General features: G+C 38.5%; 3 protein-coding genes across 3 annotated transcripts in view; 2 read left to right on the forward strand and 1 right to left on the reverse strand.

Moving 5' to 3' along the window:
• The window catches only part of LOC139149570 (apolipoprotein(a)-like), a 17,569-nt gene extending 12,813 nt beyond the window's left edge, over nucleotides 1-4,756 (forward strand). Inside the window, exons 11-12 of the mRNA XM_070721391.1 lie at nucleotides 307-558; nucleotides 4,314-4,756. Of these exons, the coding sequence (XP_070577492.1) occupies nucleotides 307-313 (7 nt within the window). The 3' untranslated portion in view covers nucleotides 314-558; nucleotides 4,314-4,756. The remainder of the gene's footprint in view (nucleotides 1-306; nucleotides 559-4,313) is intronic.
• A 9,993-nt stretch (nucleotides 4,757-14,749) lies between these two features.
• Nucleotides 14,750-43,153, reverse strand: LOC139149572 (gamma-aminobutyric acid type B receptor subunit 2-like). Its single transcript, XM_070721392.1, has 19 exons — nucleotides 42,587-43,153; nucleotides 38,763-38,900; nucleotides 38,018-38,188; nucleotides 36,825-36,926; nucleotides 36,198-36,263; nucleotides 35,858-36,055; nucleotides 34,661-34,924; nucleotides 33,192-33,252; nucleotides 32,411-32,600; nucleotides 30,621-30,814; nucleotides 29,980-30,057; nucleotides 22,480-22,645; nucleotides 21,409-21,541; nucleotides 20,804-20,911; nucleotides 19,486-19,608; nucleotides 18,586-18,732; nucleotides 17,884-18,072; nucleotides 16,761-16,892; nucleotides 14,750-16,083 (listed from the first exon to the last, which is right to left on the reverse strand). The coding sequence occupies exons 1-19, from the start codon at nucleotides 42,878-42,880 to the stop codon at nucleotides 15,865-15,867; spliced, it is 2,973 nt and encodes a 990-aa protein (XP_070577493.1). The 5' UTR covers nucleotides 42,881-43,153; the 3' UTR covers nucleotides 14,750-15,864.
• A 28,883-nt stretch (nucleotides 43,154-72,036) lies between these two features.
• Nucleotides 72,037-72,089, forward strand: part of LOC139149573 (sodium-coupled monocarboxylate transporter 1-like) — an 18,727-nt gene continuing 18,674 nt past the window's right edge. The window contains exon 1 of the mRNA XM_070721393.1: nucleotides 72,037-72,089. This exon is cut by the window's right edge and continues 69 nt beyond it. The gene's annotated coding sequence lies outside the window, so the exon portion shown is untranslated.

The following is a 72,089-nucleotide window of genomic DNA, read 5'->3' on the forward strand; positions in this document are numbered from 1 at the left end:
TACCATTACGTTGTGACGCTGGTACCCTCACTGGTGTTGTTCCTTGATAGTGTCAGTTTAATAATAGCCGGGAGTTAACAGGCCTGCATTAAAGGTATACAGTCACCGGTAATCTAAATATGCCCATATATGGTCAAAGGGGCGTTCCTTGGTAACTGTGGCAAAATTGGAGCAGGTGACAGTACAACTTTAATGTGTCACAAGAATTTTTGCTTTCAATGAAGTAAAATCTGGTGAAATCGCACTCGAAATGACTTTGTGATATCATTTTGTATGTCATTTTTCATTCTTTTTTCAACATTACAGCATGTGAATTTCCGGACAATATGCGCAATGTAGCTCAAGGAAAGTCATCAACGCAGAGCTCAGTTAAGTCAGGGAAACTGGGCCCGGATGTAGGACCGGAAAAAGCAGTAGACGGGGACTACAATACGCAAGCAAAGTCTGGATTGTCATGTTCTTGGACAAATAAAGAAATACAACCATGGTGGAAAGTTGATTTAGGTCAGATTTTCTCCATTTACGAAATTATCATAACCAACAGAGAAGACTGCTGCTGTGAGTAGAAACTATCCAATTGTGAAAATTCAGTCATAAAATACGAAATTTTGTTCTGTCTTTTGCTATCAGTCCACAAATGGCCTTGCTCATCGATTAATTTTCTTTGTCATATCTGAATAATATAAACAATAAAGATGTATATTTCAGATTTGATTGCATATTTCGTTCTAATGCATATCAAGCAAAATAAACTTAAGGCTTTGTTGACCAATGAGAAAGAAACAGAAATTTCTTTTCTTGGACTTTGCTCATGTGTGAAAAAATAATTAGGGTAGGCAGATCTCAAAAAGAGTTGACGGAGGTGCCGGAAGTCTATAATTGTTGTTCCCTTTTCCGGCCACCAAGATTCGACAAATGATGCTCGTCGTCAGATGATTAATGAATCAATAACAGTCCCTAAAGTATTACTGTCTTTCGAAATAGTACTGTAACAACACTGGTCAATGAGTATATCTTTGCTAAAGCTGAAAAATACGTAATTGTGCGACACGTTCGATTTGAATGCAAGAATAGCCACAAACTTATCCTCGATGTATAAACTTATAGCCCCTAAAATGTAAATTTATACAAAAAATGCGAATGAACATAGGAATTTTAAAGTAACACCCTTTTTAAGGGATGTCTTTTGCTGTCACGTGATGAATAGCAAATGAATAGCAAATTCAGAAAGAGTAGTACCGTCATGGTCTCATATTTCTTCACGACATGATAATTGCGGCAAAGGGACGGCTTATGATATATAGGGTGAAACACATTGTTATATCAATGTATTTTTAAAATACATTATATGTGAATAAATGCCAATAAATAAGGCAATATACATACATGCATACATACATACATACATACATACATACATACATACATACATACATACATACATACATATTTTGAGAGAGAGAGAGAGAGAGAGAGAGAGAGAGAGAGAGTGAGAGTCCCACAAACAAGGGTCCTATGCACTAACATATGCATCCCTACCTTCGCACTTACCTAACCACGTTGAGTACAATGTTTTGTTTCCTTTACGTTCAATGTTTTTTTAAATCTTGTTTAATTCTTGTTGAAGAAGATGTCGTTGGTGACTCCTTTGTGTCGCATGTCCTTCATCACTGTTATTGCATCCCCTAGTTGTTCTTATCATTAACTTTGTACACGAACACATGTAAATAGCTAATCCAGAGATTACTATAAATCACCTAAACCTTCAAGGTTATGCCATACATGCACGTTCTTAAAGAGGAAAGTCCCCTACAAAAGGGGGATTATGTTAAGACTATGCAGATGTGAAAAAGCCACGCTATGGGTAAGACGCACTCGATTTGCTCCGAGATTTCCAGAAATTCGACGGGTGAACGGCGTTAATTTCCGTCCAATCTCATACATGACACCTGTGAATGTATAGCGACTGCCTTTATGTCGAAAAAACGTTGAAAAACACTGTTATTTAATACAGAGAACGCATATTTTCACAAAGTGTGGGTCCAGAATGTCCATTTGACCTCTGTTCTAAATGTTAATGTATGCTGCCAATCATGATTACTCAAATTCAAATTGCGGCCTAGGCGATCTTGATCCCTGCAGAGCACAACAAACAAAGCGTACTGACTTATCACTAAAATCACCGTTATGTACGTACCTAAACACACGCATACACAACCACATACAACGTAAACGATACGACACATGTAATGAACACGCAAGAAACGGCATTTTCTTTTTGGAGTGATTGGTGGTCTTGAAAAAAAAAACGTTTTGTATGTGTTCCTGTAAAAAGTTATGAACATTGAGAGTCTTCACACGTCGTTTTGAAGGCAATCACAATTTCATTTTTTCCTTCAGGCATCGAAACTGAATCTTTTGGCTCACATTTTGAGGAAGTACCTTTAGCATTGTGACAAGTTTGGTCATGTTTATATCAGTTGATTCAATTCAGTTGAGCTGAGTGGAATTGAAATTTCAGTGTCGATTACATCGTTGCCACTATTGCGTTGTAGATCGATCATCCATGATCATCCATATCCATACTCGAGTACTCATCGACGACGACCACGGCCCTGCACAGCTGTCCTGGGGGACTCATCAGCGTCATTTACTTTCTTTACCAATGTATTTCAAATATTTGGCTGACCATTGTCACAGATTACTAGTAGTTTCCTTTGTTGAAGATTCTGGCTTACATATCGGAACAGCAAGCAGCGTATGTATAGAATGCAAATATGCAGGCTCATCTATGGAACTACGGCAACTTTTCCACAACGTCTCAGTCACATGTCATTTGCATATTACGAACGGTCGTCGATGTTTTCCGAGGTTACCTATCCGAGGTAACCGGATATGCGATTGGGATATGCAATCTGCGCTCACTATACTTCGGGTCATACATACCAAACTCTAAACTGGGGGTCGTAACGTTTTAAATCAGTTTTACTCAAAATTTCTTCACCCTTTCCTCTGATTTGTTCGAAATGCCAAAATTACACGGAAAATAAGCTTACGAATGGGTGAAGATTTGTTTTTCAAATTCACAAGTTTTTTTTCCCGTTGCAAGCTGCGTGTAACCCGGCCGTGCGAAGTACTAGTGACCGGCTATTATCTACATCACTGCCTACAAAAAAGCCATAAAGCTACAAACAGTAGGAGGTTCTAACTTACGATTGCTTACGATCACAATCTGCTGCCGTCCTTAGAGACTATAATTTATTTGCTAGACTTTCCCCTTATTGTTTATGTCTAGTGTGCGCGCTTGTACCGAACACGAGACGCTCAGGGCTAGATTTGAACTCAATACAGTGCCCGAGGAAATTCTCTCCTGAACTAAATCAAGACCTTCATTTTCTATCTTCCTTCCGAAACTCGTAATACTCTGTCCATTTCAACTACTGGCTTCAATCACAGCGCCTTCACATTCAAATCACCCGCTGCTGTTGTGAGAAAGTATCCGTTCCGTGTTGATGAAAGCCGGGGTTGAAACCAGGGGGTTGAAAACCGGGTCCCATTTGAAATCGCAACGGAATATGCACACATCTACATAGACGCAAAAAGGTTAGCAGAAATTCAGAGATGTATTGAAAGCCATACACCGTTGCTGTTATTGAGTAAATAGTATGATGGAAATTCGTCTCCGAACTCGGCGATACATGAGCGGCCATTCTGTTTCATAACTTCCTATACATGTATTTCTATTGCATACCACAGCGGTCATCGCATCGCTGTCTATCGAACCGCAAAACGACTGTGATTTGAATTCAGTAAATTTTGATTGGATTCGAACTCACAACGTACGGCATACAGTCACCTTAGTAGCGAAGAAATCACAGTCAAGGAAGGTCTCAGGCTGTCGACCAGACCACAGCCCCTCGACCAGTAGGCCTACTCCACCCTAGTTATAATGTAGTCTCGAATTGTGTGAACCCTACACACTTCCGTAATATTCAGGCAGAGGTGATAATCGGTAGTTCCTGGTGTAAAAGATAGTTTATGTTTCTCTGATAAGCCAACGACTAAGCAAGTGTTTAACCATCCCGCCCAGTGTTTGCCATCAACCGACGTCACTACGACGTTGCCTATTGTGCGCCCACGGCGCTGGACTTTCCTCTTTAAGTGATGCATGTGCCCGTGTATGAGCATACATCCTAGCGTGAAATAGCAGTTCTTTCATGCATGTCTTAACATACACAGTCACTCCAAAACCGACCTGCAAACAAAGCAAACAAACAAAGACATGTACTCACTCAATTGTCTTGACCTTGCAGCTTTCCGCATTAAGAACGCCGAGGTCCGTGTTGGTATCAGCGAAAACTTCGAAGACAATCCTGTTTGTGGAATGATGATACTTGGCAGGATGGCCAAAGAGAATCCTATTCACGTCAGATGTGGTTGTGAGTCTCCAATGGAGGGACGCTTTGTTAGTATTCAGCTGATTGACAAAGAAAATATGTTAACACTTTGCGAAGTTGAAGTGATGGCAACCTAAAAAAAAACAAAGGAGCAATGGAAATATTTCTGCATGCTTCTTTTCTCGGTCTTGATTAGATTATGATCTTCAACACTAAAATTCACATAAAATGTATCTCATCAAAGGGTAAACATGGATTGAGAACACTAAATAAATATTATGATAACAATAGTCTATTATGTTTGCTGGGAGTAAGGTTTAGGTTTAATTATGGGAAATAAAGGAGCAATTGCAAAATTATTTTAGCATTGTTTGTTTCTTAATATTATGACAGAAGCCGCAGAACATGTTGTACATGATGGTTGTTCACATTGTTTATGGCGGGAATAACAAATCTAGCGTCACCTTTAAATATCATACTACAAATCGTAATATGCTTTTTAATTGATGGGAATGTTGTGCAAGGAGGTAATTTATATCACAGAAACAGCAGGATGTACAGTGTATATGCCATGCTTATTCTGCAACTGGATTTCAAATTTTTGCCAGGAAGAACATATTAGCATGGAGTTTCCCTTTCATTTCAAATAATACTTTAAAAATCTACCTTACAAACAATGTTGAAAAAGCCATATGTCGCTACTTTAAATTTGAAATTTCATAACAGTATGACCAACTTTCTGTAGTATTCAAAAACAGTATTTAATCAGCTTTTCAATCGAAAAGCTGCTTCCGTTTCCTCTCTGTCGCATTTCGACACCTCGTACTTTTTAGATAGGAGAATTTTTCTTACGGTCAAGCCTTTGACGGGGAGCTGTTGGGTCTCGCTCAAGGGTCAATGTCGTAACATACAATTTCTTGCCAATACGACAATCTTAGACGGTCTTTAAGTCTTGGTGCTAGGATCGTGAGCATGACTTCAGTGACTAAACACTCGAACATACAGGACAGAGATAGCAATGGGGATTTTGAATGCATGCGAGTTTGATTGACAAATTTCATAGCAATGTATGCTCATTGTATGGCACTCAAAGAGCAAACCAAACGCCATGGGAGGATCTTACCATTTGACTGTAACTTTGGCGTGAAAACTTGACAAGAAAATCGTGAACAGCCAATGCATTAACGGAACACGGATGTCTAGAAAATATATTTCGATTTAAATGCTGAACATGTAGTTCAAATACTGCAGATATCATTTTTCTTGCGGGTCGTTACTTAGAGAAGTTAGCCCAGGAATAATGAAGTTATAAAGGTATCTTTTACTCTGTTTTCAATTTGCATGTTTGAGGAAAAACCGCAAAACCTCGTTATGATTGTGTTTTCATTTACATGAATGCTCGAGTATCATAAACATGTCAAACACACTTAAATGAAACAGATATCTAAATTACTCAGTACACGCCTCATATCGCGGCAATAGATGAATCCACCCACAGCCTTGGAGTAAATTTGAACCTTGCCTGACACTAATCAAAGAAGACTTTGATGTGCGAAACCCCTTTTCTTCTTTGTCTTTTACCTGTCGGACACGAAGAGAATTGGGCAAAAAAAACAAACTGTTTCTAATCATGGTTCTTTGAAAAATTGGACGAAGATGCATATTGTTTCAATTTCTACTTTTTTCATTCCTGTCAGTCAGTCTTGTTTGAAATACAGCGATAACCGTTAATTTTCTTACATTGTTCTGATTTTTTTTTAATGCGAGAAGAGATAGTTTGTACATATTAAACTATCTCGTGACTTCAATATTTGATTCTTTCCACCGTCTACCTCTACTTCATAGAAAGGTTGGCGCCAAGGCTTGTTACAACCGATAACGTAGTAACTAACCGATAACGTATCAAACCCGATAACGTAGTAAAAATTTACCGATAACGTAGTAAATCAACCGATAACGTAGTAACGAACCGATAACGTAGTAATTTTTTCTAACCGATAACGTAGTAAAAATTTACCGATAACGTAGTAATTTTTTCTAGCCGATAACGTAGTAAAAATTTACCGGTAACGTAGTAATTTTTCCTAACCGATACGTATCAACAAATTTACCTATAACGTATCAAATCAACTGACAATGTATTGGATCAAATGAATCATGGGAATATATTCTTAGGGATAGATGTATCCTCGATCGATCGATCAATCCATTGATCAATCGATAGATCGACCGATTGATCTATCGATGTACTGATATATCAATCGATCGATCTTTCTATCGACTGAATGATTGAATGAATTGATCGATTGCTTGACTAATAGAACGATTGGTGTGTGTGTATATATATATATATATATATATATATATATATATATATATATATATATATATATATCGATGGATAGATAGATCGATCGATTGATAGTGTATCAAATCAACCAATAATGTGCCCAAGAGAACAATAACGTATCAAAGTAACCGATGACGTATTAAATCAACCAATTATGTATCAAGCCAACCAATAACCTAGCCAAGTCAAAGAGTAAAGATTCCAATCAACTGAAAATGCACCAAGTCAACAAATAAATTATCAAGCGACCGATAATGTATTAATAAATGGAAACTAATTGAATATTAATGAGTGTTGTATCTTTCGTTTTTATATATAGTCAATCAGTTACACCTTCAGAGTTACAATCGTGATATTACTCAGACATCACGAATCGAATTTCATCAATTGGGGAAATGCGAACTAATTAATAAATATTCCTGCAGGATGAATTCAAGATACAACACACATGTGAGTGTCTTTATCGACACACTTTCTAAGTTGGTAGGACTTGGAAAAAAGTTTTCAACATGACCGATTATGAAATTTCGTTATTTACAACGTCAGTATATCAAAATGACAATAAGCTTACAATGTCACTCTCATTCTGGGACTGAATTACAGGTAAATCTGGACTCATTGTTCAATGGAATTCCTTATAATCAGTATTCATTAATTTTGCAAGTTACTCATGTAAGCAAGCCAAGTCAACAGATTTTGTAGACAACATATTGCTTTTTCATTCCTTTTTATCCTTTCTGTCGTGATTCACGTCAAGTCATATCTTATTTGAATTAGGATTACGAAGACATCGCAAAATTATTGAGTATTATATTATAGAGCTGATAAAAAAAACCGCATAGGCCAATTAAAATAAAAAGTTTGTTTCCCCCATGTCATCCCCCACGTCAACCTTTTTTCTGCTCATGAGGAAATAAAATTTTAAAAACCCGCAAAAATACGCGATGCATAACACAGTGCTGTATAAAACAGAACTGTAAACAAAATAACTGAAACTATAACATTCCATTCAGAACTGTACACATACGTCACTGTTATATTAAATTGACAAAACTGTGCACTGCTGCACTAAAAGTCAACAGAACTGTTGCTATACAAAAATACTAAAGCAACACAGCTGTGCATATATTTCTGCGTGCATTCCTGTGTCGTTTTCATGTTTTTTGCGCGTTCTTGTTGGTTGAAGAATAAAAAAATTGAGGAGAAAAGAAACCTGCGTCACCGCATCATTTTTGCAATATGTGTAAGATGAGAAACGAGCTTTTTATTTTTCTTGGCCTTACCAGAGTTCACTCATACATTTATATTGCAGGTTCCTGCATATTAATCATTGATATGGTTACCTTTTCCAAATACACTCGATGGAGATTTTCAATAACACGAAAAATCGTCAATTGTACGAATAACTCATTAATGTTCTTTGGTTAATCACTAATACGCAGTTACTTCTATCGGTGACGTATACAATATGTGTGCGAAATTTGCGAAGTTGGCTGTCGGTGATTGCGGTACTTATACTATCTCTTTGAATTTTACCCAACAAGAACTAAACTGTATAGCTACTATAGCAAGACTAGAAACAACTTCCCAAACCTATTCCAGTAGTTTAGCAACATTTAGATCAACTTAGTCGTTCGTACTATCATGAAAACAGTCGAAACACAATTTGCTGCAGAAATTTGTGACAATTAATGCTAAACGGAAAGAATAAATAGAAGTAAAGAAAATTGCGAACGAGACATTGTGATAACAAATTGATCTATCTATCTATTGACCAATTTATCGAACCGATCGATCGATCTATCGATTAATTCATCTATCTTGCTATCGAATTGATGAATCCTTTGTTCTATCGATCGATCTGCCAATTATTTATCTATCGCGATTGATCGATCGATCGACCATCTATCAAACATCGATAGATAGATCCATTGATCTATCGATTGAGTGATCGATTTATTTATCGATATATTGCTCGACCTATTCCTCTATCTATCTATCTATCTATCTATCTATCTATCTATCTATCTATCTATCTAATACTTATTTATCTATAAATCGATCGATCTATCGCTCCTAATGAATAGCTTAATCAGATATTATCAGTAAATTGATATGTTATTGGTTGTTTTGATGCGGTATTGGTTGACGTTTCTACGTTATCAGTTGATTTAATCCGTTATTGGTTCACTGATACGTTATCGGTAAATTTGTTGGTACGTTATCGGTTAGGCAAAATTACTACGTTATCGGTTAGAAAAATTTACTACGTTATCGGTTAGAAAAATTTACTACGTTATCGGTTCGTTACTACGTTATCGGTTGATTTACTACGTTATCGGTAAAAATTTACTACGTTATCGGTTCGTTACTACGTTATCGGTTGATTTACTACGTTATCGGTAATTTTTTTACTACGTTATCGGGTTTGATACGTTATCGGTTGTAACAAGGCTTTCAATGTGCGGATGCTGACAAGAAACAAATCCTTCTTTAAACTCAACTCTTAGGTGAGCTATTAAGGCTGTAACGCAGAACAATTCTCAGTAAAGAACACATGGTCAACCAGATCTGGGGCTTTACCGAATAGTATGAACATCAAGCAATCGTAATTCCTATGATATCTGTTCCTCAAAACGCTCTGAATCTAAACGAGAGATAAAACCTTAAAAATTATGCAAATACGATAAGCCTGAGATTAACGTTAGCGAGTAAACAATGCCATACACGTTGAGAATGGTCCATGCCATATTACATGATGAAAGCGCCAATATTGCCCCTCTTTTCCCAGATGTATTTTTCTACGTATACTTTGCCACTTTGTAAGGAACGCGAGAGTTATAAAAGGTGAAAAAGACATTTCTATATAACCAGACTTTAAGCTAGCAGATACTTAAAATAACTCAGGGTGAACTTTCCCTTTAACCATAAGACTATTATAACCATGCTGCACAAGTGACTTTGGTGAATTCTAGAACGGAAGAAGCAAAACAATTTTTCCGATCGTTTTGGACAACTCATAAGCATATAAGTATATTCAAAGATAGTTCATTAAAATCATCAGCCTAAAGATCAAAGTACCCAGATAACTCACCGCAACATTAAAAAATAGGAAGTGCAAAACCTTTTCTATGTTTTCCTAATCAAAAAGTGATCTGTCTTCATAAATAAGAATAATTTACGCTAGATGGTAACGTTTTGATGTGACTCGCATATCATTATCAAGCCAAGGGCTAAAATGGTCAGGCATGCGCAAAGTGACACATATTGATCCCATTTAAACGGCGAGGAGGGATCTTCCAAAAAGAATTGGCAACTGAACATGTACTAACGTTGATTCACATTCATTTAAACTTTTTAGATTATGTTGTATCGGTTCTATGTATCAAAATACTTAAAAACTGTTCATACAAATTGGTATTCGGAACACAAAAAATGGTCAACAGTGGCTACATCTTGCTATAGGCATATCTGTGTTTATTGGTTTATAGGTTTGCAAATTAGTGTCAACATCTTGTCATATTTCTTTTACTACAAAATGTCACTCTATCAATGGATTGTGAAATATTGGTGCATGTTGCTTTCTCACTCCGAGTTCTCAAAGAGAAAACTCCAAAAGATCAAGTTTTTGTCATGTCATCTTCGACATTAAAGGTATGCGCCCGAAGGATGCGTCAAAAAACTTGAATAGAGTGATAAAACTTTCTTGATGCAATTCATGGCCGGTATGATGCTTTGTAAAACAGACTCTCAATTTGCAAAATATCCAGAAGTTCGATCTCTCATACGTCCGTTTTCTGCATTTGTTGCCTAAAGTGATGAAAATGCCCAAGCTAGACATCAAAGACACACATATAATATAATAGCAATAACCCCCGTCGCAGGAGGGTATCTACTCGATTTTGGTACAATGCGCTCCATAGAGAACTCGCCTATCGACTCGTGCTATATGTTGCGCATTGCACCTAATACTGTTGTTTCAATCGGGTTCGAACTCACAACGTACGGCACCCAAATCTTGAACCACCAAAATCTCGCGTATACCCTCCTGCCTGCGGCATGCGCTAAGGGTTATTGCTTAAATACATATTTTATGCAAATATCACTGTTGACGCACGATGAGGTGAAAACATCGAAAGGTCAGTGTGAAACCATTATTTCATATCGCAAACAAAATTCAATACAAAATAGGCGGTTTTGTCAAAAATTCATTTAATGTGCTCCGATGACAGGCGTTGTCAGTTTTAATGACCGCAGACGACAATTTGTGATATTCACTCGCGTCGCACCCTACGCGCGCATAAAAACAGTGTCACTCAATTGGGCACGAGGTTCCGAACCGCGCGAGACATTCCGAGATATCGCGAGAATATGTGGTCCGCAGTGGACGCGTTCTCGCAACACAGGACAAACTGCGTAAAACAGGACAAGTCGCTAATTACGTTAAACACTGCATAAAATATATGAAGTTGCAACTTTTGCTCAGTTCTGCATTTTTCTAGTTCCATACAAAGTTTGACTTGTATTACTGAGCTGGAAACCTGTTTCTACGGGCATGTATTAAAGTCTCGCGAGATCTCGCAATCAGCGGAAAAATCGTCTATCGGGCGCGAGGTTACGTGAATTCGAAAATGGTTGATCTTTTGGGCAAGTGTGTATTATTGATGGAAATGTTGTCAATTATTCAAAATTTGTTGCAGGGAGTGTACTGTCAAAACTTGACCTGCAATGATTAATCAAAACCAGGACGTTACTTAAACATTTTTATCCGACGAGTTGTGTGTTAAAGACTGAAATAACAAATTCAAACGGGTATGAGATTCCCATTTTCAAAATCAGACAGAACAAAAATATTTAGACAAATTTCACGCTTTTGTTTTGCCGAGTCAAAATGAAATATTAAAAAATGCAAACCGAGCTTCCGACCCAATGTACGATGAAGTAATACAAGAAAAACACTTTCACTTTTATATGGCCTTGGCAGCATGGGAAACTTAGACTTTGAGATGCAACTCAAATTTAAGATGACACACTTGAACATTCATCAGTTATTTATCTTATGCATAATTTCATTGCCCTTTTGCTAGGGCTCCTTTTTTGGTGCAGTTTTTAAAATCTGAATCTTCTTGTCATTGACAAAAAAAATTCGGAGGATGCAACCCGGTATTAGATGAATTGACTTTTTCAGCGACACGTTAGCGGCGATGAATAGATTTTTTATGATAACGACCCATAGAGGGCGGTCGTTAGTAGATCGACTTCTTAACTCGGCCAAGATCGGACGGCAAATCATGTTGACGTGCTTTGTCCTGGCAAGGAGAATGAGGGGACACTCCAAAACAATAAGCTAACTTATCGGATTGATATTGACGAAGCTACTTTAATAGCTATAATTTCATCCTGATCAGCCCACTACTAGTAAATCGATGGCAAAGTGGGCTGATCGAGATGAAATTATAGCTATTAAAGATACCAACTTTGGGAATAGTCAAGTTTTGTCCAAAAAGAACCGTCTTCCAAGTTTAAAGCTTGGGCAATTAGAAAACAAGTATTCGAAATGGTGAAGAAGGAGTGAAAAAAGAGAATATAGATTGTCCCTATCAAGGAGTAATTGGTCGACCGATACATCGGAAACTGTCGAATTGAAGGAATCATTGTTTGGATAATATGGCTGATAACGGTGGATAGGTTTATCCGGAGAATCTTATGCTGATACCAAAAAGTCACCCTGGAAAACCTTTATCCCGAAATGAAAGTACGCCCAATCAACGAATTTATATATATCTTCGGTGAAGTGGAAGGAAATGAAACCAATCCATATGAAGTAGGTGTTAATGGGAAAATGCTGGTACGAATGAAGATAAATAGAGACTATGTGAATTTTGAACAGCTTGGAGGGTCAACTATAAAAATCAGTTATCATGATCAACCAACAAAGGTTGACGTCGCTAAGATTAATACAAGAGTGAATTCACCAACATCACAACACAACCTTCTTTGTGAAGTTCTGTGGTGCAATGACAACACAAATAATGAAGAAAGTGTCCTCTTTTCTAAAATATGGCTACAGAGTAAGATATTGAGGCTTATGGGCTCATAACATAAATGACCGGCTTGAACAATGGAAAATAATTGCAAAAGTTAGAGGAGGAATAGACACGTGCAAGAGGGAATTAAGACAGATTATGAAACACTCCTCAATTCAATTGCAGATCTCTGGAAACAAATTATCGGTTCAAACATTCAAAATTGGCAGATATTTCATAGAGGCCTAATCAAAGGAAGCATGGGCAAAACTAATAATCATATAAGTGATGGGAAATGCATCATTTGTTGCCAAGAAGAAACACTGGAACATATCTCATTATCTTACAAGTTGCTTTGTAATTTTGATTGTTCACTCGACACAGTCACAGTTATGTAGATTTGTTTTATTTGCCATTTTGTTGGAATACATTTGTCTTTTTCAAAAGAAATCGGGCCTTTGATGCATGATGCAATTGAAGTTAATATAAATTTTCGGGTGCAGTGAGACTCAGTGGTAAAGGATGCGCCTTGAACTCATTTTTGGCGGTTTCTCTGCGCCAATGGCATTATGCTATTGTCACTTCGTATAATACTCAGTCACCTCGGTGCATTTTTCGTTTGCTTTATGTTTTTACAGGTATGTAGACATGACGTGTCATGTTGATGGTAGACATATCTACAATCACAGCAAATAAATTGTAATTTCCTTTCAAAAAAACTGGGTCCTTTGTGACTGAACAATCGCTCAATGCCAGAATCAGGCCGCGACACACGGACAAGCTTGTGACTCGCACACACTGACTCTATACACAAAGGTCTATTTTTCTAAATGCTTCAGGATTGAGGCGAAAGGAGGTCATGAGATTTGGATGCAGAGAAAGAGAAAGGCATGAGGTTTATAGTTGGAATCAATGGTACATACATTGGTGCTTTATTTCAAAATATTACATCAAATACAGTGTTTTAAATACAGTAAAATATAGGCCGACCTGCGGGAAATGCAATACTTGTTAAAAAGGCAGAGGATAAAAACTGCAATACTTAAAACAAATACAGTAAAATACTGACTGACCAGCGGGAAATAAAACACTTGCAAATCACAGAGACACAGACGTTTCGGGTGCAACCCTTCGTCAGTACTAAAACCCGCTAGAGAACGTGGAGACACAAGAAATTAAAACAACCAATCAGACGACAGAACGATCAAACGCATTAAAATATGTATTAATTCCGGCTGGTGCCAGAGTGCCAAGTTTAAAAATTGTGGCCTTTTCGAGTTTATGGCGGGTAGAGTCGGTGGTGGAAATAATATAGCAGACACTGCCATGTCAGACCGACCACGATGGGGAGGAGTACAGCAATGTTTAGCCACCGGGTGGCTAAACACACCTCCCCACCGTGGAACCCGTCTGTGTGTTTTAGTCTCTGCGATTTGCAAGTGTTTTATTTCCCGCTGGTCAGTCAGTATTTTACAGTATTTGTTTTAACTTTTGCAGTTTTTATCCTCTGCCTTTTAACAAGTATTGTATCTCCCGCTGGTCGGCCTATATTTTACTGTATTCATTTTCACTTGCTTCAGTTTTATCCCTCTTTTGAGGTCGTTTGTAATTTTTACAGTGTTTTAAATGATAGACACATGGGGGTTTTTTAACCAGAACCTGATAAAAATGTCGACACGGGTATATTATATACTACAGCAAAAACTACAGCAAAAACTCAAAATCGCCTGCTTTGACCACGATGTAAGTTTAAAGTGTATGAAATTGACCGTCACTTGCCACGCATGAGATCATGTGTGAAGATAGCCAGCTGTCACATATTTTGTTTTACAAATAAAGTGTCCGTTCGAAAAGTGACGTGTGAGTATAAAATCACCTGCGGGTGTACAGAAATGATTTCCGTCAGGTACATAAGTAAGGCTTCTTTGTCAATACCTTTGAATAAAAGAACAAAGAAAAGGTCTTTCACACATACATTCTTTTTTAGAAGATGGTCCAATAATTTTATTCACAGACCGAAGCAAATGGAACTCCGAACCTGATTCGTCCTCCGTACGGTCAATCAAAAACTCGCGAGTTCACCACGACAGACAGAATTGATAAGCGAAAAGAGGATAACATCGCAGAATGATAAAATGTTGTCTTTTGCTTCCAGAGCAAAAGTAAACGGAAATTTCATTTTAATGCATGCAATTTTTTCCCAAATAGAAAAACTTCACTGGTTAAACTTCATGATGCATCATTGAACAAATTGACCGATTGAACAAACCTGCACATAAAATGGCAAGATATGACAGCCCTGTAGAAAGAATATATATATCATCGTTGACACAAACTAAACAGTAAGACGGCTATAGATTGAGAAACTTATTTAGGTCGACGCTGTTTTCGTTTTCTGTTTTTACCTGTCTCCTTGAAGTTGTTTCTCTTTAATGATGTTCATCTATGATGTGTTTGTGTTATTAGGGCTGCCTTTTAGCCTCTTTGAGAAATTAAGCCGAGTACGTCAGCTTATTTTTCACGACTGCTAACCCTCCATATATCTCAGCCAGAAGTTCAATTTTACATTTGATTGACACTTTCAAATGGGAGCTGATGAGGAATTATTGACAAAAATGAGTCACTTTGTTCGATAGTGTGGCGTTATTAATGTTCATTCAAGCATTCTCAATATTGCATTCTCCTTTCTTTTGTGATGCACAGCTGCTTCTTATCCCTGCTTAAGTGACTTCGATGCCTCTGTAGGATTAGCAGATAGGTTCAAGGCTTTCAAATTACTTATTTGCAGGATTTTCCCGTAGGCCTACTTTAGCGACAATGCAGTTCATACATCACAAGGCAGAAGATCTTGTGTGGTTACCCTAGCGCCTTGGAGATTACACTGATTAAGCAGAGTCAACGATTGGACGTGGATGGCGCTTTCACAAAGAGAACCCATGTATAAATTGCATGAAGGTATAAAAATGGCCGCCTGAGTGAGTTGAACAAGAAAATGATTTATAAAATGTAGTTTAAGGAGAGTAAGAAAAAGGTCGAACAAAGAAGAAAATCACAGATAAGTTGAATTAAACGGTAAAAATAATGCCCCAGTTCAAAATTCCGCAATGCTGTCCGCTCTGCCGCTGTCAACCGTCTCGTTCACATGTGCGTGTTTCTCGATATCGTCGTCGCTTTTGGCATGTTTGCCCATTGGAGACGAACAACCGCAGACAAGTCCATAACACCAGAATCCACAGCCCTTTACAGTACTGACTCCGATTTCCACCGACGGCTTGGTTCCTCCGTTCAAGCGATCCAGTTCTGCCTGCAACTGAATAAAGGGATACAAAATATTCACAATAATGCATGTTGAAAGGCAATATTTGTGCACACAAAGAATGTCATTTGCTCAGCATTGTCCATATTCTGCATGGTGGCATCTACTGATCAAAGTATTCTTTGCATGATCTGTAAGCAGAAACACATTTCTTAAGGCAATGTTCAAGTTCCATTTGACAATAACTTTTGATTCATCGTCAGCATTTCTGTTTTGTTTATAATCTACAATTTCTCTATCCGCTCCAAATGCAAACCCGTGTCGCAAATCTTGGTGTTCAGCTTGTATTTCAGGGGTGTCGAAGCATACTGTGGGAAGGATAATGCGTTGTTTAAAATGTACTGAATTGCTTAATATTCACAGTTTTTGAGTCTTTTGATTTCAATTATTCCTGTCTAAAATATGTTGACTATGGCATTGAACGAAATAAACGAGGAATATTAGCCCTGGGTTATTATGACGGAACAAAATCTATAATCTGGTATACTGAAATGCATGATGACGTCAAGGATGTAAGTCGGCGGTCCAAATCAGATGGCGATGTGCTTGACTCTCGGGCTGTTCGGTGTTGGACAACAGCCGTGGAATAGCATACGACGAACAAAGCTAAATAATGGCTCCCTCTACTGTAATCTTAGTCAGATTGACGCCACTGGCAGTGAACTAGTTACCTGTTGAACTTTGTCCTTCAGTTCGGAATTCTCCTCGGTTTGCGCCTGCCTTGTCGAGTCAAAAGAAGGACCGGTCTGCGATTTCATAGTAGAGACCGTTTTGCCTTCGGGATATTTCCTGACGGACAAAATCTGAAGGTGGAAAAAGAAAATAAAACCGTATATAAGCTCGTCTGTTATTTTAATCTAAACAAACTTGTCTAATTTTCGATTGAATTGGAAATAAAATTGCTCTGCTCGGACGATGTTTCAAAGAAATCAACTTAAGTTGTAATCATGTGCAAAACTGTCCTCTCCATGCAACAAAAGTGAAGGTGGCCTTCTAACGAAATAGTACTCGGGAAGGATTCAGTCCAACTTTGCAATAATCACGCATTGTCGATCTCAAATTTTCCTGAGTTCTCCGAATAGTTGTCTCGTGAGATCAAATTATTGAAAACTGATCACCTTGAGAGGTAATCGTCAACCTCGTTCTGTAAGCAATTAAACACGCTAAGTGTATCTGTTTTCGCACTGTCCCGTGTCATAATTGGAGATAGTTCGAAGTGATGTGGTTTCTATATTTTACGACACGGCATGTCCCTACATACGGAACAAATACCAAAAATATCAAAGGTTGCAGGCCCCTTTCAAAATAATATCAGAATCTGATCATATCCACCGTTAGTTTTTGTGATTCCTAAATATTCTGCGCACATGAATAGAATGCAAATGCCGTTACGAAAAAAAAAATAAGAAAATTTAAAAGAAGCATGAACATTATACTCGTTATTCTATAGATTTTATCATTTTCTCAAAGCGATCGCCATGTGAAACCTGCTTCTAACAATGCGTCGAGGGACCGCCATTGAATTTATCTGCGGTTCGTATGTATGGACAGCGCTTTTCAGTAGTATTCCCCAGTACAGTAGTAGCCGCTGGGGGTTAAATTCACATCATCATATGTTTCAATACATATACTGTAGCGTGCTGTTTACATAACGTTAGAGGACATCGTCTGATGCCGAGGTCGCGATCGGCACCAAAATCAATCACATCGAACAAACTGATGGACCGTACCGTATCGCGGTAACAGCGTAGTGTCTGTTCATTTGTTGACAGGTTGCTATGACAACAAACATACCTTCGGCACGAACACTAAGAGCAGCGTTATCGATGTGCAGAATATATTTATGGCCGACATGAAACAAAAAGAAGCATTCACGTTGTGGTTTATCACTGGGCTGACGGCCACACCGATCACTGACAAGACAATCACGTTGTAGACGCTCATACCAATGTACTTGCTGTCGTTTAAGGCAGGTATGGACACCTAGTAGACACAAAAACAATTGTTCAATAATAGTGAGTGAGTAATAATGTGTGTTTGTGAGTGTGTTTGTGCATGAGTTAGGTAAAGTGGGTTCATGGGTGGCTGCTGTACCCTAATACAAAGAAGAACTCTGCCACTCTATGTACTGGTATTAATGACTGTATGGTTTTATTCGAGTGAAAAAGCGTCCTCGAATTTCATATTTCGCGGTGTGGCATTGGCATGGCATAATTTAGTAATTAATAGTGCACCGAACACTTAGCAGAGGTGGCAGTGGTTTTACACTCAAACTAGCGATATGATTTTAAATTCAAATTTTGTTGCAAAATAATTTTATAGCATAATGCTTAATCTGAGCAATGGTAAAGATGGTTTGTAGAAGGGTCCAGTGTTTTGCAACTGCATACCTTTTACGTCTGTGTAATTATTTAGCCTTGTGGTGGAGACGCGAGGAATTGTCATTCTCAGTCAAAATTTAACATATAAACAAAGCTTGGCTTTTACTTTCATTACCTTTCTGGTCTCCCACGCCAGGAAAGTACCGAATATGAGGAGCAGTCCTTTGTAAGCGTATAAGGCACCCAGCCAGTAGATGATATTATCACAGTAACAGAATTCCATAATCGGCTGTATTATTTGATTCGGCACATCGGGGTCATTCTGTAATCGAATTGTGACGTATTTGGTATGAGATTTTTCAAGCTATTTGCAACGGTGATTGACATAAATCAGTCTCAGTGGCATTAAAAGCTGTTCCTCAAGGTCTTTGATCTGCAAATTAAGTTCAATAGCAGATCGCTACAAGCAGCTGCGTTATTTGAAACCCGTGGTCGCCAAACAGAATGGCTGCGCAGCCAGTATGCCCGACACGGTTTTCACGCGTAAGCATAGGCCTCGTTCACAGACACCTTTCCCAGGTCACAAACGACGTAGACATCTTTTTGACTGAAAGAGGAAGCTTTCATGCCCTGGCACCGAGCATGCCCACGTAGGCCTACATGATTGACCTACACTGTCTAAAACAATAATAGATCTTCATAATATAATTATATGCGCTTTCAGCAAAGCCGGCACTTTGGATTCCTTGGAGGGCCACAAAAGTCCTGATTGGTATATAAAGTTATAATGAATTTACAAAAGACAATAGGCATCTCTTTGTGTTTTGTTGACATCAAAATATCTTAACAGCTGCAATTTTCTCAGATATTGAGTGATACACATCAAACAATATTACGTTTATTTGTCATGAGGGAATGGGCAAATGATGACAGTTTTCACTTTATATGACTGTCGATCTGATCTGTCAATTTGTCTTTTTGTTTGTTTGTTTGTTTGTCAGTTTATGTGATCCATATTTCCTTTCTCGATTTTCCTTCATTACCTTTTCTTTGAGATTGACACAGCTCATCTTACCTCTGGATGGGTCAGCGTAGTAGCTCGCCTGAATGGAGCTAATATCTGCCAGACGGTCAAGATGGTGACATCAATAAGCACCAAGACTAGCACCATGACAAACAGCTGCCTATCTGTGACGATCTACAACGACATGTTGAGAGAAGTGAATACTGATCAAGCCGCGCTTTTACGGACAATGAGTCCGAAATACAGTCTATAATAATAATAATAATAATAATAATAATAATAATAATAATTTACACTTAACAATTCCAACTTTTAAACTGTTGCTGAAACGTGCTGAAACTTTTCTTAAGGGAACTTCAAGCCATTCCCTTTCGAAATGCAGAACAAAAATCAGGTATCAACTCGCAAAATTCGGTACTAGGGAAAAAACTTACCCAATTTTTACCAACACTTGAAATTCAAAATGGCCGCCATTTATGTTTTAAGTCTATGGTTGAAATGAAGTTTTCGATTTCCACAAAAGTGAGCCCGTGGAAACGTCATATGCTCCATGAGCTTCAAAATTGACTACCACACGCTGTATAGCAAAAACGTATCGTAAACTTTTGAAATGTCTGTCCCCGAGGCGCATGTATACCATAAGCGCTCCATCTACTGTAACTTTCGTTGTATTTTAAAGTATTTTTGTTTTGTTTGTGAAAGAAAATATCTTGTTCTCCTCTCATTATCATGGCCTAATGCCTATCATCATATAAGTATGCCTTTATCGCTTCATTCTAGTGACGTTTAACGTGAAATATCAGCCGTGATATTTTACCGTAAACGTCGAGATAATGCATGATAAACGTCATGAGTGTTGAAGTGTTCCCGAACTACATTTGCAATGTTGATAGTTTACAAAGTAAACAAACAAAATGACTGCTCCTCTCTCTCTCTCTCTCTGCCTACGATGCGATGTTGCCGACAAAAAAACCCGGAAGGGTTGTGAGGAACAACGATATTTCGGGTAGCTAAGTACGGGAAATCGGTCGAGTTATCTCTGAAGAAAGCTTGTTGTGGGACGGAGGCACGGACAGACATGACCACCAAACCACATGTCCGCTCCTCGGCCGCTGGGAAGATACTTTGACCGCGACGATTGTAATTACGGTAATGATGAGGATGTTGATTATGACAATGATGATGATGATTAATTTTGATGATGGTGATAGTGATTACGATGATGATGATGATGATGATAATGATGATGGTGATGGCGAAAGATGATGATGGTGGAGGCGGTATCTCCACGTCTACGGTGATATCGGGCAACGACGGAAATGGTGGTGATAGTTCCCGTGACAACTAAACACCTCACGTCGATACTCACCCTTCTCTTCGGTGTTTTTAGCGTAGCAACTCTGTGCACTCGCCAAGTCTTGCTGAACATTGCTCCGTATGCAACAACAAATCCGACAGATATGACCCAGGCACGTATCTGAAGAGAAGAGTAAAGAATTGTACAGGGACGGAACAAAATCTTTGAAGGGTCAAATTGTCTTCTCTTTAAAAATAATATTTTGTTCCTTTGAGAGGTCATTACATTTACTGCAGCCTAAAACATTCTAAAATCTTCGACCCCACATTACCCAAAAGCATGGATAAAGAAGCGGTAATACCTGGTATCGTCTGCCAGAACTATATGCAAATGAAATGTCGGCAATTCTAACAGATTGCAAATTAAGATTGTGTGAAATAAAGCCGGCTTACACATCGTAGCACGTGCGTCCTGTCATATAATTCACTTAACAGTTTCGAGAAGTGCGGTCCCCTCAAAAGAGGTTCAAGAGGGTAAAATGTAGTAACCGACAACTTATAAATGACTTTGGGTTAGCAGTTTGCCTCCTATAACAGGTCATAGTCTGTGCTCGAGTACTTTATACTGATACGCTCAGATGCAGAGGTAGCCGCATAGATGCTGTTCGTGGCAATTACCTGGCAATTGGTTTCAAACGTCCCCGGTCCGACGAAAGAACTGTCAAGACCATAGAGAAACACTGCCGCGTAGACGAAAATGCTTCCAAGTATAATAATGTTGTTGAGGTTAGGGCTTGACATCTTCACATACCTTTATCGAAAACAAAAATATTGTCAAATGCCATACACAGTCAGAAAACAGAAACATCTAAAATGAGTTTCATATAGGTTATACAATGAACGGTGTATCTATTACATAGGTGACAAAATGAAATTAGAAGGGGCGAGCAGATGAGATGTGTGATTTCATTCATTTCATATCGTTTTTTTTTTCGTCTCTTGCTTTAGAGCAATGTAATTGCCTCATATTTGACCACAACACTACAGGACCGATTTAACAAACCAGTACGAGAATACGATTACTGCCCTCTTTTTGACTATAACTTCAATACAACGCCAAGCAGCAAACATTCAAACTTGACTCGAGATACTTGTAGCGGACTAGACCAGTATCGGAAGTGAAGAACAGCGTTCAACCGCGTTCAAGTGCAACAATGTCCGTGAGATTTACAGGTTTGGGCTAACAATTGTAAGGGTAACATCGTGCCTAAATCAAGTTCAAAGTCGAAAATGTTTTAAATTAATTGTGTATACAAATACCCTACAAACGAAAATTCGAATCAAGTGATTTCAAGTGAAACAATGACCCATATCTGGTATTCTCTATACGTAAATACTTACAAAAATGCTGTGATTATAACAGGGCGTAGAATCTACTCTGTATAGTGTACACTTTGACCATGATGGCCAGGTACATTCAACAAATTTGTGAGTTTATCTTTGAAGAACTCTCTCTCTCTCTCTCTCTCTCTCTCTCTCTCTCTCTCTCTCTCTCTCTCTCTCTCTCTCTCTCTCTCTCTCTAATCATGTTGTATACATACAATTTTTGAATTTTTCAATTTATATCGAGTCAAATTTGAACTTCCGGTTGCACAATATTCCATAAAGAGGAATTCTTGAAATTATTTAAAGTTCGCCTAACTTTATTTAAATTTGCTTCGAAATTCGTGATAGACAAAACCCACGTACCTTTGCTCACGGTATTTTACGTTGAAGCAGAAAAATCCGCAAGCCATTATTATCCCCACTGAAGCAAGAGAGCTCATCGCAAAGTACAAGGAAGGGTTGACAGTTACCCACTTCTCTACCGTGGTGACCGTCACCGTGGGAGTATGATCGAGCGGGACTTTACCGCCTGAAGGAAAAACAGAAGATTTTATTATAAGCTCATTTGACTCTACATGCAATGTGAGCTACTGAAGGTAGTATGCGCCTCGAAAGTGAAAGACTTAAACTTTTGCTCAAACTTTCCGTAAAGTATCTTTCAGCCGTTCTCTTTCAAAATCGAGAATAAAAATTAGGGGTCATCGTGCAAATTTTAGTACTAGAGAAACAAATTACCAAAGATTTACCGATATTTGATATTCAAAATGGCCGCCACCCCGCCACCCCTGTGTTAACTCTATGGAGGAAAAATAAAATTTTCGATTTTCGAAAAACTAAGCCAGTGAAAAGTTTTCTCACACCAAGAGCTTTAAAATGAACCCCCACAAGTGATAGATCAGAAAAGAATTGTCAAAGTTTGAGAGACCGAATAGCTGTCCCCGACTAGAGGCGCGTTCTACCTTAAAAGGGTCACTCTGTTCAATTTATGCACATGAGTCGTAGTCACAACATGCCCAAAAATAACGTCTCAGCGATACAACAATCGGGGTTGTCATTTGAGTTTATATAGCATTGGAAGTCATCATTGAAACCACCTATTTCTTACATATCATCATATGTAATGATGTCATATATATTCAATTTTATATCTTCGATCTCTTTCTCAGAAACCGCCTTCCCGAGTCCTTTGAAAACTGGCATACTTTTTCTAGGTTAGGTTTTCATTCAAAATTGTTCAAGTTTTGATAGAATTAGCATTATTGTGTTTATTAAAACGTTTTGTCAATAATGAAAGCTTCTGAAAACGCATATCTGGTCCTTTTGCATTTTTCTTGAAATGTCAGACTTCCCGAAAAGGCTTAGGCTTCGACAAACTTGATCGGGGGATGGGGAAGCAAGTAGGTTCAATATACATGCACCTGTAAAATTCTTACAGGCGTTTATCCCAGTGAAATGGGAGCACAGTGTCATAGACGCTGCTTTTCAATCAAGGTAACGCTTGGAGATAAACGTACATTACGCGTTAATGTACATGTCTAATGTGTAAGATGATTAATTTTAAATATGGGGGAATCCGATAGTTTTCACACTTCTACGCGTATCCACTTTTACACCTAAATAAATCAGTGTGCCAGTCACAGCGGCAACGTTAACGGCCCCTGAAAATAGATGTATGTGTATTGTCGAACCTACACACAACACGTAATACGTATGCACATTGTACAGCGGCCTGATTAAGACCTATTTCACAAAATAAGACATTAACAACGCGGAAATTAATGCAATGATTGATGGTTGCCACCGCGCTAAATACTTTGAACGTCACGAGCGACACCGAGAATAACCACATATTGACTAAGGCGACTTGCACTCTGATGATATTACGTTGTATTCATTAGCCTCGGTAAGAAATAATCTTATACACTTGATAACTTCCATACCAGTTTCTCAGTCAATAAGTAACGCGTGTGAGAGAAGGACCATCACACGTACCTTCCAGTCAATTATTTAGATTGTTCTGGGTAGAGAGAGACAACGCATGTACGAATTATGCTGAAAAGAGCGGATCTTTATCGAAAGCAAGAAATTTAATTTTGCAGTAGCGACTTTGGTTGGGCCTGAGGAAACAAAAAGGGATCAAAATGACTAGGAACCCCTTTTCAGACCGTGGATAGTTCAGCAAAAATAAATAGATACCAATCGGGTTTTGTTTCAGTAACAATCAGTTTAAACAAAATAAACCGAGTAAACTAATACTCGTTTCAAATTAAGACGATACAAAAACAGATCAAATGGCGCTTGAAAATAAGCTTACAAAGCAAATTCTGGAGCTGGACCCTCGCTGAGAAGAACACAACATTGAACTACATAATTAAGATTGCGCCCTGGAGAATTGATTTTATATGTTGACTGTCACTCAGAATGAATCTGGCTTCAAAGGCTTTCTTCCACAATTCAATGAGATACACCGTTCTGGGACTTCAACGGGTCAGATAGCGTTACTTTGTGCAGAATTACAAATTAATTATTCAAGAGATTTCTTTTCACGTCAGAAAATAATTCCGCCCAAGGAAACGCGTGCGTCCCAAAATCTATTGTCGGTATGTAGGGGTCTTTTTACAGGGATCATTAGAGGAGTATGTGTAGGCGCAAATTAGTTTGGAAATGAGAATGTCATCTGGGACTGAAACCCTTATTTTCTAGTCTTTTGTAAACCCTAAAGCTTCCGTATAAGACATGTTATTCGGACACCACATAGCAAGGGGCGCTATCACACTTATTTCCTGATAGTAACGGAAAAGATGACGAATGGACAGTTCATTCATAAGGAAAGCGGCTTATAGCACAGGCTTTCGTTCTGTGCCTGAAGCCATGAAACGGTCAATGACTTATCAAAAGTCACTTTTTTAATCCTATCACGCAGTTTTGTACCCAAAACGTCCCCTTGGCAATTCTCTCTTAATGGAAAATCACGAGATTTCTCGCTTAGCCCCTACCTAATCCATATTTAATTCTCGCAGGGCTTTTGTATGGATGAGTCTATGACGTGTACAAAAATCCGTGGCATTACCACAGGTTCATGGGAAGTCCTAGTTGATATTGGAACTTTGACTGATGTGTGACGCACTTTTCCAAAGACTTCGCTGTTGGCTCGTCGGCTCACTAAAGTATTGTATAGCAGTGAATTCGACCAATGAAAGCAAGATTTCATCAATATCGTTATCGCCTAAAATTGCTGAGGATGTCCAACGCTGACTTTGACTCTATACGTCAAACTACACACTCTCAAATCGCAGCTCGCCTCATTATTATCATGTCAACTGCCAGTCAACATATCATCAAACTAAAGTGTCGTCATGTGTTCGAATGCCCCGTTTTGAGACAGAGCACAAATTTGTAGGGTCTGCGATTTCGTTGATAGTATAACTTCGAACACGTTCACAGCCTTCATTTGCAGAGTTGATCTATTCGCAATAGCTTGCTACCAAGCTTAGGTAGTACTAGTGTTTACTTGTATAAAATTAACACAGCAAAGCAACCATTTTACTTCTGTTCGTATAATTTTACGTTACGGTAGCTCTTTTTGCAATAACCACTGTGTAGATAAAAAGATATCAGCTGAATGTAATGATGAACGATGGTCAGGTCTACGCGTAGGCGAATGTACATTGATTTTTCAGGTACATTTGAGAAACTCTGGTTTTTCCCTGCTCCTGTTCAAAGTCTATAAACTAAAACAAATACCTCTATGTCAGCTAAATTCTCTTTCCAAATCTTGAGCAACACTCAAACGTATCTAAACCCTTTTTCTTCCAAATAATTTAAATGATGTTTTATTAACGCAGCAAGTGTAATCAATGGACCGGCAGTACCCATTAATCCCCGCTTTCTGCACCTGCTAATGTATCCACGTGCACACTCGCTAATAAGTACAAATTAGCCAAAAAGGGTGCAGGATCTACGCCCCTATGCTAGCGGTTTGCAGGAGTCGTTTGCAAGCTGACGGGAAACACGTTTGATCATATTCTATAAACAACGTTTAGTGAGATGAGCTGCTGTATGCACCGATTCACCGTCCAGGAAACCTCCTAGGAAGAAACTCCTACAAGATATTAATTCCCTTCCTCAAATACAAGGGTCGATAATTTCATTAAGAACTTCAAATCAAATTGCGACGAGAAAGAGCGGTGAAAATGTGCACGAGTCGTAGGTTGAAATTCGCGCGGCATTTTTCAGGGGGTTAACCGTTAATCACTTCTAGATTATCCAGAAGTGGGAGAGGAATGTTTTGTCTAACGAGCTGATGATTATTGAAAATGAAATTACTGCAAAGATGAAACTTGTGAAGCGGTGTAAAGGCTAGTCGCACCACATTCGATTTTCCATTTGCCGAGTGGGTCGATACTACAAGTATAGGATGCCACAATATGCTTCTGTTTACCGAACGCTAACCCCAAGACAAACTCGCTGAGCTAAATTACTGGGAATGGCTGATGAACCTCTCTCTGAACACATTCGCATTCTTCACTTCCAGTAATTTTGCATCGATTTCAGATCGTGATCTTCCTACAAAAATGTTCTACACCCGTGGCCACTTTAGTGTTGATTAAGCCTGTCTGGTGCAAGCAGAAATTCTGTTTGTATAAACGAAACAAAGTGGTGGTCGGTGTAATAAATGTAAGGTTCACTATCGGCACCCCACTGTTAGGATTGAGATAACGTTCTACTAAAATGTCTCGCCTGCCCAATTCAAATCGATCACAACACTGCACTGTAGACATGCTGTAAGTCTGCACTCCGACAATGAACATCAATAACAACGGTCGCGAATATCATACGGCAGCTTGATTGTTCAAAATATAAGACATTGTGGTGGCCATTTGCATCCAGCGAGGTACCACAAGGAGCTACAAAAAACAAGCAAGCGACCGTTTTAAGATAAGCGTGGAGTAGAGGGAGCCAGAAAAGTTTGGAAGAGATATACGTGATCTTGGAGTCGAAGTTTCTTTAAATATGTCTTGGGATAAGCATATCTTTATATCTGTTACAAAAGCAAACCGCATGCTGGGACTGATTAAACGTACATGTGGCCACACCTGTTCCACTAAAATGAAACTCCAACTGTATTTATCCCTTGTCCGTAGTATTCTGATTATTCATCCCAGTCATGGGCTGTCACGACTAAGCAATCAATGCTTCATCTTGAAGGTGTCCAAAGGAGAGCCACAAAATACATTCTTGGATATCCCCAGGAGATGGATTACAAAGAGCGTATGATTAAATTGAATTTGCTCCCATTGAGCTACAGGAGAGAATTAAATGACTGTGTCTTTTTAGCTAAATGTTTTACTGGTATGTATGACTTAAATTTAAGCCAGTTTGTCACATTTAAATCTCCTGATGACACTTCCATGAAGATGCCATTTTTTAAAACTGAATGTTTTCGTTACTCGTTTTTAACAGAGCTTTTACTCGAGTAGTGTTATGCCCTTTCATGGCAAATCTTCAACAAGTGTTAGGTCATACAAGTCTATTTTATTAAAACATTACACGGGTTTGTTAAACAATAATTTTTATCCTGATAACACTTGTACTTGGGTGGGAAAGTGCCACTGTAAAAATTGCCGTCTCTGTTAATTTCTCTGTTTTGTTTTGTTCTGTTTTGAAATTTCTTGTATTTTTTTATGACTGTTTTATTTCTGCGTTTGTCTTTTCTGTTTTTAATTTTGTATGTGTAACTTGTTACATGTGTGTTTTTGTGGAGGGTTGCTTTTGTATAGGTGTTAGTCACCTGTGCGACTCATCCTGACTTTATGTCAAAGCTGAATAAATAAATAAATAAATAAATACATGTATCAGGACAGGTTCCCTTCAACCGGGATGAGAAAAGTGTCGTTCATATGGTTACACACATGTGAATACATGTAAAATGCTACCCCGACTGTACTTTACTCTTACCTTTTCTCTCGTACCAAGTGAAATTGGAGTACGTTTATTCACGGTTTGTAGGAAAGAAACATGGCTTAGTGCAAGTGAATGTTTATTTCGAAAGTTTTGCAGTCAAGACGGGCGATGTCTGTAATTTAATTGCTAACATTTTCTCAGTGGCATTTTCTCAATTCCCGCGTCTGAACAAAGTCTGAACACGACACTTGCGATGCACGCTGTAGTATCGTTGGTATTCATTCAATGCAATATTGAAAAAGACAAAATGTGTAATCTTCTGTAACACTGACTGCATTTGAAACACATGAGTTTTACCTGAAACTAAATACTGATAGGGCAAATGCTGTGGTCAACATCATTTGTATACAGTGTATTTTATAATCACTCCGTAATTTCAGGCTAATCGGCGTGTCCATGGGGTACCGATAGTAGGATCATTATCACCACTGATACAGGGTAAAGTAACCGTTTTATCACCCTTCTGCAGACAGAATTTCTGCTTGCACCAGACAGGCTTGATCAACACTAAAGTGGCCACGGGTGTATGTAAAGGCATCGTTAGTAGATGCCTTATCTATACGTGCGGTATAAAACTCATGGTGTAGCTTTTCCAAGTCGCTTAGCATCTGAACGTCTATGAGTGCAGCTTTCTTTAACAGAATTTTCAAGAGCCTGAGTATCATAACTTTTGAGTTGACCCTCTCCAAAAGTTTGTCTTCGAACTCAAAATATCTTGATCAAGGTTGTATTTTATAGCCAGAAATACCACAACATCCTGTTGTGTTATTTATTGCACAAAAGATAGTTTACATTTCTCGGTCCCTCATAATCTCACTTTTAAGCCTTACTTTTACAGGCTAAATAGTTGTACAACTGCACTTTTACTGGTTAAATCGATTGTAAAACAAAGAACTGCAATCACGTTTACAATTTCAGGTCAAGCTTTGAATTTTGAAACAGTTGGCACTTTAGACAGAGAGAGTAGAAGCGCTCCTGTTGTCTATAGTTTAGCAAAATGCCAAAATCGTGCCTGCGACTTACTAAACGCAGGAGCACATTTATTTGACATCATTTTTGATATATTATGTATTATATCACGCCACATGCTCATTCCGTGTCGCGATTCGCTAGAATACGTCACGTAACGAGAGAGTAGATACGTCTAGTCCCCATCAGATCGAAAAAAGTGACGTCAGAGGTATTTTTGAAAAGCTATTTCCCTAGGGAAATAGTCCTGACCAAATTGGAAAAGTGCCTGGTCACGTGACCGTAGTGTCGTCTGCAGCTTTGCAACAATAACGGGTGACTGGAACGTGATGTGCGTCCGGGATACGTGACGACACATTCTCTAAAACAGATTTTCCAACATTTTCCAACATTCCAACAGCGTAGGAACTTGAACAGCTCATCGACGGAAAAGATTAAAGTGCAACTTAGGATGTCGCCAGGTATGCTTAGCATATTTTTGAAAGAAAATTGCACTACCACGTTCAACTGAAACCGCTGTGGAAACAACGCCCAGTAAACTTGTTACAATGGATTTTTGTGATGAAAAATATCAAAACACATTAGAAACTATATAACAAAACAACATGAGCATGTGGTGTGTTATAAAACACCTGGTCATAGCGAAAAGAATACGTCAATAGTAAACACCTATTACCTGGTCATGAGGGCCATAGCGCCCGTCTATAACCCCTCGTGGCCGTGTCTTACCAGAAACACATCGCTATACCCCTCGGCCTACGGCCTCGGGGAATAGCGATGTATTTCTGGTAACATGCGGCCCCTCGGGGTAATAGACGGGCGCTATAGCCCTCATGACCAGGTAATAGATGTTTACTATTGACGTATTCTTTTCGCTATGACTGACTTAGAAATGATGCAACACTAAAAGCAACTTATTTATAAACTTACCACGCCATTGGAAATTCGATATGTATTCCAAGATATCTCCTTTTTCAGTGTAAAGAGCTATCTGTTCCTCTTTATATTCTGAATCAATAAAAAAAAGAGAAAAGAGAGGTAAAAGACTGTTATGTATGTATGTATGTATGTATGTATGTATGTATGTATGTATGTATGTATGTATGTATGTATGTATGTATGTATGTATGTATGTATGTATGTATGTATGTATGTATGTATGTATGTATGTATGTATGTATGTATGTGTGTACTAGATCTCTCTATGTATCCGACCATGTACCCTTGATATATAGCGATGATTTATGTTGTACATTTATTAGGTCCGTAGGTAGGTAAGAAGAAACACAAAGAGATAGTTTGATTGTAATCACGGAAATAATTATACAGTCAGTTAGTTGATTAATTACCACCTTAATAATCGCTAAAATGCGTGAAATGGTACTTAAGGACATTCATGCTATCTTCTTGAAAAATACTGCCTTACACCTGTTATTTGTTGCGTATTTAAAAAAAATAATTTCACAAAACGGTGAAGTGAAACACAAAAGCTGCGTGAAATATAATCAATAATATAAAACTTTAATGTTGCGTTGAAAGGATAATTTTTTTTCCGGAAGAAGGCTACCCACCTGCCGCTGTTTGACAAATAAAGGCGTTCTTTTGTTCACAATTTACGGGGTGCAGTTCCCTAGCGCGGTCCAAGACGATACAGCTTTTGTTGCTGAGAAATAATGGGGTGGTGATTTCGTCGCTAATGGTGGAATTAAGCGATTTTCCGTTCGTCCATTTGTAGTGCCCATCAATCAGTGTCAAACCCAACAGCCTAAATTGTGAGCAGAGATTAATGATTAATGCATTAAACGATTTTCCGGAATTTATTTTGATATTCATTGAGGACAATAGAACAACTGGTGGCATTGAGTACATACGACAGATTTCAACCTATTTTATGTACCCTTCCATACATATATAGATATATATATATATATATATATATATATATATATATATATATATATATATATATATATATATATATGTGTGTGTGTGTGTGTGTGTCGTGTGTGTGTGTGTGTGTGTGTGTGTGTGTGTGTGTGTGTGTGTGTAAGGTTTACATCGGACTCACTGATTACACCTTCAAGACCCGCTTCGCTAATCACATGCAATCGTTCCGTAACGAAAGGAATCAGCACTGCACTGAGTTATCCAAGTACATCTGGTCCTTGAAACAAAAAAACCAGGTCTTTGACATTTCGTGGTCAATTATTGACAAAGCATCACAAGTTACAATAACTCTAACATAAGCAAGCGATGTAATCTTTGTATATCAGAAAATCTACACAATATCAATGCTGACAAATCTTCGGCCCCGTAAACAAACGCACGGAGTTGCTTTATATCGCCACCAAAACAAATATTATTTATCAAATTTTAACACCACCTACAAATAGAATGGTACGTCCCGATCATACATATATAAGAGTGTCGAGCTAACAATCATTTCACTTCTTCTTTCTGATGATTGCAGGATGCATGAAACTTAAGTCACACATATCATTACTTTGTACTTGAAGTAATTTTGAAGTAATTTTTGCGTAGGCTACTTTTGAGGTGTTCCATCTGATTGGGTAAAATGATGAAAACAAACAAAATCTTCATGACAGTTAATCGTACTCTCTTGTTGAACTTCAAAACAGTGTCTAAATGCATCGCGCTCAGCTTGTCAGTACAGCCTGTTGAGTGTAGTATCCGCTGTTGTCATTAGCAACTGATTTCGGGGTGGGGTGGGACGATTGTTGTTGTTGACAAACGATTTTCAGCCCTGGCTGGCATTATTTTTTTTAACTAATAACGTTCCATATTGTGAACAACGCGATGTGTTAACATTGCTAATTCTAGGATTTTAACATACATTATGGGTAAAGTAGTAGTGCCATTTTTTTGTTTAATAAAACACTGAAAATATAATCAAAATTACCACTATGAGATAGCAAATGCATGGTCTTCAGATCGCAAGAAACATGTTGTTTTTGTTCTTGTTGAAGTTTATAACATGAGCGAGTTTGATAACAACCTAAAGGGGCCGCTATTTTTCGTATGCATTGCAACAAGGATCGTGACGTGCGGAAGTTTAATAGAGAAATCATAACACTATGGAGGTATCTATTTACTGCCGTTGTTAGGCGACAAAAACACATTGATATAGCCAACAGCGCTTCCTGGCCCCAGTTGTAGCATTATTTATCTCTGTTCGACTTCACATTATTGCAGTCACGTGACCATGACTACCCGTTCGCAATTTCTCGTGTATTGCAGTGAGGGAAAGGAAATAAGTTTTCAGGAAACACAAAAACACACGCTTAAATCTCTTTGACACGGGTCCAGTACCAAGTGATACGATGGAATCATCAATAATTACCACTTTTGGCCAGGTCCGTCTTCGTCGTTTATTTTTTCCATCACGTAGTCCCACTGTTCCCCGGTGTTCACCGATGCCAGGTCTCCACCGGACTCACGGCACCGGCGCCTCGCGTCATGGAAGTCCCGCCTTTCCTCCCTGAAGGAGTAACACTCCAAGCCAAACAACTCCCATCCGTCGTCACATCCAGCTGTGTTGTAAATAGAGGTGAGACTGAATTCTGAATAGCCCATACCCCTGGGAAACAGTGTGTTTACTATAATGATATAATTGCTGTAAATTTCCTGTCGCACACCAGGATGTTGCTGTGTTAGCTTCGAACCATTATAATAAGCGAAAGTAGCTCTTAACGACCTAAATGTAAGTTTATTCCGAGTTTACACCAACTCTGACAGTTTTGCTTATAAGAATCTAGCTCTTGCCCAAAAGCAGATTTGGTCATCATATAAACTTAGTGACAATGTCTAAAGCTAAAATACTCCAAAAAGATTTTACATTCATAACGGTCATACATTTACCTTTGATAGTGAATTATTTACTCTTTTGCACCGAGACACGTTAATTTATCATAATATTGCGATGATATACATGTTATCTAGAATAATGGTTATGATTGCTAAGCGACGCTGTATTTGCCAAAGGTGATGATAATAAATCATACAAACTGGTGTGTGACGTGATAGAGCGTGAAGATGCCGGGAGAATAACAAACATGCGACCGTCAGAAATCACTCTTGCCATTCAAAGCCTATTTTTCTTCAAACATAGACCTGGTACTTACGTTGAAGTTGTTCTATTTGAGTCACACCAACGCGGTCTCCATTCTTAAAGCTTACCGGTCCCTGTAAATATAATTGCATTCACATTTACAGGCGTGAGTTGGTAATTTTATGTCATACCGCTGATATAATAGCCGGAAGCACTATGACATATTGCACTGCTAGCTCCCCGTCCCCGATTTCACCCCCTGCTAAATTGCAAATTTTTCAAAATTAATGTTCCCTTCTCCCCGGGGGGCGTGATTTCATTATTTCCGCCACGATCGTCAATTTAAGTAAGTGGGGAATGTTTTATGACACCTTGAAGAAATTGTGAGCCCCATGCATGTGATATAGAACAAAAAGTAATAAAAGTGATATAGCCCTGTCGCGTGCGCTAATATTACCCTGTGCGTGCGCTAATATATACCGCGTTCAGGAATACCACGCGTCGTGTCTGCGCATACCACACCATGACGTACATTCGCTCGATATTTTGTATATAGCAATGGCTTCAAACGAGTTAAAAAAGTTAGCTCGACTTGTAATTTGAACAGGGAAAGCTTAAACAACTCTGTCTCCGTTTTAAGTAGAGCTTCAGTTTTATGTACCATTGCGATCGAGCAAGAAATGGATCGGATCATTTCTCACCGTGGAGAGTCTCGAGACACATGAAAACAAAACTACTAAACTACTAATCGCAAACAAAAGTGTTTGATGGTGAAATAAACTTAATAATACACGCTAGCTCGGCAAAATTACGATTTGTTGCCCACCCTAGGGATGGTGATCATGATGGTAATAATGATGATGCCCGAGCCGAAGGTGAGATATCTTGCCCTTGCTATCGTGTGTTATTACTTAATATTCTCTACAATGCTTCAGTTTAAACCTGAAAAAGACGGTAAAGCTACAAACGTATCTTGTCAGTAATGATTGCAGACCGTTGCTGAAAAGTTGCAAGTTAGATAGACACAATAGCAGTTTCCCTGAGAACTTATGACATATGCATATTATGTATATATTATATGTAAGCTTATATATTTGAGCTTACATATAATATATAGCTCACTAATTGTTTTCAAGTCTTACGTCGAATAAAAATATCGAGTGCAAAAGGACAACCCCGAACTGTACAAAAGGAGGCATTTTCACATGAAAAAAGCTCACACAAAATTTGTATCTAGAAAACGACAGGACTCGTACCTTGTTCATGCTTTTCAATTTTGTGTTCTATGACATGTGTTGGTCGATCTATTACTTTACGTTTAAAATGTGTAAAAATCGGAAGCCAGTCGTCTCCTTTGAATTTCAATTCGTGGATAAGGTTTGCTGATGATGGAGGCAGTAATCTTGGCATTTCTGTATTCATGTCTGGCATTTGGTTTAATTGAACTTGTCCGCTGTCAACATGGTCTAAATTGAGTTTTTCAAATCGGAAACCCGTCTGAGCGCCATGGCAACAAACCGTTCGTGCGCTACCTCAACTTACCGATACTCCTAAAAAATAAGTGTCTGTCAGCAAGTCAAAGAAAAGTTCGGTCATCTCCTCATCGTCATATGTAAAGTCTTCTAGTCTCTTCACACTGTTGTCGGGCAATCTGCGGGCCTTCATTATCTTGGAGGCTTCGTCTAACATCAAAGCGACCGTCCATGTGGCGTCATACCCGTACGGCGACAGCCCGTTCCACGCGTAATTCGAGTTTTCTGGCCTTTTAAGTCTTTCCCGCAGCAGTCTCTCGTATTCGCTAGCCGTCTGAAAGAAGATGAGGTTTGTATGTAACCCAGCGAATCCGGTGTGAGATAAAATGACGGGGCGTTCATGATTGGCTTACGCAGAGCAGAGCGGACGAATCTGCATTCAAGAGTTGAGGACCAGAAACGAAATGCTACAACATCTCATTTTTTTAATAATCCACGTACAGAACCTGCAGCACTGGTCTATGATATACGAAGAGAAAACTGCTAATAGACGGATCGGGGCGGAATACCTAGTCTAAATGAATTACGCGATTGCTCACACCTCGAGATTATACACTGAAGGGGAGCCGTCTTTCTTAAACAATTGTTCAGTTCATTCTTTACACGACCATTGCGAGAAGCAGATTATTTTATCAGGCGTATGCGTTCTCCTCACCTTAAACGTAAATCGTGGAGAATTATCAGGCGAATTTCCATGTCGCTAGATTTGGTTTTAGTTGGTGTTTCACCTTGCTCTGTTCAAGCTCTAGCCCCTAATCCAAATTTTAACTCTAACGCTGACATTCGCTTCCAACTTCAACAAATCAAAAGTTTTGTCAAAGTGATTGGACAATGAACCATGTTGCTATTTCGATTCTCTTCAAACTCATTAACTTTACATACATCCCGAGCGTGCACTGATCAACACAGCGGAATTAAGGAGATGGAAAGCTCTAGAATATTTTATGTGATGAACTTTGCGTCACGCCTGGTTGCATGGCAGTCTTAGGTCAACAGGGTCTGCCCCAAATGCGAGACCTGCAAACGTAAATGCATGCTTGCAAAGATTTGGCCAGCGTTAAAAGTTCATGGTTAGTGGTTAGTCAAGAGATGGAATATCGTTCTAATCGGCCATTTCCGGATTGCATGAAAAAAGTGCGGGGGCGACACATCGTCGAGCGTCATGTCGTTTAATTAAAATTTCGTGACTGTTTTATTTAATACTTACAATTCCAGCGACGGTGGGCTCCGGAGATGTGCTCAATTGCAAGCTCTCCGTGGAGATGTACTGCGATCCTTCAACGGCCTCTTTCATCTCTGCGATGGAGCAATCTACATACGGGTCTTCGACTTCCCACCATTGATTTCCGTACCAGCCGATAAGAATCCACACGTAATCTGGTCCTGTCATGTCTTGTTTGTAAGCCTAAGTAAATTTTGAATCAGGAGAAATGTTAAACGTATAGTTGTTTCAGATAAGTTTGAAATTTAATCTCAGTCTGCTGTGCAAATATCAGGAGCTGAAAGAACACCTAATTGATGGCTGCAAGTAAATGACAGATACGTACCTCGCAAAACATTCTTCTAGCCATATTCTCGTACATACTAGCGACGATGATTTTAGCATCTCCTTTCTGTAATGTTAGAAAGACGCTGGTGAAGTAGGGACATTGTTGAAAGGTAATCCAGATCCAAGGCGTCGTTTTAACGACAAAACCCACCTGCGTCACCATGCGCGCTTCCTCCTCGATGAGTAATGCTCTCAATCGAGGTTAACTTACAATTGGGTGATTAAGCGATAGCTTGGTGTGGGCAGGATTTGCCACAAGGCGTCGTCACGAAGTCATTAAAATCGACTAGAAATATGCACGCTTGTAATATGAAAAGGACTTTACAGTTGAACTGGTACAACATTTTTGTCGACTATCCAAACACGTCGGTCTTGTCAGAAGTATAAAACACGTGATCAAGCCGCCGAATCAAGAAATTGACCTGATCTCTTGAAACTATCTTTAAGCTTTGTTTCGTAAAGTAAAAACATTCTTCTTAAGGAAGGCTTTAAAAGGTCATATTCAACGAGTTGATGCCCGCAGCGGTATTTTGAATGACAACCGAGCTGTGCCAACGTTTACCATGCTGCAGGCTGGTCGAAGAGAACAGGAGAACAGGACAGAAAGACAGGTGCTTTATGATACCTTTAGATTTTCGATCTGGTTTTCCGGATCTCCCGCGAAGCTTTCAGATTTGATAGCTGTTATATTACTCTCTTTCATCAGCGTCAGGAGATTATCTATAGCCTGAAAAAAAATTGAAAAGTTGTTCGATTAGCACACATTTACATTATGGAGATAAATTACCTGACCTGCAGCCGTTTCGAGTTATCATACAGATGTCTGAGGGACAATTCTCATACCGTGGTCTATGTTAATCATTTTAAACTTAAAATTATTGCGAAATGAAGCAATGAGACCAGAAAAGAATAATGCTGTGAAAGGTCAATTAACAAAGCTCGTAAAACACGTCTTGCTCAGACAATCCTGAAGATGCACCCACTCGAAGAAAGGTTGTGCATTGGTGTTCAGGAAGGTAGCACTGATCACAGTTCCTCTGTACAGATCTTTACTGTCTAGCTGTTCATTTTCATAAAAGTCGTAGCCTACAAGCGGCTAGGGCATTCTTAGGGTAAGGATAGGAAAGAGAATATTCATTTTTGATGCCGATAATGATCTTATAGCAAACAGCAGCAAACTGACTTCGATTCACTCACAAGATGGAAGGAATAGAGAGGGTGAATATCCCTGAATAGGTCATGTTGCACCATCTATGGTGTGACCACTATGAAATTAATGAGTTGTTTCACGTTGCCACGGAGACCACTCAACTGTGATTAATTGAGTCTCGATAGAGTAATTAGACTGTACACCGGATCAATTGGAATTGCTTCTTAGAAGGGATAAATTGTCGTGTTTCCAAAACTGAAGAGCAGCGCACACTCTGGAGAGTATGTCGAAGTAATTAAATACCCTACGCTTATCTTCTAACGGCCAAGCCATCTCTCTCGTTGTCTATTGTCCAATCTTTTGACGTTGTCATCGTCCTCTGTTTTAGCACAGACAAATAGAAAGTCTGTCTTTCTATTTGTCTGTGGTTTTAGGTTTTAGGTTGGCTGGGGAAGGGGGCTCTAAATGCCTCTGTTACCTAAGTAACACACTTTAGTTTTCGAACTACAACATCCAGTACCTGCCACTTCCTCCGAAGTTTCGAGAATCGAAAACGAAGACGACAACAAATATTCGAAAGTTTTCGTTCAAACGAAAAGTAAGAACATTATTTTAAAATCTCGAAGGTGGACGGTAAGTTCTGCAAAACTGCAAGAATGTCTACTTACCAGTGAGAAAAGATCGTGGTTCTCGTGTATGGTGGCGACCCTGTTCCAACCGAAGTCCTTCATAAGTCGAATCCTCGCCGGATTGTACCCAGCGTCCGGCAGGTATGTCCGAAAAAACAGGGGGTATTGCTCCCGGTTTGAAAGTGCTGAAGACGCCGCCGAATATGAGAGCTGTTTTTTGACATAACGAAATAAACAGTATAAATTTTAATCGAAATTACTTCAATGCTCGAACTTTCAACGGGAAAAAAGGAGTCTCCACTGATAAGAAAACTGTACAAGTCGCAACGCAAAAACTCTGATCACCAGTATGTGATGATGAGAGGTTCTGAGAAATAAAGTAAAATAAATGGAATATTGATACTTTTCCGTGTGTTAACGTTGTTCTCGATGAAATAAAGAGAATTGTCCATCATGATTGTCTATCTCTTTGACTATCAACAGCTGTTCGTTCTTTTTTGGCCTTAAATATCGCTAATCTAGGGACTAAAATTCAGAGCAAGTGATAGCTAAAGCAATCTGCTATGGAAAATCTGCCATACATAACGTTCATAATTATTCCTTCGCCGATACCATTTTTTGTTCCACAAAGACTGTACTTCTATGACGATGAAACTCGCAAAACAGGCACAAAGAACTGTAAACAGTTCCGCCATCTATATTTTCAGGTAAACGGTAATTAATAAACACTTCTTAAACTTTTGTCACGATTTACACGTGCGCATAGTACATATTTCGATGTTACCGTGATTAAGTGCCAGTGTGTGGCCGTTTCTGCCACAGCTTGTGCTCCAGTACTGCACGGCGGCCCTAGGATCATCAGTTTAGTGGGATGATGGTAGAGTTGATCGAAGAACACACGAGTTGCAAGACCCGAGTCACACTAGCATGTAAGGGAAAAACAGAGTAGATAGTAATGATAAAGATTAAAAATGTATGTATGTATGTATGTATGTATGTATGTATGTATGTATGTATGTATGTATGTATGTATGTATGTATGTATGTATGTATGTATGTATGTATGTATGTAAGGTATGTATGTATGAATGTACATACGTACGCACATATGTATGTATGTATGTATGTATGTATGTACCTACGTATCTATGTATCTATGTTTGTATGTATGTTTGTATCTGTGCATACATACAGACTGACCGATGATAGGCAGGCAGACGGACATAACTAAAGTCAACTACATTAAGACAATTTAATATGCCTCATTCTGTTTTATAGATGAGGCGTTCACAGAAAGCAGTCTCATGAGAGTTCCATACTTGATCTCAAGAATAAATTGTTTGATATTTTCATTTCTGAACAAATGTCACAAATGACTGACCTCAGTGTTATGCTAGGTTGCGTAAGAAGTTTCATCAAATGTAAAGAACATTCAAGCCAAAGGCCGGGTAAACTGTGGTTGATACACGGAATAAAAATACCAAAAGTTATAGTGTACGTGGCAGATGGAAGAGAAAACCAAAATGGCATGGTAACTTTGACATTCGCGGAGTAAAGATACGTGACCGTTAGTCGTATGTTCTTGCCAGTTTTATTGACTACACTGCAGTGTAGTCATTGAGTTTGACACAATATATTGTTCAAGAGATTTTACCTGCCTCGAAATCTTGCCTGTTTTCACGGACATCCTAAATTAATCTACAATTTGCATTTGTATGTCATCATGCTATCGAAGGAGGGAATTTCATGCAGTGCATTTATGATACAGTAACTTATCAACAGATGAAATTGTAGGTGCTCTCGCTCTGAGGTGCTGATGATGGAGCTCCCTTAGGTGGCACTAATCATCACTATTTTAATCTTTATTCGGTTGCAAAACAGAAATAATGACTATCTACAACTATTTACTATAAATCTGCGATTTGGTCTACAGGATGGGATAAAACTGTAGATCGTAAATAAATCCACAGACCCGTGAATATGTAAACCCATCAAGCGGACATCACAATAGTAACTATATATACGTAGCTCAAGAAAAGAGTCAAACGAGTCGATTATCTCGGCAAGATTCTGATCTTGTATTATCTATAATAGCAAGAAATGGAATCAAGGTTTGACTGACACACATCAAAACCTAATTGAACGTTCTATAAAAGTAAAACACAAAACCAGACCGAAGACGCGTACACGTAGTATGTAAATAACACTGATGAAGATAGCTACAATTTGAATTTGTGTCTACTTTAAAACCTTGTATTAAGTATTAGATTAGAATCATCGCGTTAGCGCCCTCAAGATTGCCATGTTAAGCGTACACCATGATTGTACAATGAGCCTCCTTTGGTCAGACAAAGTGGGGGATTTCTTGAAAATACGTTTTACATTCTTTTGACACATATAGCTGGCACAGAAACTCGGTGACGAAGATAATAGTTTGAAAGAGTTTGGAACAAGGGTTAAGACATTTCATGCCAAGCGTGGCCGGTAGATTGTACTCGGCTTAATTTGCAGAATCCGTGTAGTAAAATTTTTGTCTATAGTATGCCAATATTACACACTGTGATTAGTATCTTCTAGAACCAACTGTCATGCGCCTTCCGAAAATTCCTACAAAAGAGATACTGTACATGGAACCGTACTGTCATTTTTAGTTTCTCACATGTACTGTCAAAAACGGTAGAGTATTAAAACCTTAATACAAAACCTAAGTATAAAACCGAACTACATATGTTAATTTTAAGATTGCGCTTGGCCAGAAAGATGACTGTTATATTAGTAACGGTCGATGAAATCGCCATGTCGTCCATTGACATACACGTCGAGGAAAAAGGTAGACACACATGCACTGAATGTCAAGAAAGGCTCCCTGAAAGGCATTTTCTTTAAATGACCTGGAAACTGGAAGTTGTGCACCATTTTATTTTGGAGTGTCCTATTTCTGACTAAGTTCGTGTAATGTACACTGAGAGAGAATATTTAATTCTCTGCAAATTCCACCGTTTGTAAGGGTGTTCCTAGGCTTCTAATTTACGCAAGCTGTTTTTATTTGTTCAAGAGGTTTTACAGCCGCGTAATGAATCTATACGAGAAGCAGAGCCCAGTCATCTTTATTCATGTTAATTACAATTTATTCTACATCTCGCATCATGTAATATTCATACGTAATTATTTTCAAGTCAATTCATGCGGACCGCGGGGAGCCTTGGAATACAATATAGCTATCATGTTATATCAATTGAAGATTTATCGAAGCAAGATCTGCGGAATTATTGATGTGTGTAGCAAAGAAAGAAAGTTATAAAAACAAACGGACAGTACTCGAAATTCGAACGCACGAGTCGAAAACCTATCAAGAAAACAAATAAAGGAGTACATTAACAATTGCTATCAAATAGAAGCCCTTGGCTATTCAGTAGGATTGCCATGATATCGTCTTTGCCCTTGCCAAAACAATGATGCCATAGACCCCATCCTTCTATAGTTAAAGATATTTACTTCCCCCTCTTATCAATGTCTACAGTTTGTAGAGCTTGATGTCCATGCTTGGGGGCAGCAACCTTGCTAGCTGCTTGATGCGTGCCAAACAACAGGAAGCAAGGAACCTTTGTGTTTGTAGCGAGGTCGTGACTGGAAGTTATTAGTTGAAAACGATTTTATATGAGCAAAGGAGGAAAGAAAGGGGTATTGTCGTGAAGTGAAACAAGTTCTGATTTCCAGTCAGGGATTACGAGAATGGGACCCAAGTACCATAACTTTGAGAAACTCATGAATCTCTCTCGTGAGATATGACCTCATGACTGTTTGTGAAAGTTTGAAATGAAATCACTGAGGAACGTTAACGGATATTCAGATGTCTGCTTTAGGTAACCTTTTTACTTACATGAAATCTGGATGGTTTTACATTTTGGTTTTGAAAGATGATGTAGTCTGAAAGTTACTAATTAATTTTGAAAAAAGCACATGCGCCAAGGGCATTGTTCGGCGCGGGTGTTTTTTTTTCATTTTTAATAACATTTCACCAGGTAGATGTGTGTTATGTTGTGAGATTATTGCAAGCGCTTGCGTACAAGAATGCGCCCGTGAGTGCGCTCAGGGTGCCGGTACAACTTCAAACACTAAGACGGCAAGGAAAGCTTGTAAAGGGAAGTACAAGTACGTTCACGCATAAAACAGAACTGTTCAGTGTATCTGGAAACTTCATGTGATATACGTTCATCAGCGCCGAAACGCTTATGCGCGCACTATTTGATGGGTTACAATAAACGTAAAGCCACCCTGTACAAATTTTCGCTCTGAATGATTGATCGCAGTAAATGGTAAATTACGAGGGTTACATCGCAAACCGAAAGCAAAATTACTCAATTTGCACTTCTTATAGGCGTTCTCACAGACCAAAAAAAAAATTTAATGAAGTTAATCTTCAAGCAAGCGCGATATCGTAATCATGTTTGAATACGCTGAATCGACTGTAAGTACGTCTGTAAATAGACTTTCGGTCCTAAAAAGGAAAATTTCTTCTGTTTACCCTCTACATAGAGGAAAACTCTCAAATTTTGTTCTTTTGTATAATGCATTTCAGTGATCATGAACAGAGCCAAGGAAACTCACCCGCGTGTCATTCCACACCATTCGCAGCTCGTACTCTGCAAGGATGTCTTCCCTTGCATTGATGTGATCAAGTGCCATTTCGACAGCCGGCAGTATGCCACTTCCATCCCATTTGCCTCCTAGGGAGAAAAAAGCACTAAGGTAGATTGCGGTCTTGTTGGCGTCCTTCGCTTCAGCAGCATCTCCGCCGTCCGATTCGTTCTGTTCCGTCGGTGGCGCCGTCTGGGTCTGTGCGGACGACACGGCTATGCACGGTAGGATCAGCAGCGATGTCAACAACGCTGTACTGCGCATCGCTCAGGTGTCCGCTCTATCCGGAACTTCAGATAACCCTTTTGCCTTTTAAAAAAGAAAAAGGCGACTCCCGTCGTTCAGCGATGGAACTGCGTCTGGTTCCCTTTCTGGTGGCGAATTTAAGTACCAAGTGTATCATTTACTTTGGTGATCTCATCATAATCGCTGGAATCTCCCTTGGCCCGATGCCTAAATATTTCCCCATTTAACGATGTCTCCCTAACGAGAGTAAATTGTCTCAGTTGCGACGATGCTGCCACGTTGCCAGGAGACGAGCATGTCACGTGGACGGGTCCACTGATTGCCAATGTAGCGCTGACTTGCTAATGCTTTGGTCGTATCCATACCTGATCACAAACAAGAAACCGAACACACTGTATGCACTTTCAATACAAAAAAATAACAAAATATCAGACTGGCATTTCGACAGATGAAAGCAATAGTTCAGTGAACACAAATATGTACCTTACCAGCACGTCTGACATTACAGAACAATGGCATGCCACATATTCGCTGATGTCGATGATGATGATGATGATGATGATGATGATGAGATAATTGTCATCATTACACAAAACAATCATTTGAATGATGCTCTATTGGTAATAGGTATGAAACAGTAACTAAGGAGTGGCATGTGTCACGTGACAGCAAGCTCTTGTTTTGGAGGTGGTGAGTTGAGGGAGTTATTTTTATTGCGGAGGGGGTGTTTTGCATTGTTTGTTTGTTAGTTGTAGGAAGGCTATCCTCTCCAGTGGTATTAAGGGTCACAAACTGGGACAAAGCTCCCTCGGCTGATACGCGCCCCCAAAAGAAAAGAATAAAACTCTCCCCGTGTAAGGTTGAAAATCTTTTCTGTCATAATCTACAGATCAAGCACAACAATGGGATCGCCATGCAAAGATTCACCGATCCTACAAAGATAAAAAGGTCGCTTTACCCTTCGTTCACTCTAGACTGAGGGAAATTTTCCGTGTTCACCAAAACTAGACAGAGAAAACTCAATTAACTCCACGTGCTTCAAATTAGTCTATAAACGCGGTAGACGCGAAAAGTATACACCGAAAGTTAGGGTCCGAGAAGCTTTTCCCGGGGCACTTTAACGCAAAATTCTAAGCTGTCGTAAATTATTTGACGGTGAACCTTAATTTCACATAACCTTGAAAATACGTTAGCATGCACAAACGCGGTTTTAAATGACTTCTCATATTGTAATGCTTGAAATCGGAGCTTTGCATTCACGACGAGGGTACGCGGAATCAAGGCGTTAGATGACACGCCGCGCCAGAGACATATACGTTGAAATTGCCAATCACGACACGTATAGGCCGTGAATGTACGTACGTTTGCATATAATCGTAAGTGAAATTTCCAATGAAGCACCGGCAATGAAACTGAAAGGCGACCTGATCAGAGCGATAAGGTCCTTCAATCGACAAAGGTGACGTTTCTCAGAAGAAAACTATCCATCCGAAGATAAACTGTTATGAGTGCGTGTGTACGCACACCGTGTCACTCATTAAAATGAGCGCGCACAGTGGCTGCGACGACATAGTCACGAGACGACAGCTTACATGGTTCGTTTTGATCTCTATGAGCAGATCACGGGATGAAACATATTTAGAAGTTTGTGTGCGCGGGCAATTTTCAGCAGCGACTGTCGAACCAAGCAGAGGCAAACCGTCCATCATGTGCATCTCACAAGACATAAACTGCACACATTTTCAAAATGTCACGGCTGTTCAAAGCTTTTAGTGTAATCCAGTTCGTCACTCTAGGCGGACTGTACACAGGTAAAGCCTTACAAACAGGTCATTGGAATCTAAATTAAACCAAAGCGGTAGTGGCCGCGTGCGTATTGTTTCATTCCATACGTACCTTATGAAGAGAAGTGAACTTTTAATATTTCTCCGGGGAAATCCCCCATTTTTTACAATAGCGTAACCAGTAGCAGTCGGTAAGTTGCAAGATATATCCATATAAAATCTTGTTCACCCTCCAGTACCGAAGGCTACTGCTTCGGGGGGAGGGCTGTCCTCCCATTTTGCATCCGTAATTACCGGCTTGCCATTGTAGGTTTATAAACTGTCTCTCTTTACGTCCTACATTTTTCCAGGAAGTCATCTCCGTAACCGATAGATAATTCTTTATTCAACAGTACAAAAACAAGGCATTACTATGGAACAATTATTTCAGGCAGGCATCTTCCACCAGACGCTGCGAGTGGTTCACAAAATTGTTTGTTTCTTCTCCACAAAGGTAAATGATCCCCCTTGAACTCTGACCTTTCGCATCAATACCGCTCGAAACAGATTTAAATTTAGAGCCAGCCATCTGCAAATCCAAACGCAAAACAGAAGAACCTACGGTCTACTAATTGCCTTGTTTGCGTTTCGAATGGTCCTCTGGGTGAAAAACAACGGGAAGGCAGGAAAGAGAGATGAAAGACCGGTCCAAAAGCTACAGCTGCTAATATCCTGTGTATCCTTTTTAATTTCTATTAATCAGACTAAAAGCACAAAATGTGTTATTTTGCGTGTCCATCACAACAACTAACTGAAACCGAATGTCGTGTAAAATTTGATGCGCTCCTGTCATCTGTAAAATTAATGGGGAAAAAGACTGCAACACGCTTTTCTTCCCGGTTATCTTGTTATCTAGGATTGCGACATACATAACTTCAACGAAGGAAATGGACATTTTAGTAATAAACAGAAAATTAAATTACGTCTTTCATTACTTTTTAAACATTAGAAAGAAATCTACCAAGAACGTGCAATGTTTAGGCGCAATGTCTAACCTGAGGGGGCTTTCTAAAATCTTGTAAGTTGTTAGGTAGACCGGAAAATCAAGGAAACAGCCGATATTACAAAAATTTAGAGTGATGTTATATTTTCATATTCAATGTGGAATTAAAAGCTGTTTTTCGCTAATTTACTGATTGAACGCATGACTAAACGCCAAAGCTGAAGTAAAAGCTAAACTATTGGAAAGACATTATTATGCCACAATTGGTTGTCTCCTTTTATTCCTGTACTTTTTGTAGTAGTCAAGGATTAAAAAAGCCTCTCAAAGCACAAAGGAATACATTCGCGTCGTCATATGTCAATTAATGTAAGAATGACTCAGATTCGTGATTTTATCGAGAAAACAGTTGTTTCTTCCATTTCATTGAATGTTAAAATTTGAATATTTCTCTCCATACTGAATTCCATTTATACTATCAATTGGTTATTATCCATGCTGCTAAAGATAAATGAAGTAAATCTCTACCGACCACTTTAAGAAAGCTCAGTGAAATGTTAATTTCATGGTTTTCACACCGACAATTCCACGGAGTCACACTCTTTGAGTTAAGCGTTTACAGACATGTTTCTAGAGGGTGCCACATACGTGTAGAGCATGGAGGACGCACGTGGAGCGGAAGCCATCAATGACTACGTGTACTTTGAAACAAGATCAGATGATTTGCAATCCCGAGCTGATTTGGTTGTGCGGGTTTTTTACGCAATAAATAGGTCTGTTTTGTTTCCCAGTCATCCGCTGTTGTCGGTCATTAAGTCGTAAACTATGACTATGATACTACTCGGATAAAATGATAATAAGTATTATACCTATGTCAGATATTGTGTGCTGTAATATATGATTCTATGGTCGTTGTATTTATTTTGATCAAGTCAAGAAAAAAATGAGAGTCAGGAAAAACATTTGTTACCCAGTAGAATTCTTTACTAAGATTCTATCTTGAAGTTAAAGTTTCATTAAAAATTATTCGTTTCATTTTTGCAACCATAGATAAGACATGATTTAACCAGTTTGGTTCAAACTTGGTACAAGCTGGGTACATACCGGGAGTTTATTCATTTCACATCTGAAAATTGGATTCAGCTGGGCGAAGCATCCATTTATCTAAGCCAAAGGAGCATTGCAAATGCAACTTAATTTATATTGTGCCTGGGGTGCAAATATTCGGACTCTGATTTTATACTTTTCTGTTCTACTGCTTGTGAGGGATAATTTTGAAGCTCTTGGATTAAAAAAAACTTTTAACGTCTCAGTTTTTTCGAATTTTATTTTTTTCCTCGGAGTTTACACAGGATGGCGACGAGATTTGAATTTCAAATATCGGTAAATGGTAGGCAATTTGTCTCTCTAGTACCAACTTTTCAGGTTGATCCCTGATTTTTAGGGGCCCAAGCCCAAGCTGGGCCCCTATTGGGTTTTACAGGAGTTCAACTTTCTTCTTCTGGTTCTTCTGCTCTTTTTTGTCGACCTAGAACTCGAACACCGCTTACCGCAAAGTTATAAAACTTGCAGGGAAAATAGGTACCATTGAGTACTCGTGCACCTTGGTATAGAAATTTTTGATTGGTCACGTGACCTGGTGGCCATATTGGATTTTCCAAAAAACTTAAAATGGCTTATCCTGGTGATTCAGGGGTCTGGTCAATTTGAATTTTTCCATATAGCAAGCATGACATAAGATCTTCAGAATTTTTAAATAAATTCGCGTGCGGTCACGTGACTTCGGCCGCCATCTTGGATTTTCGAAAAATACCAATTTAATCTTTAAAAATCTTCTTCTCCAGAACCAACACACCGATTGAGCTGAAATTGTATTCATGTCATACTTAGAGTGACGTCTATCCAGTTTGCAAAAGACATTTGGATCGGTCAAGTTATTTGGCCGCCATATTGGATTTTGCAAAATACGAATTTAATCTTTCAAAATCTTATTCTCCAGAACCAACACACCGATTGAGCTGAAATTTTACTCATGTCATCCTTAGAGTGATCTCTTTCAAGTTTGCAAAAGACATTTGGATCGGTCACGTGATTTGGCCGCCATATTGGATTTTCGAAAAATACCAATTTAATCTTTAAAAATCTTCTTCTCCAGAACTAACACACCGATTGAGCTGAAATTTTACTCATGTCATCCTTAGAGTGATCTTTTTCAAGTTGCAAAAAACATTTGGATCGGTCACGTGATTTGGCCGCCATATTGGATTTTCGAAAAATACCAATTTAATCTTCAAAAATCTTCTCCTTCAGAACTAACACACCGATTGAGCTAAAATTGTTCTCATGTCATCCTTAGAGTGATCTCTTTCAAGTTTGCAAAAGACATTTGGATCGGTTACATGATTTGGCCGCAATATTGGATTTTGCGAAAATCGCAATTTATCTTTAAAAAATTTCTTCTCCAGAACCAAAACACTGATGGAAGTGATATTCCACTTTTGTCATTCTTAGTGAGACCTCTTTCAAGTTTGTGAAAGGCAATTGGATCGGTCACGTGGTTTTGCTGCCATATTGGATTTTGCGTAAAACATATGATTACAAATGAAACCTACAGTAAATATGAGATGACGTTCAAAATCCTTTACAAGAACTTGACTGTTTTCAAGCTCAAATTTTGCACATAATATAATCAGTGCAAGAACTGGAAACCATGTTAATCGCTTGGGCCCCGCCAACGCTGCTTGCAGCTTTAATTATTCTTGATTTTGTAATGGTTGAAAATTTCTTAAAGAAAGTTAGAGCAAACAATTAAGTCTTTCACTTTAGGGGCACATGCTACATGTGCCATAGGTAACATACCTGTTTTGGAAACTGGAGATGTTACAAAACTGACTAATTAGTGTATCTTTACACTCGTGTAAAATCTCCCTGATAGTGGTTGATGATGAAGTAATATCTGCGAGGAAATTACTTCAACAAGAAACACGCAAACTTGTGTCGTTATTTGCGTGTAGTGTCACATTTACTACAGAAGATTCAAAGAAATGGCGCTATTAGGCCATCTGTAGTGCAACTCTTGACCTGAATGCTTGTTCAAGATTACAGTTTCATGTTGTCATAAATTGGCCATTTAAACTTGTTAAAACAATTTTCGAACACCAATACGTCGACCTGTCTGAACCAATTATATTAAAATTTAGGTTGAGAACAATTAGTCCTGATATATTCACTTTAGTTTTGCGATTAAAATCAATATGGCCGCCATGCTGTTTATAAGTTTTTGTGGTAGGAGCCATATAATTTACTGTATTTGTTGCGATTTTCCTACAAGCAATACGTGCAATGAAGTAAACATATTATATGGGCAGCAATTTGATTTTGATGTAATCCAACATATTCAAAGGGCAGCCATTTTAATTTCTGACATTTACGTGTCAATACTCAGACATGTTTGAGACGACATGATCAAAAGTGGTTGCTATGCAGCTGTTTTGTTAGAGTGTTGCCCGCCTGTTTTTACGGTTGATAACTTCAGCTAGGGAATTAGCTCGGTTAGAGGTAACACAGGGATACTACTATACAGGGACGTCGTTAGTTGTAGTAGATGATGTTTATTGATACACTGTCAGCTCGACCGACCAGAAAGTCATGCTCTTACCTTGTCTTACATCTCAAAACTTCTCATTAAATAGACAATTTTCAGGGCGTAACCTGGACATCTAAAATAGTTTACAGGAAGTAACTGTACATTGGCTAAAAAGTATGAAAAGTACTTGATTGGATAAAAGATGAAAATCCAAATACTTGATTGGAAGGAAGTTTTTAAGATATTCAGAATTACTCTGCTGACTCGGCATACCAACCGATGCTTTTTAATATTTATAATGTTCTTTTGACAAATGCCGACTTCTAAAAATAATAGTTACTAACATGACATGGTTAAGATTTGTGGAGCCAGAATTTTATTATATATGTATGAGCTATTGTTTCATTCTAAAGTTGACCAAAGTGACGTAACCACATTGGTGTCACGCTTTATTGTTTTAGCTTAATTGTCCATTTGAGTACCAGCATGGAGGTAGTAGTACCTCCATGTTACCAGTAACATGGTCAATGTCAGTAAACATCTTTTGTCCGTTTTTAATGAAAAGTAAAGTTGTTGATTGTCTTCTAGTCTCTTTAAATGACTGACCGGTAGTTGCATGTATGTTAATTAACACATCGGCAATGATACTTGAGTTAATAAAAGAAACACCAGTAATGATACTTGAGTAAACAAAAGAAAGACCCTCCACGTTCTACCACAGGGCGTGGCTAGAATTATTAGTGCAGAAGTTATAAATATGATCAATAAATGTCTTGTATTAAACATTTTTTTTCATTATACAAGCCTTACCTGTGTCTAGTGTGTGCTTATTACTTTACGCTAGCTATCTCTGTATAGTATTTCAAAGAAAACAGTCTATATCTGTTAGCTGCCCTCCCTAATCCCCTTCATTAATTGTTCTGCCGATCACCAACGCGGGGGCTTATCGCCCTGACGAAATACATCGTTAGCAGCTCATAAGGTAGTAGACGTACGTACGTACTTCCGAGTTGCAACTCAAATATGGCCGCCGCAAATGCGTGTGCGTAAGCATCTAAGTTTAATCAACAAAATCCATCACCAGGGATTGAAATAGTGGCATTTTCAAAGATGGCTTCATAATGGTAATCCAAAATATCAACTCCAGAGATTTGATGGTATTTTTGTGGTTAGTATAATGCTACAAAAGATACAGATCATCGGGCTTTAAGTAGTAGTTTTGCCTTGAAAACTACTATTCACTCCCCCAAAATTGGCAAATCACTCGAGATATTTAAAGTTCCAAGACAAGAAACTGACCTTTTTAAAGAGGCACTCCCACTTGGTAACATTTTTAAAACACATTTTTTTAATGCCAACGGTCGATATTTGACGTGGCGGCTGCGCGCGGATCGCGAGATATCGATAAAAACATGTCTTCAAAAAAGTAAAAGTTTGAATTCCGGTGGCCCACCTAAATTCAGCTTCCGAACATCGAACGTTCGGCACTGGGGCCATTGTCAACTAAGCTATGGAGTTCGAGTCTACGCTGACGCTGCTGTACGCCACAGTTCCACTTGCGTCCGTGATCGGTCATGCCCCGTGTGAAAGCTGAGTCTTACTGACTTGGCGAAAAAAAGGAAAAACAATTTTTGCTGATTCCACCAGAATTCGCATAGGTGACTAGCACAGTTACGTGCGGTTGATACATAGCGGCCGCCGCGTGGTATGCATAGACGCATACCACGCGCGCGGCGAACCACACGTACTGTGTGGCAGACGACAAAATGTAGCCATCGGAGGCGGCTAATATTTAACACGTAAAAACTGATGTTTATGTGGTGTTGGTTAAAAATATAATACAACTGATTTAGAATAATGAAAACGACAAAAACTAAGGAGAATTTTAAAAAACTTACCTGAGGTAAAGGCATAATGCTGTATATAAGTCTTTGCAGTGGGAAGTTAATTCATTGCGTCGTTCGAACTTATTGTAGACTCCCTAGAATATCGTCAATCAGCACAACAACAAACCTTCGGGGGATTTCGGGTCAAAATCAGAAACGATCGTAAAACTTCGGGATGTGAAAAATACGCTCGGGAAATGACATGTTTTTATTGATATCTCGTGATCCGCGCGCAGTCGCCACGTCAAATATCGACCTTTGGCATTAAAAAATGTGTTTTAAAATGTTACCAAGTGGGAGTGCCTCTTTAAGGTAACAATTCTCTAATGGTTAATAAGCTCAGAACCCAAGTAAATTATATATTTTCAAAAGCCTTGATATAGGGGAACATTTAGTTTACTAAAGTGTCACCATTGTGTACATAACTATCACGTGATAGGTAATTTGCATAACCTTTCAAAAATCGATTTCCCTGTTTTGTCTCAATGCTTTGAGGAATGTGGCTAAAATTTGTATGTGTGTTAGCTGTTTAAGGATCTTCCAAAGTGTGTCTCAGAATTGTAAACCTTCTCAAACAATTTTTATGCCAGAAAACTTCCAGAGAGGTGAATTTAACCCTAGTTGATTTCTTTAAAGCCGTGTTCCAAAAAAAACTAAGCAAGATATAAAAAAATCTGAGAAAGAGCGTTGTGACAGCTTGCATTCCAGCAAGTTTGAGTCAGATATTTGAGGTATCGAGACAAAACATAGGGAAAACCAATTTTTGAAAGGTTATGCAAATTACCTTTCACGTGATAGTTATGTAAACAATGGTGACATTGTGGTTACCAAAACGTTTCCCTATGTCTTGGTTTTCAGAAAATATATAATTTACGGGGGTTCGGAGCATATTGACCACTAGAGAATTGTTAGCTTAAAAGGTCAATTTCTTGTCTTTGAACCTTAAATACTAATGCACCCCCCTCCCTGCCGATAATGGACGAAAGCTATAATATCATACCCAATTGAGTATTTAGTATCTGTTATCCCAATCGAAAATCCCTGTGTGCAGTGGGAGATAATAAAGTAAACATAGACTGGTAATTAGTTAACCCGCAGATCAAGCAAACTGGTAGCTGTTTGTGCAAGGAAGGCCATGTCGGCAAAGAATTTAATCTATTAGCGTGAAAAACTGAGCCAATCATTGGTCCTATCATATAAAGTACTTTGCGTTTGAGCACAACTTCTTTTCAAGAATGAGAAACATTGGTTTATGATAACAGACGAGAAAGGAAAACACCTAAAGCAGTTGTTATTGATAAGGAGGTGGTTGAGATTGTGAGTCTAGCTCCAGGGTCTATGGTTTGTTTAAATATCTTGGCACCTGGCATTGACGACAAGCCTTGTTTAAAGGAAAATTTCAAAGACTATTTTGCTGAGGAAGCTGAAACACTTCAACGTCAGTCAATGTATACTTGAACGAACTTTTAGAAATCTTATAGAAAGTGTGATAAGCTTTAATACTGTAACATGGTATGGAAATCTGACCATAAACAATAAACTTAATCTTAGTAGTGTAATCAACACAGCAAACAAAGTTATCGGAACACGGCAAGTTCCCCAATCAGTTTCACATCACACTGCTATGAAGAGAAAAACGGGTTCAATTCTTAATGATGTCACACATCCACTTGATACATGTTTCCAGAGACTTCCATCTGGGTGTAGATATCGAGTGCCAAGAGCTAGGAGAAATTTGGAAATTGGTCCACTATTTTCATTTCAACAACTTTCATGTGCTGTTGATCAACAGTGTCTTTGTATTGTGTCTATTGTCTGCATGCCGTTTTAAGTTTTTTCGTATTTTATTTTATTGTATGTATTGTACTGCGAGTGGTAGAACGACGATTGTCCATTTTATGGACAATAAAGTTATTCTAATTCTAATTTTAAAATTTAAACAAATATGACGTTATACCCGCGTCGAAACCGAAGGTTTTAGACTTTTGGTTATTCTTTGCCCGAAAAAACTTCAAACCAATTCGTTTCACGATAACGAATAAAATCAGGGTTTATCATGCAAAGTTTAGGATTAGCCAAGTTGTAGAATCATGAAGGAAATGATAATGTAAAACTTGAACTTGTTTACTGAATACGGTAACATGGCTAGGCCTCACGGCCAAACCAATGATACATCAGTCTGTGAGTCTGTCTGTTAGTGTTTCTCTGCCTAGGTTAGTCCTGTCTCTCTCTACCTTGAATACCTTAGAAAGAAGCTGGAACTGACGACAAGTGATGATGTAGAACTTGAACTTAATTTACTGAATACGGACCCACGGCTAAGCCTCGCGGCCCAAACACTGATACATCTGTCCATGAGTCTGCCTGTGAGTGTGTCTGCCTCTGAGTGTGTTACTGTGTGAGTCGGTCTCCCTGCCTGAGTTAGTGTGTGTGTGTGTGCATTTATACAGTATAGTGGCTATGTCGGATACCGACGCCATAACGAGTACAATAAGATGACATATTATACACCTACGTCTGTAACCTATGGAGTTTCGTCGTACAGTAAGTTTCGGTATCAGAGGACGCGGAGTCCAATAACTTTGACGCGGAGTACAATAACTTTAGGTGTTATTGGACGCTATTTGACCTTTGACCTCAAAACACCTTTACGTCAACGCGAGGAAAAAGAAGAGAATATTTTACATTTTTACAACAATTAATACTTCTTAACATTCAGTACTTCACAAAGCAAATCATGGTCAGTCCAAAACCGGTGAATTTGAGTGAAATTATGCTGCTGACGTAAAATTTCTACCACGCGCACTGCGCAGCGCGGGTTGTGCACTTAGCGGACGCGCTGAACGCGTTCCAAGTCTGCTCGCGATCGCTCAGTGCAGAAGCATCCAACACGCCAAAATTTCGACTTTGTCAGGTAAAGTTGGACTAAAAAGGTGTATAATAATAAGGTTATTCACAAAATACCGGGATTTATGTCCTCGTACATCGTACGCTACGGTATTGTCCTCGACGCTACGCGTCTCGGACAATACCTCCGCTGCACGATGTACTCTGACATAAATCCCGGTATTTTGTGAATAACCTTATAATACAATACTTTGATTTCTACCGACGTTAGAAAAGGTACAAAATACAAATTATCACTTGCCAGTACGTGACATGCTACAATTCTTTTGTTTCAAAGCCACGCCATGAATAAATTAAACGATAATAATAGCTCAATGTAACAAGTGGTTGAAATACGATAGAACATGGCGGTAGTACGCAGAATACCTCCATGAGAATGATTAGTTACTGGGTGAAATTTAAAATGTGTAAACGAGTGAGATCATATTGTTGATACAGAGCTTGTATTGTTATATTAGCAGTCCAAATTGAGTGGAATTGCAACTTCATTAATAGCGTCCAAGGGCGCTAATGTATCGTGAGCGTGAAATGTTAATTTCTTTGCGCCAATTAGGAAGATTATGACAAAGTAATGACCTAATATTTACAGATATTTGAAATTCAAATAGCCACTGATTGTATATCGTGTGTTAACTCAATGGGGAAAACGTATCTTCGACTTTTATATAAAAATAACAGGACATGAGCATTTCATTCTCTTTAGGATACTACCTTAAAGGTTGTATGCGCTTCGAAAGTGAAAGACTTAAACTTTCGCTCAAACTTTCCTCAATTGAATGTTCAGCAAATCTCGTACAAAATCACGAAAAAAATCGGGGCTCACTGTGCAAATTTTGGTACTAGAGAAACAAATGATCCAAGATTCACCGATATTTGAAATTCAAAAGGGCTGCCATCCTTGTGTTAACTCTATAAAAATCGATTTTCGGAAAACTGAGATAACAAAAATTTTTCTCACATGAACAGCTTTAAAATGAGCCCCAGGAAGTGGTCAATTAGAAAAGAATTGTAAGGTATAGCGTCAGATATCTGTCCCCGAGGCGAATTCCACCATAAGCGAACCAAGCTGCTCTCATTGCGCATTATTTCTGTGACTCTGTGTCATTTGCAAATTCGTTTCTCAGAGCTATGAGACAAACGATAGAAAAGGTTGGTAAAATGAAACCTTTACATTGGCACTAACAGAACGGGGGAAAAATAAAAGTATATGATTAATGTATCCGCCAGAAATATAAGCTAATGAATTTATGGCTTCCTTCAATATGAAATTGCAATATCAGTGTACTGTACTACGGAATCCCATAGTCCGCTGATATATTAAAGGCATGCTGTAAACTTACTAGTGTTAAGCTCACGTTGATTTTGGAAGGTATCGCATCGAAAGCAAACTAGAAGTAGCGGAACTGCCGTCATATTTACATTGAATATCGTCTTTGAACAGTTATGCAAAATAACACGTCGGCATCCTAATTCTGACCAACCTTTATATTTCAATAAATTCTTTGAATTCTCTATTTTTCATATATTTCTAAGCTTTAACAAATTGTAAAGCTTACACAGTCACAATGCTGAGACACGTGAAACAGTCATGAATCTGATCTATTTTGTACTGACCCTCGGCAAAAATTTAGCCCCAAATCGTGCAGTATCAACATTTTCTGTCTTCATCTCTGGTATGTTCTCTCTCTCTCTCTCTCTCTCTCTCTCTCTCTCTCTCTCTCTCTCTCTCTCTCTATCTCTCTCTCTCTCTCTCTCTCTCTCTCTCACAAGCAAGCAAAAGACGTAAACTTCCTAGCGTAATTCATTCTGGCCATTTAAAATTAATACGCATCTGACATAAAAGAACTGGAGATAAATCGATTAATTTGCCGTGCGATCTAAGCAACTTTATGTCAGGCTGCATCACTGTACCAAAAAACGCTTGAGCTGCTATTTGTGTTAACGGGGGAACATCAAAGTCCCGGTAATATTGGTTTAACATGGCACTGGCAAGGCGAAATACATTATTCCATTCGGTGCCGATAGTTTGACAGTTTTGAAAGCGCACACCTTTCATCGGAGTCAGGCAGTAAGATAAGATTAATATCAATAATACGAAAAGATATATCCTTTAGAAAATAAAAAAAACTGTTTGTGTTGTATCGAACTTAATGTATTCTCCGAATAAATATAAGTTTAATGCGAACATCGAACACGCTATTTTCCCACAAAGAATATTCACACAATTATTTCCTTTATTGATACAATTGACTGTGTTTTGTTAATCTGGGTAATATGCAAAAGCAAATCTACTTCCTTCGCCAGTTTAAAGTGGGTTGACTTCTTTACTTAGCTTGAAACGTGAGCTTTCATAATTTCGACAAATCAAGAGTAATTCCATTACGCGGAAATCTATTGAGGATATAGGGGGCTACATTTGTATATAACACTTTTCGTTCCATAGGCACGAAATTACTTGACACGGCTCTGATCGAGTGAGACACTGGTTTATTTTCACCGTTCATTCCAGGTAACTCGAAGTCCCGGCTCGTGTACAACGATACGGCTGTGTGACTTGAACGCGAATTTTGAGTGAAATTATGACCTTCTTGTGAGGAAGCAAGCAGCTGTTTCTTCGTCCTTCACTATCTATCCCTTTTATATCACCTCTTTTAACGAATGATTTGGCGCGGAGACAGTTTCCAAGCGTAAACAATGCGTAACCGACTCTCCAACAAAGACCGCTCACAATAAGCCCATCCTGTTTGTCGGTGATTAGTCTAGGGCGATCACATCTCAATTTATCTCAATTGCTCCAGACAATTGAGAATCATTAAAGATATTTTTCTGAAGTAGAATTATTGAATAAGAACGATGAAGTCGTTACCTGCGTGATTGGTGGACGATTAATTGTGTTGATAGGGGAATTGGGTGATTATCGACACCGATCAAGAGATATTCCGATCTTCTCCTTTCTCGTCGCCCGTAACAACATGTCAGCTTACCCATTTTAGTCTACGTCATCTTTTCTTAATAGGCTATGTCACCAAAAAGATGTTTCCAATTTCTGTGGTTTAAACCCTGTGAAGTTCGCTTTAGTTTACGTTACTTTGCTCATCAAAGCACGTTTCCCATTCAATCCACCGGCTAACGTGATCTTGATATCAAAATACTTAAAGATATTTGACTGTTTCAATTGATACTGCTGGATTAAAACGCAGAGGAAAAATCCATAGTGTAATCTTGTTATCAGATTAAGGTGTCGTCGTGTACCTTTGGACACGACACGACCATGTGTCAGTTCTCCCCGATTTTCTGCACGTTCTATCAGCGTCACTGCTTCCCAATTTTCTATTGCGCTGATAATAATGGCAAGACGTTTATCATTGACAGTACTGCAAGTCCGCATTTACAGGTCAGTTTGCAGGATTCGATTGTGAAACTTTATCAGTGAGTGTTAAAATGAGTTTTGTCACCAAAAGTGTTCACTATGGTTTATGTACCCTGGTTTCATCTCGTGAAATAGACTTTCAACCAAACGAGAGTCAAGATTAGTGAGACCCTTCAGCTCAATATCATCTCCTTCTCATAAATCCTAGAGAAAACGGAGGTTTTTTGTCAGATTTTACATTATTTCTCTCGTGGCTCGGCTGATAACATTTATCAACGGATCGCTTGATTTCTGCAAGCTTTGAGACAGTAATATGGAGCGAAAAATAAATTGAGGCAGACAAACACGTACTGAACACGGATTTTCCTATCGGTACGCCGCCGCCCATACAACGGCTCACGAAGCGGGAATCAAAGCCAGCCGACTTAACATGAATCATCCCTGGGGAGATTAATAATCGAGTCATCAAAAATTTTCAAGTTCTAATAGACTCAGGATTCTCAAACTTTTCAATCCTGAACTAAAAACATAAAATTATAAGTTCTAATAGACTCAGGATTCTCAAACTTTTCAATCCTGAACTAAAAACATAAAATTATGAGATCGATCATTCAAACAAATTAATAGGCGACGGCTTACTCAGGTATATTGGCACTTAGCTGAGATTAACACTTTCATGTGATATAGTTTTGCACGTAAAGCGAGAACAAGATCTACCACTGACTCTGTCAGGTCTATATTTCATGGATTAATTGCATCTTACCAGGCTTAGAAATCAGACCGCTCTGTATCGATCCACGGTGTACAGACACGAGAACTGAGCGATTTTCACAAAGTCAGGCGTGGCCTCTGGGTTTGCATCTCTCCTGAGGAGAGTGTTGTAGATCAAATTCGCAAACGTCAGGAAAAGTTTTAGTCTTGCCCAGATTATTTCATCATCAATGGACTGATTGAAGGATGCTTTGTGTAGACAAGCTTTGAGACAGTAATGCGGAGTGCAAAATAAATTTAGGCAGACAAACGCGGACCGAACACCGAATGTCATGTTGGCAAATATTCTAATTATCCTTTAACTTATATAATTTTGAATATGTGTCTATATCTTTGTCTGACTGTCTGTTTGTGAGGAGTGCCCACCTTTTCTTGATCCGTCAATCTGTCTTAATCTGTCTGTATAGTTGGTCAGTTGCATCATTCTGTCTGCCTGCCTCTACCTATGACGCTATCTCTACTTCTTTTCCTTGTGTGAATTACATGATCTCTGTTTGTCTATATCTCCCGCGCCTGTCTCTGTCAATTTCTATTCCTGTCAATATTTCTCTGTTCTGTTTAGGTGATGATTTGTTGTAAATTCTCTTTATTTCTCCGCGTCTCTGTGCCCCTCTGTCCACACCTGCATCTCTCCATGACACAATCTAACTCTGCATGTCTGTGTTTCCTCTCTTGCTCGTTCGCCCTCTCTCTCTCTCTCTCTCTCTCTCTCTCTCTCTCTCTCTCTCTCTCTCTCTCTCTCTCTCTCTCTCTCTCTCTCACCTATTACATTTAGCTCACACAGAGTGTTCAGCTTAAGATTCAGCGTCCAATCAAGCACGGCGTTATGAAAATGTCGACTTTAAATATTCACCGACACCGTTTCTGCCGTGCATCGTTTGCCCACTTCGAGCAGTAATATGGCGATGAACACGTTCCTTATCTCAAATCACACCACTGGCGGTTCACGCGTCTGTGATGTTTAATTATTACATTGGAAGTAGTTGTAATCTCAGTGACTGAATTTTTCGACTGCAAGTGTTTTGCATTTCCTGAGGATTTCCTCCATGGTTATAATTCCTCTAACCAGTCAATATGAAACGTATTATTATCATATTACGTCGTGTTCGCGGGAGAGGACAGGAAATGAAAAGAGGATATGAAAGGATATGAAAACAGGGTAGGGAAATATTGGAAATTAATAGTATTGATAACTCAAATAACGACAAATAGATCAGCTTGTATAAGCTTTTCAGCTTGTAGATTTCAGCTAGCATATTAATATTCCATCAAGGTCAAAGGTAGATATGTTCAGAACTTTATAAAAGGATCTTTCGATATTTGAAAGGTTGACATACAGTCAATGTATAGATATATAAAGTAACATAGAAAGTCACGTAATAAAGTTTGTGAATTATAGAAAATATGTAATGCCTAATATGTATGAATTGTTGTAAAATATAAGAAGATGCGAAACATAAATTTTGTTCAGCAATTTAATTTCTTCATGTTCGACGTTGCTATTCAAACTATAATTTATTAAATGAGATAAGGAGAGAAAACCGGCGTATCGATGTAAGATCATTTGCATTTTAATAAATAAAAAGCTTGTTTTGTTCAGCCGCTACTGAAAACCCGAGAGTCGTGACATTTTCACGTCATTACGACACCCTACAATATTCCAACCCCGTACATTATTATCTGCCATCAAGGTCTTAATGAGGTGATGATTTGAGAAATTACTCAAAAAGCGATCCGTGCACGGTGCTGTGTACGATAAGTGCAAGTTGAAATACAAATAGGTGTGGGCACTCTACGATGTGTCTTCAACTGACAGTGTGTCCATCTCAGTTGAAAAACGTTTCGGGAGAGCAGTGTTCTCGAAAAGGGAATGTTCGAAGTGGACGAACCGATACGTCGGGACAGACAGCCTATAGTCATGATAACATCAAACAATCGTATAACCCCGAAGAAATGTGATTTGATGAACTTGTTATTTTGTTCATAAATAATGGTAAATTCATTAACCGAAAACAATCCTACAATATTCATTGTCAGCTGTGACAATGACGATATTTTGAATCTTAAGGCAGAATTTTGAATGTAGCAAACCTGGAAGACCTTTACTCTTAAATTTGACAACCTTTTGTCACGTGATGAACGTATCATGGCTTACTACAAGTATTTCATAGCGGGGAGGTTGCGGCTCAACGAGTATATACGTTTGAATATTTGGCAACTTGCATACATGTACATCCATGTGTGTTGTTTTAATGATGTACATATTCGACCCATGTAATTTGACTGTACACCCGTAAAAGTGTTTAATAAGTGTGAACTAATTATTTTACATTTGGCTCCCCATAGAGGGGGCTGCACAGAGTAGATATCATTGCTTCTAGACCCCAAAGTGCGTGCATTAGTCACCCCTCAATCGCTACACAACAAGTATCAATGATACCTGGGCAAAATTGCTCCATTGTACCTTGAAATTAAGTCACGCTGGTCTGGAAGTGGTGGCGCTGTCCGTTTACAAAGTAATAAGTATAGGATAACGCACGAGTGGAGTGCAATCGTGCAGATATAATATAGAAATAATGGGCGACGCCTTGACCACCAACGTTTATTTATGGGCAAGGGAGAGAGGAAAACCAAAAATTAACGGGCGAGGCTTTCTGAGCCTGTTAATTTTGGCTTTCCTCTCGCCCATCCCTATAAATACAGAGTAACTTAGAGAGAGTCGCAACGCTTGCATGCCTTTTGTTCCATGGTCGTCTCGGTAGACTATTGGCTTTTCATATTAAAATGAGCTCCAAAGGTGTTAAACCTTTTGGCTACTACATACCTCCATGGTAATATGAAAGGTACGAGGCCCGAGTGCCGTTCAATGGTTGACCGATTACACGACATACGACACGAGTGTGTTATTCGGCCTACAACAAGTCAACAACACTTGTAATGTTGGTGTAAGACAAGGAGAGAATTTGTCACCCCTGTTATATGCCATTTATCTAAATGATTTTGAGTACTCAATTAGTAGAAATTATAGAGGCTTAGACCAGCTTTGCAACAATTTCTGCTTTTTACTTAGTGACAAAGATGTTGAAGTGTTTTTGCGTTTATATGTTTTATTGTATGCATGCTGACGACACAATCGCTCTTGCGGAATCTGCTGAAGAGCTGCGAAAATCTCTCAATTCTGTTCACACTTATTGTAAAAATTGGCATCTTACAGTCAACATTAAGAAAACAAAGATTGTAAATTTTTCGAATGGTAAGGTTAAAAACAACTACTACTTTTACATTTGGTGGGGGGATCAAATAGAAATATGTAGCGAGTATACGTACCTTGGTACAATTTTTAATTAAAATGGGAAAGTTTACATATTAGCAATTACTTAACTGAACAAATCATCCAGGCAAGGCGAGCCATGTTTAGTCTGAAGACGAAAGCTCAACGACTCAACCTCCCAATAGACATCCAGTGTGAACTATTTGATGTTTTTGTCACACTGATGATACTCCTGTATGGGAGCGAAATTTGGGGTTATTACCATACCCTATTATTAGTTAGTCAGTGCCAAGATTACAAGGTGTCTGGGTTTTGAGTAAGGCGATTTTGAAGTCATCACTTCTTGGCTATACCACCTCTACAAAGCCGCCATGGAAACTGAGCAGACTGTGCGAAATAGCGGGAAGAACGGGGTACTACTCCGGGGCCGCTGCAGCTACTCTCTTATTTGCCGATAGTGTGGACGAACAGCGAATTGCTGAAAAAAATAGGACATCGAAATTCTGCTATCAGATCATACAAGGTATTGTTTGAGTACAGTAAATTTTCATTTGAGGAGTCAGTCCATTATCTGCTCTAATCGAGGTACATAATGAGAACATTTACTAAATTTTACGACCGTGCGGGAAATGTAACTGTACATTAACATTGACAACGTTGATAGACTAAGTGCTACCTAATAAATGATTGGGTTTGTAATAACGCTTTAATTTGCAACTACAACGTATCAACGACCTTGCAGGCTTCATCTTATACTCTAATGAAAAAGACTAGGTTTTTTAATTCTCCATGACCTGCGCGACCTGACCAGTACGTTGTTGTTCATGGGTATATAATCTAATGTGCATGTTAAAATACTAATCTAATTGCAGAAGCGTTCTATATCGTCGTTGCAGAGAACGGGTATCGAGCAGCAGTTTGAAAGTAGCCGAGTTTAGCCAGGAAGGTCACAAAAAACCCGAAGATGTCGGATTCCGGAAAATACAAGGCAATCAAAGAGGAGTAAGCTTATGGTGAAGAATTGAATGGCCAGCTGGAAATGTTCCAATGTCCAAATTACTAACAAAGAATCCCATAGCACTCGCTGTAACGTCCACCTGGAGGCCGATCTTCCAGGGAAGCAAATATATCTTTGAAATTTGATAAAAAAATTGTAAAATGTAAATTGGATAGGGTGAATATTGGTGTATTAATGTGTCTTCTGTCATTTGTTGTTCTTTCTTTTGTTGCATCACACCAACGTTTTATTCCCGGCGCGAAAGCACCACCTGTTCTCAATGTTTGACTCGTTTGGTATGTTTTGCAAAATCAGATATTGCACCAGTGTAGTGTAATATTTAGATATTGCACCGCACTGATGGAATATCGACACCAGACGATCACAATGTTTAGAACAGACGGATGCTATCGCACAGAGAATAACACAGCAGAACAATGAGACTAGCTATGGGTTTTGTTGTAACCCATGCATGTGACAGGTGGACATACTTTTGGGTTCAGTGCAATTCGTGAGACAGAGCACGAGCCATCGGGAGAGTCAAGTGATGAATTGAGGAAATCGTACCATAATCGAATGTGCACCTGCCTTTGGAGATATTATTACGAAAAATATATTGTATATCAACATACGTGTTTTTGACGTTTTTAAGTGGTTTTCTTCGTGGTTTGAGCATCTGAAACGGGAGGAAGCAGTTTGAGCCAGCATTGCTGATGGAAATTCAGCGCCAGGAAACACATTGCAACCAATGGGTACAAGTACAATCTGGGTGCGTACTCGGCCATGGCAGATAAAAGGAAACTTACGATAAAAAGTTACTTCTCTGCAACGGCGTTCCGAAAGTTACAGCTGTACGTTTAACGATACGCAGCTCATTTTAACGAACTGCATTCACTTAAAGTGGCACTCCCATTTGGTAACATTTTTAAAACACATTTTTTAGTGCCAACGGTCGATATTTGACGTGGCGACTGCGCGCGGATCGCGAGATATCGATAAAAACATGTCTTCAAAAAAGTAAAAGTTTGAATTCCGGTGGCCCACCTAAATTCAGCTTCCGAACATCGAATGTTCGGCACTGGGGCCATTGTCAACTAAGCTATGGAGTACGAGTCTACACTGACGCTGCTGTACGCCACAGTACCACTTGCCCCGGTGATCGGTCATGCCCCGTGGGAGAAAGCTGAGTCTTACTGACTTGGTGATAATACGAAAAACAATTTTTGCTGATTCCACCAGAATTCGCATAGGTGACTAGCCCAGTTACGTGCGGTTGATACATAGCGGCCACCGCGTGGTATGCATAGACGCATACCACGCGCGCGGCGAACCACACGTACTGTGTGGCAGACGACAAAATGTAGTCATCGGAGGCGGCTAATATTTAACACGTAAAAACTTATGTTTATGTGGTATTGCTTAAAAATATAATACAACTGATTTAGAATAATGACAACGACAAAGCTAAGGAGAAGTTTTCAAAATCTGACCTGTGGTAAAGGCATAATGCTGTATATAAAGTCTTCGCAGTGGGAGGTAAAATTGCATCGTTCGAACTTATTATGAACTCCCTAGAATATCGTCAATACGCACAACAACAAACCTTCGGTGGATTTCGCGGCATAATCAGAAACGATCGTAAAACTTCGGGATGTGAAAAATACGCTCGGGAAATGACATGTTTTTATCGATATCTCGTGATCCTCGCGCAGTTGCCACGTCAAATATCGACCGTTGGCATTAAAAAATTATGTTTTAAAAATTTTACCAAATGGGAGTGCCTCTTTAACTGATCAATTTTTCCTACTCTTTTCTTTCCGCCGGTTTGCTACGACTAGTGTGCCCCCTCGTTCGATGAGAACGATTTGGCGTAACTGAACATATGTTACAATCTCCCTCTTTGCAAAGCTTTCTCAACATGAGTACTTTTCAAGGTTGCGGCATAAAATTCACTTTCTTCATTAAAATCTGAAGATATCTATTTGCATCTAAATCTTTGTAACTTTCAGCAGTTATTACGTTCCTCTGATCAAAGTATTGTACGTAAATCGGACACCTTTCTGTTCAAGGCTCGTCAGACTCGAAAAGAAATTCTCTTCATTGAACTGTCAGCATACCTGTATCATTTCTTCCTCATAATTATGTAAACATGTTTTGACGTGTATGGGCCGGAGCCCTTCAAATGCCATAAACTGCTCCTACCACCACTCACTCGAATGCATCAACGATTATCATACTCGTCTGAAATTACTGCAAAAATCCATTACAAAAAAAACTGTTGAAAGGTTACAATATCGCCTTTCAGATGGTCAAATTACTGTTCGAAAACAAAACACGACACCGATAAGAAGATGCGACTTTGTCACTGCAGTTTGTCACTGAAGTCGACATTTTTAAGAAGCGACATTTAAAAATGAACATTTATTAAATTTCTAAAGTACTTTTTCTTTATAAAAGACATCTAAGATGTTTTACAAACTATATATAAAAATAAAAACAATCACAAAAGGAAAATCACTCATGGTGAAATATTTCACAATGAGTATTAGTTAAAAATGAAATTGCATATCAATTATTCATTCATTCATTCAACGGCCTGTACAGCAAGCGCTGATAATACAGTAACAAGCTGTGATTTAAACTCTTAAACTCCTCAAATATTTCAGCTCATCAAGGACAAAATTTCATAGCCTGAGACCACAGATGGCGAAATTCTCTGTCCATGCTGTCAACATTATTCTACGTGGTGCCAATAAGAAACACAGACGAATACATAATATCTTGCATGACAATGTTCAAACTAATTGCTGAATTTACGAACACGGTCACAGAATGACAACAATACCAGACCATCACAAAAGGATCTATCAATGTCCGGAGGTAAACTGAGAGAGAGCGAGTTATTTCAGGGTTGCAGTGGCCAATGCGCTTAGTCCAAAAGATCGGCCGATCAAACGAAAAATATTTAAACGTGTCCCCTTCGATGATGATGATGACGATACATGTTTAATATCATATGAATGTTTCCTAAAATAGTTACCTCGTATCGAACATTAATATGAGTACTTATTTAAATTGTAAAACACTAAATGTCAAAATATTGAAGTAGTATCCCGTAACTACACACACACACACACACACAATGTATTATATATATATATATATATATATATATATATATTATATATATATATATATATATATTATATATATATATATATAAACTTTTAGAAAACTAAATTTTAATAAATTAAACTAATATATATATAAACTTTTAGAAAACTAAATTTTCATAATTTAGAGTCAATTCAATGAGTGTGTATGTGTACAAACTGAGCATCAATTTATCTATTTACACTTATCAACACAAACGCGAATAATTTACGTCTTTTGAAGTAAACTGTATATCAATCAATCGATCTATCTTCCTATCTATTTCATCGATCTTTGTAAGAAATTTATATAGCGCTTAATGTCCAAAGTTCATGCTCAGGTGCACTTTGGTGGATAATTAAAACACTCTTTGAAAGATGGTTTACAAGCGTCTCTATCAACACAATGACAAAATAAGATCAACTGAAAATGTTACATACGTTTCGCACAAAGCTTAATTTTCTTCCGAGCTTGTAGTTTCGTTCCATTCATATACGGGATAATTTACGGGACATCAAGTATCAGTATTTCCCATGCAAAACACTGGTGGTCCCAGGGGCTTCAGAGAGCAATATCTTCTGCAGGACGATTTTTTAGGCTTACCTGGCAAATACAGTGGGCGTTGTTTATATCGGATTTTCACAATGTCATCTACTTTTAATTACAGTCTCTTCAATTGGTAACACGTGCATTGAACAATACCTTCGGCTGTTGGATGCAAATATAGAATCAAGGGCTTTACATGGCGGCAGCTGCATTGGTAACACGTGCATTGAACAATACCTTCGACTGTTGGGTGCAAACATAAAATCAAGGGCTTTAGCGGCAGCTGGATTTTGCATTATTAATGACGTATAATTGCAGTTTTTGTAAATTATGAGTAAACTAAATCTGATAGACATTTTATGTCGCTTAAGCTTCCTCTAAGTTGACGTTGAAATGCCCGACTGAATAATGATCCCGCGTCTCGAATCAACAGCTTTGAACTACTGAATGATTTAGTTCATGTAGAGCTGTATGTTGCCAACACTGTTTTCAAATGAATATTTCTCATCTAAGATGACAAGGAAACCCCCTGATACTCTTTATTTTCGAAAAAGCAGAGATTTTTAAGTTTAGTATGGCAGCGGTAGTTAACTCGAATGATGAAGGGGCTGTATATTTGGGTAAAAAAAAAAATTTTGGTATTAATGACAAAAATTAAGTAAAAAACTATTTTCTAAAGTGTAATATTTCATTTGAAACAAGATTATATGTAGAAAAATACGACAGTTTTTATTTTGCATTATCTATCCTCATTCTAAAATGGCATGGGTTGAAAGACTGACACTCACAAACTGATCATGTAAAAGTATGATTTGCAAAATTAAAGTGCTTCTTATTCAAAATGTAAGACTTTCATTGCCAAACGAAATAGTCGTTTTTAGCTCACGTGTTCGAAAGTGAGCTAATGTCATAGCGATGTCTGTTTGTTTGTCCGTGTGCGTGTGTGTGCGTGTGTGTGTGAGTGTTTCAGTGTCTGTCTGTCTGTCTGTCTGTCTGTTCACACGATAACTCAAAAATGCCTGAACAGATTCAAGTCAGATTTGGTAGACAGAAACCATGTGCTAATTGCAAGAACTGATTAGATTTTGGTAAGTGTTGCTTGCATATTAATGAAGTTATAGAATATCTTTTTTTTCATATAATGGAGACAGTAATGACATTGTCGACATATATGAAGAAATACTGCACAAAATTTAATGATACTTTTCACAGATAACAATCTAAGAACATTATGATGATATTGTGAGTGTCATGTCAATTATCTGCTCATTTGCATATTCAATGAGCTGTTGTAATTAGTGATATAACTCTGAAATCTCCTCATCAAATTTGATGATACCTGCAGCAAATATTGATCTGATACACATCAAACTGTACTGAGAGGCATCGGGCAGTGTCAAGTTAATAAACAGCTTATTTGCATATTCAATGAAGCTTTGTAGTTAGTCATAAAACTCCGAAATAACTGCACAAAATTTGATGAAATCTGCTGCAGATACAGATCCGACAGATATCTGACTGTGTTGTGAAGCATTTGATATTGTGAAGTTAATAGACGGGACATTTGCATATTTAATGAACTTTGTAATTAGTGACATAACTCAGAAATTATTGCACCAAATTAGGTAAAACCAGCCATAGATATTGATCTGATATGCATCTAATTGTTACATGAAGCACTGAGCAGTATCAACCTAATAAAGAGCTCATTTGCATATTCATTGAAGATTTGTAATTAGTCATATAAGTCCGGACCGCACCAAATGTTATGAAATCTTTTGCACATACTGATCTGACAGTTACCTGACTGTGTTGTGAAGGATTTAGTAGTGTGAAGTTAATTAAGGGTTCATTGATATATTTAATGAACTTTGTTATTAGTGATATAACTCTTAAATTATGGCACTAAATTTGGTGCAACCTGCTACAGATATTGATCTGATAAATATCTAATTGTCGCGTGAAGCACTAGGCAGTGTCAAGTTAAGTAAGGGTTCATTTGCATGTTTTATGTAGATTTGTTATTAGTGATATTAATTCGAAATTACAGCATTAAATTTGATGAAACCTGATACAGATGTTGATGTGATAGATATCGAATTGTCCAATGAAGCATTGAGCAGTGTCAAGTTATTAAAGAGTTCATTGGCTTATTAAATGAAGCTTAATAATTGGTGATTTAACACAAAAAGTACTGTAGTAAAAATGATGAAACCAGCTACATATTATGATCTGACAATATCTGATTATTCCGTGAAGCGTACTACTATGTAGTGAATCTGAGCACATTCAGTTCACATCTGGTTTTTCATATAATTGTTCCTATGGAGACAGTAATGACAGTGTCGACAGTTATCAAGAAATACTGCAAGAATCTCATGGAACTTTTCAAAGATTACAATCTTTGAACATTATGATCATACTGTGAATATCATGTCAATTATCTACTTATTTTCATATCCACTGAACTTTTGTAATTAGTGATATAACTCAAAAATTCCTACCTCGAATTTGATAATACCTGTTACAAATGTTGATCTGATAAAATATCTATATTGTACTGAGAAGCATTTGGCAGTGTCAGGTTAATATGTAGCTCATTTGCATATTTTATGTAGTCTTGTAATTAGTCATATAACTCCGAAATAACGGCACCAGATTTGATGAAATCTGCTTCACTGACAGACATCTGCCTGTGTTGAGAAGTTAAGCTTTTAGTAGTGTGAAGTTGATGAACTTTGTAATTATTAACATAACTCTGAAATTATGGCATTGCATTTGGTGAAACCTGCTGCAGATATTGATCTGATAAATATCTAATTGTCGCGTGAAGCACTGGGCAGTGTCAAGTTAATTAAGGGTTCATATGCATGTTTTATATGCAGTTTTGTAATCAGTGATATTAATCCGAAATTACAGCATTAAATTCGATGAAACCTGATACAGATGTGGATCTGATAGATAGCTAATAGTACCATGAAGCATTGAGCGGTGTAAAGTTCAAAAAACGCTCATTTGCATAGTAAATGAAGTTTCGTAATTAGTGATTTAACTCCGAGAGTACTGTGTGAAAGTTGATTAAACCGGCTACATATAATGACATGACAGATATCTGATGTAATGAAACTGTTGTAAACCACGTGAGCACAGTTCATATCTGGTGTCTAAAAGTCTCGGCCCGACTATAATGTACAATCCATTTATCAGACAAGATTTGAAACAAAGTCCATGTGTTTCGTAACACCGCCTGTACCGATTTCATATCTGTCTTGACATAAGCTCAGTAACTTAAGATAGAATGAACCTCGAGAACAGATATTCGGACTCTAAAACCTTTACAATATTTGTTTGGCCTGTCACTTTTTGAGTCTCATTATGAAGCCCATCAGTGGAGTAAACAAACTTCACGGGCTTAGTTTTTTGAAAACCAGGAATTTTATTTTCCCTCATAGAGAAGACACATGGATAGCGGCCATTTTGAATTTCAAATCTCTGTAAATAGTGGGTAACTTGTTTCTCTTGTACCAAAATTTGCATGTTGACCCCTGACTTTATTTTGTGTTTTCAGAAAAAGAAGACAATGATTGAAAGTTCGCTAGAGAAAAGTCTGAGCAAACGATTAAAGTTTTCATTCAAGCTACCTTAAAAGTAAAAGAGCTGTTCAGGCATGGCTGACTAGACTACGTAGATTTCTGATTGAATTAAACTGAAGAAATATGTATGATACATTTAAAAACAACACGATTGGAACCAATTTGGGATAATTGTATGATGAAGTAATGTCGATATAATCTGCACATGTTACGTCATCTGCTTTTCTTTTTAAGTTACACACTTGTTTTTATGAGTAATTTGCAATATCGCAACATTCAGCTATAGGGCACCTAACACTCGTGAGAAATTTGAAAAATAGAACGATCCAATTATCCAAAACTAGTTCCAATCCTGTTAAACTCTCTTTTATTTGGTAAAGTGTTTTCCTTATCAGGTAAAACGGTTATCCCATGGATGAGGGATTTCTCTGAATCGACCTTTATCCCGTTAACAGAAAAGGAAGACGCTGATATGTGACGTCATTTTCGTTTTGCACTGTGAAACAATGCGATATGGTCAAACTACAGTGGTACTTTCGTTAAACACAAAAGAGTCACCATTGACTTGTAAACGCCAAATCACAGAAATAATGTGTTGCCAAGTCTCCACTGTTGCCGCTAGGCGTCTGCAAATGCATGATTAAAGTACGCCTTTACAAGCGTTGGACAATTTATACACGCGCTTGACGAATGCCACTAAGGGGGAATGGCTCTAGTCATGTTTCGATTATGCCAATACGCAGTAAATGCATAATGATGCGACGATTGTTGAATAGCAAACCGTGTATGACACTAAATCACAGCGTAGATTTTGTTTTTCAAAAGGTTGTTGTTCAAACACCTGTCAGCACTCAGTCTTCAAACAACCAATTTAAGAAAATGTGTTTCGAGGGCATACAAATCATGATTTCGTCGTCAGATTTGCGCACTTTTAAACATGCAAGCAAGGTATAGGGGTGGACGTCACAGATTTTGAGTTTCCTTTGCCATGCGCATCTATAATCATTCATGGTCCCTTTGAGTTTGACAGACTGGCATTTCTCGTTATCAGCCTGAGGCATATAACGGCGTTTAGCGATATATCATACCCTTGTACGTGTTTTACTTATTTTGCCGTGTTACTTAAAAGTCCCCTTAGCTGGTTTCCGCCCGCCTGCAGTCTTGTAGAAAGGAGAGAAATATCATTACCTATAGAATGATGTTGGTCGGTGTGTCCCATATATTGATCGTTAATATTGTACTCCTGAAAGATCTTCTGGCGATAGATAAAACACGCAGCTTTTGAGCTTGCTTGATCTTGTGTTTGTGATACATGTACTTCTAAGGGGCGAGGGTACAGCGTTCATTTAGGATGTTTAGTTTCAGGTAAATGGACAGTGTTCGTGAAAATAGAGTGAACTGTTTATCTGAATACCGCCCTCATTGGGAATAAGCTATAATTTCAAAATAACACGACGTTATCATTGGTTACAAGTGTGCGTGTATCTACAAACACTGCGTTCGCATTCCGATCGAAATGTACGCCCAGAGCAGTACTCAGAGTACTTTGTCTAATGCTGTCAATGTTGTTTATGTGTATGTCATGATCCGGACAGAAGTTGGTACAAGTACGACAAACACATTTACCCTACAGGCGCGTCCTCATTTATCGGCTGACGAGACCAGCGATGTCTTAACATGTGATAAAAAGTGAGAAAAACAAGCTTGCCGACCAACTTGTCAGAAGAATGAAACACGAAGTAAACCAGTATTGTTTGGGCCTAATTTGTACGCCCTCGGCCGATCTAGCATGAATGATTTCTGCTCGCGTGTGACTGCAAAGACCATAAACTGAACTTACATCAACTGTGCTAAGGTCACAGTATTTTAATAACGTACAGTCTACAAGGAACTGCGTGACACTCATTTTTTGTGAGAATGTAAGTGAAGCGGTGAAACAAACACGTCTGCGATCGGTCCATATCATAGATGCAAACGGTTGCACAATTGAAAATTATCATGTCTACATTCGGTAAAGTGGTAATTATCTACAACCTTGGTATTGGAGTCTCGTTTGGAAGCCTTACTTACCACGCGCAAATGCATATGGCACCCTTTAAAAGTGTCTGAAGTCCAAATAAAATACGGGGAAACAAAGCTGAAAAGAATGGAAGTGACAGGACCAGTCCCGTTTCTAATGTAGCTACGCCAAAAATGGTGTGTTTGACGTTTTCTTTACATTGCACAGAAAGTTAAGATGCGAACATGTGTGAGATACACATCAGGGCCAAGTGTCGTCTGCAAATGTATGCAAAATTAGCCACATGTTTATCCCACCGGAGAACGGTTTTCATTGTGAGGACAAAGGTCAGTCTGAAACGGAACTTCCCCACAGCGTTGGATAG

The sequence above is a fragment of the Ptychodera flava genome, chromosome 14 (genome assembly GCF_041260155.1).
Source record: "Ptychodera flava strain L36383 chromosome 14, AS_Pfla_20210202, whole genome shotgun sequence".
NCBI classification, from domain to species: Eukaryota; Metazoa; Hemichordata; class Enteropneusta; family Ptychoderidae; genus Ptychodera; species Ptychodera flava.

What these genes read in the sequence shown, in the direction of transcription:
- LOC139149572 (XM_070721392.1), bottom strand. Translation starts at nt 42,880, where the DNA reads ATGCGCAGTACAGCGTTGTTGACATCGCTGCTGATCCTACCGTGCATA. An exon ending in ACCACGATCTTTTCTCACTG is followed by an intron (nt 36,927 to 38,017) that starts GTAAGTAGACAT and finishes ATTTTTTTTCAG; the next exon opens with GCTATAGATAATCTCCTGAC. An exon ending in TAAAAACACCGAAGAGAAGG is followed by an intron (nt 19,609 to 20,803) that starts GTGAGTATCGAC and finishes ATGTCGTTGTAG; the next exon opens with ATCGTCACAGATAGGCAGCT.